The sequence below is a fragment of the Peromyscus californicus genome, unplaced genomic scaffold (assembly GCF_007827085.1).
Source record: "Peromyscus californicus insignis strain IS unplaced genomic scaffold, ASM782708v3 Scaffold_5__1_contigs__length_169319896, whole genome shotgun sequence".
NCBI lineage: Eukaryota > Metazoa > Chordata > Mammalia > Rodentia > Cricetidae > Peromyscus > Peromyscus californicus.
Window position 1 is genome coordinate 27,497,231 of NW_026294573.1, and position 72,089 is coordinate 27,569,319.

General features: G+C 41.9%; 2 protein-coding genes and 1 pseudogene across 11 annotated transcripts in view; 1 reads left to right on the top strand and 2 right to left on the bottom strand.

The window, feature by feature from the left end:
- The window catches only part of Tmem35b (transmembrane protein 35B), a 13,376-nt gene extending 10,325 nt beyond the window's left edge, over positions 1–3,051 (bottom strand). Inside the window, exons 1-4 of one of the 3 annotated variants that reach the window (XM_052715044.1) lie at positions 2,913–3,051; positions 1,287–1,467; positions 613–731; positions 1–23 (exon numbers count right to left, since the gene is read on the bottom strand). The exon at positions 1–23 is cut by the window's left edge and continues 89 nt beyond it. In XM_052715044.1, the coding sequence (XP_052571004.1) occupies positions 694–731; positions 1,287–1,467; positions 2,913–3,017 (324 nt within the window). In that variant the 5' untranslated portion in view covers positions 3,018–3,051 and the 3' untranslated portion in view covers positions 1–23; positions 613–693. The remainder of the gene's footprint in view (positions 24–612; positions 732–1,286; positions 1,468–2,912) is intronic. The other 2 variants (XM_052715043.1, XR_008213498.1) reach the window with 2 other exon arrangements.
- A 2,053-nt stretch (positions 3,052–5,104) lies between these two features.
- Zmym6 (zinc finger MYM-type containing 6) lies at positions 5,105–52,970 on the bottom strand. Of its 8 annotated transcripts, none has more exons than XM_052715035.1 (15): positions 52,606–52,970; positions 51,265–51,422; positions 34,072–34,138; positions 33,180–33,381; positions 29,845–30,022; positions 26,037–26,187; positions 24,573–24,688; positions 22,879–23,157; positions 22,173–22,323; positions 20,892–21,064; positions 19,679–19,823; positions 17,624–17,791; positions 16,641–16,678; positions 9,735–9,879; positions 5,105–7,050 (listed from the first exon to the last, which is right to left on the bottom strand). In XM_052715035.1, exons 2-15 carry the CDS (start codon positions 51,352–51,354, stop codon positions 5,222–5,224), a joined length of 3,732 nt encoding a protein of 1,243 aa, XP_052570995.1. In that variant the 5' UTR covers positions 51,355–51,422; positions 52,606–52,970; the 3' UTR covers positions 5,105–5,221. The 8 variants fall into 8 exon arrangements, with proteins under 8 accessions (XP_052570995.1, XP_052570994.1, XP_052570996.1 ...); XM_052715034.1 differs by lacking the exon at positions 52,606–52,970 and adding an exon at positions 52,231–52,568; XM_052715036.1 differs by lacking the exon at positions 52,606–52,970 and adding an exon at positions 52,231–52,567 and having other exon boundaries at positions 29,851–30,022.
- LOC128098036 (uncharacterized) lies at positions 17,777–17,871 on the top strand (annotated as a pseudogene).
- Positions 52,971–72,089: the final 19,119 nt, after the last annotated feature.

Here is a 72,089-nt window from a genome sequence, read left to right on the forward strand (position 1 = left end):
AACCACCAAATTGAAGATGGCCCCTAGAACAGAAAGAATGAACATCCAGAAGATCCAACAACTCAAGGGTTCCAGTCCAGGCTGACCCATTCCAGCTCGGGCCCTCCCATTAAACACCCCTCACACCTCTTCCAGGAAGCAGGACAAAGAATTAGAAGCCTCAAGAAATACACGGGCCCCAGAAGAGGGGAGAGTCAAGGTGGGAAGTAGGGATATGGAAACTAGCTTTCCCCCAACTCTTTCTTTTTCTTTTTCTTTTTTTTTTTTTTTTTTGGTTTTTCAAGACAGGGTTTCTCTGTGTAGCTTTGCGCCTTTCCTGGAACTCACTTGGTAGTCCAGGCTGGCCTTGAACTCACAGAGATCCACCTGCCTCTGCCTCCCGAGTGCTGGGATTAAAGGCGTGCGCCACCACCGCCCGGCTCAACTCTTTCTTAATAATAATAATCCTACTGGAGAATTCAAAATGGGGCTCAGGGGCTTGAGGTGGAAGTGTGGTAATGATCTGAAAATGTGGATGGCTTTAGAAATGGAAAGAATGTTTTAGTGGCAATAATGTGGCGCTGGCCAGGGGATGCAAAACAGCACAAGAGTGTCTAGCCTTTGACACAGCACCTGTCGTCCTGCCCGGGCAGGTACTTCAACTGGCAGAGCTTCTGAGAGAGTGCATCCTAGAGAAATTCTCTGCCTCCTTGGTCAGGGGACTCCAGCTTTCCTGCTGGCTGCTCCCACATCTGTAAGAGCAGAGGTTCTCAACCTGTGGGTCATGACTCTATTTGGGGATCAAGTGACACTTTTACAGGGGTCACCTAAGACCACAGGAAAACACGGATGTTTACATTACGATTCATAACAGTAGCAAACATTACAGTTCTGAAGTAGCAATGAAAATAATTTTATGGTTGGGGGTCACCACAGCACGAGGAACTGTGTTAAAGGGTCACAGGAGCAGGAAGGTTGAGAACCCCTGCTCCAGGTACATATATACATTAGGTGGTGGTTGCTGCTCCACTCCCTCCAGGAAGGGAGCATGGAGAAGGAGGAGGAGGAGCTCTTGAGGTTACACTACTCACACTATGCGGCCACAGAAATGATAGGGAAAGCATGTTACTGTGTTACAATGGCCAGGATATGGTCCATGACATTTCAAAAACACCTGGTCTCAATATTATGGAAGCTATTGGTCGGGCAGGAAGTGTTCCTGGTCCCAGAGGAAAAAAAGAGGGCAGCAGTAAGGAAAGACGGCTAACTCTTTCTGTCATCCCCAGGAGACCCAGGTACCCCCTTACCCATCATGAGCAGGATCAAGAACTGGTTACTGATCACTTGGAGCGAAGGTGGACCCACGACCAGCAGCAACCCAGCCAGCACTTCCAGCCAGCCCACAGCTGTTTGGTAGTTTCTAGGATCTGGCTGGTAGCCGACCAACTTCAATGGAAACACCTCAGCAAACTGCTCGAACAAGGCTCTCTAGAGTGGCAGGGAATGCCTGTCAGCTGTGTTCCTCAGAGATGCAGTGCCTGGAGGCACCACAGAGACCACCGCTGCCTGTCATCCGCTCCCCTAACAAAGCCACAGGCCAGATGCAGGTTAAGATGAGCCTGGAGAGGAGGGGGCCACCCTATGACCTTTGGAATCAGGAGCAGACACTCCACAAGCGAAAAGGGTCACAGGTGTAGAAATGGCTTTCTCTCCTCACCATACCTCTCCATAGATGATAACCCAGCCTCAAATCCCTGGAAAGGGAACAGGGCTTGGGCCTTCTCATCTAGGGCTAGGGCCTGGGAAAGGCCGCAGATCCTTTGTGCCAGGCCTAGTTCCTCTTCACGCGGAACATTTAGAGATGGGATGGAAAGGCTCCTTAAAGAATGGTTTCCACTTTCCATCTCCTGTGCAGGTCCTGATCCCACTGTGGCACACATGAGCAACAGCCGAGGGAGTCTAAAGCAATCCATCGCACCCAGACCTTTCCCTGGGCCAGCTCCACCCTCGGGACTGCTTCCTACGGACCACCAGCAGCACTCTTTCTCCTACTCTGCACTCCAGTGTGTCTTCTGACACAATGTTCTCATCCACAAAGCTGCTCCAGAAGCCCACAACTGAGTTTTTTAATAAATCACGTTTTAAATTTAAATTTATTTTAAAATAAATATCGGGCTACATTTGACAGCCATCCTGGAGTATATGTGGCCCAAGGGCCACCGATGGGACACACTTGCAGAGAGTTTAAGCTGTCTGCCCCCCAAAAACCACCACCTCAGGTTGGGGTCGGGGAGGAGTATGCAAGCTTTGGGAGGAGGTAACAGGAGTCTTCCGCAGAGCCTGGCAGTATTGGTGGACTTTCTCATGATAAGGAACTACAGTCAAGTGACTTCCAGGACTCCATCCCATATTTCCCGGGACGCTGTGGAGTCTTGGATAGGTTAGTCTACCTTGGGCCTTGCTTGACTAGCTGTGATCTTTCGGCAAATTACATTTTACCTTCACGGCTAGCTTCCAAGCTTACGAAAGGAGATTTCTAAAGTGGTGCAAGCCGTTAATCCTAGCACTTGGGAGGCAGAGGCAGGTGGATCTCTGCAAGTTCGAGGCCAGCCTGGTCTATATTGTGGGTTTCCTGCCTCATTAGCCCCCCCCCCCCCAAACTGGAACATTGAGTGATGAGTGTAGGATGGGGAGGGGTGCTCAGTCACCTTCCCACTTCATCCTCCTGGACCCCCGGGTCCCATCATTTCTCCAGCTCTAAATTGGCCTGGGGACAGCATGCTGGGCCAAGAGTGTAAGTCCCGCCTCCTCCCACCTGGAGAAGGTGCGGAGAACGCCAGGGAAGGCCTAGGCGCCCTGGCGCCCGGAGGCAAGCAGCCCGCGGGAACCGAGCACTCCCGTCCTTCCCCGCGCGCCCCTGCCGCGCCGCTCACCATCTGTTGTGACACGGGGGCCGAGACCTGCAAGAGCTTAGCAGCCCCGGTGAGCGCGAAGAAGACGCCGAGCAGGAGACGCAGGGCGCCGAGCACGAGCGCCATAGCCGCGTATGTCTCCTCCCCCGCCCTCCGGGCCCGGAAGGCGGCAGTCGCCTGCCCCGCCCCGCCCACCCCGTAGGCCTCCAACTTCCAGACCCGCCCACTGCCCCCGACCCGCCCACTGCCCCCCTGCCCCCCAACCCCCCAGCCGACTTTAGGCTTCCCCTCTGTAAGCCCGAGCTGGCGGTCCGGTCGTGGCCACGTGACCCAGCCTCTGAGCCCACCCATGCCGGAGGACTCTGACACCACCCAACCCCGTGTGCCTCCGGGTTCGCTTCTGTAAGGAAGTTGCACACTGGCCTTCAGAAAGTAACTTGTACATCTGTGAACCATACAATTAATGCGCAATAAAGCAGTGACCAGTAACTACAAGTTTTTCTTGTCTACCTATGCCTAAAATATCTGCCCTTCTCATCGCTAAACTGAAATAAAAATGTGAAAGATGTTTAAAGATTCACTTACTTACTTGCCTGGATCAGCAAAGAAAGGGCCAAATTTGACCAATTGTCGAGTATTTTAACACACACCAAAAAGGTAAATATTAATAACATTAGTAATAATAATCTAAAAATGATTCAACAATGTTCAAGGAATTTTCACAATAGTTGGAAATTATATAAAAATAACATCTTGCTCAACAGTACGTTTGTATACCGTCTGTGATTGAGCCACAGAATACTTAGTGACCTTTTATGAAAGTCGGCTACAGCCAAGAGTGATGGAACACACCTGTAATCCCAACACTGGCGAGAATGAGGCTTGAAGACTGCCTGGAGCTCAATGCTAGCATGGTAAGAACTAGGAGTCTGGCGTTGGTGATGCCAGCCTTTAATCCCAGCACCCAGGAGGCAGCGGCAGGTGGATCTTTTGTGAGTTCGAGGCCAGCCTGGTCTACAGAGTGAGTTCCAGGACAGGCTCCAAAGCTACATAGTGAAACGTTGTCTCAAAAACAAACAAAAAAGGAACCAGGCCAGTGACTACATTGCAAAGCCTGGTCTCCAATAATAATAATTTTTTAAAAAAAATCCCAAACCCTGGCCTAGAAGCAGCCCCCAAATTATGCCTTCAGACACCCCTGCTGCTTCTCCTTCCGGCTGGGAACCTGCTTGGCTCTGCTTGCCATCTATACATCTGACTTGGCCGGCTAAACCTCTCCACATTTGTTTAAAAGCAAACTCAACCGTGAAGCTGTGCCATGATGTTGTCATGTGGCCTTTGGCACCTGCGTACTTGGTCGTAAAGGAGAGCACTGGTTGCTGCCCTAACTTAACTCTGTTTTGTCCCCCTTTGGCTCTGTTTGGCCACTTTTTACCTGAGTCACTTTCTCCTGGAATTACCTTGAATTCTGGGAAAGGCAGAACTGACCCATAAACATAATGTACAGTGAAGGACCAAAACTAGCCCCAAGCAACAGGGAGCCCGGCAGGGCAGGACACACTTCAAATGAGGGCAACTGCCATTATGGTGAAGCTGTACCCTGGAGCAGTCATCTCACAGAGACCAGACTGCTCCCCCAAAGTGAGGACAGTGGGAACTTCTCCAGTAAGATTACTAGCCTCACCAAGAGGACCCTGTCAGGCACACCCCAACCCTCCACGGTTTCCTTTTTCTATGATAGCTCAAAGTCCACATTAGCCCCTTCAAGACTAAGGTGGGAGCCCGGCATTGTGTTGAACACCTTTAATCCCAGCACTGGGGGATGGGTGGACAGAGGCAGTGGGATTGAGTTCGAGGCCAGCCTGGTCTACATAATGAGTTCCAGGACAGCCAGGGCTATGGAGAGAGACGCTGTCTCAAAGCACGTAACAAAACCAAGTGCTGAGGTAGGATCCCTGAATCATAACCTGTTCTTCTCAACCTGGTTCCGCCAACCCAATCTTTCTCTGCCCTTCACCAATGCTTACCTCTCACTTATGTACTGGGACAAGTGGGTTGGCCTGGTCTCTTGGGAAACTCTCTAAACAAGACATTTCCTCTGAAACTCCAACGGCAATCACCAATATAAAGGCTAAATGTTCTCCCTTGTGTTATTAAAATTATACATAATTATGTTTAAGTTCCATAATTCTTAAATCCCTCTACAACAAAGGAAAAATTATTAAAACATTTAATCACTGAAAATACAAATACATTAGCAAACGTATTTTAGGATACTTATACAAAATTTAACACAAAATTAAAGACTCTGACAATAAGCAATATGGATACTACTCTTTCTCCTTTACTAACTTTTCTATCCTTGGAATTAATGATGTGACTGAAAGTCTTAGGGCAGGACCAAAACCCAGCAGGTTCCTTTGTTTCGATGCAGACAAGGCTGAAAAGGTAGCATCACACAAACGGACGGTGGAAAAGGGCAACAAGAGTTTCACTGCCTTTTCATGGAGTTCTGGGTGACTTGTCTTTGCGCTTACCCAAAACTGAGTTACAGTCATTGATCTGTAAGCTGACTGTAAGCTCGTATCTGAAGACAACGCTGCTAGTTTTTCTTCTTCAGAGTCGGTGAGGTTGTTATTCTGGTGACTGGCAAAGGGATCAATGAGCCACAGATTTCCCAAACGCAAGTCCTCTTCTGGTGGGTAACAGTCATGGAAAATCTGACAAAGTCCTTCTAGGTGCTCAACAATAATGCTAGTGATGCTTCTCACACTTACATCTGATGAGTCTAAGAACTCAGAAAATAAAGGGAACATATCATAATCATTCTCTTGTGTGCGCTTTAACCATGTTTTTAGCTTCTTCTTAAATATATCAACTTTATTATACAAATTGAAAAGAGTAGCCATGGTCCCTTGGAGACCAGAATTTAATTTATTTATAAGTGAAAACATATCTGCTAAATAGGCAAGCTTTGCAACCCATTCCTTGTCATGGAAATACCTGGCCAAATCTGAGTGCTTTTGATTTAAAAGTATTTCAATTTCATGTCTCAGTTCAAATAATCTTGTTAAAATTCTCCCTCTCGACAGCCAATGAACTTCAGCATTAAGTGGTAAATTCACATGCTCCGATCCTGTCTCTTCACACAAAACTGTCAACATTTGTGAATCTGAGGCACTGTTCTTTACAAAGCTTAAAATCTGTGCTGACTGCAAAAGAATTTCATGTAAGCATGGAGATAGTTTTTCAGCTGCTAAGTGCTCACGGTGAATAAAACAATGTGTGAATGTCACTGTACTCTTGGCAATTTCTTGAATTTTTGACTTTAAACGAGACCATCTACCAGTCATGCTTGTGGCCCCATCAGTACAGAGACCAACACAATGGTTCCAATTCAGAGATCTACTATCAATATATGTATTTATTAGTTCAAACACTTCAAGGTCTGTGCCCAGAGAAGACATCTCAGTACAAAACAGTAACTCTTCCTTCACATCACCACAGTCGTAGTCGATGAAGCGGACACAGCACAGGAGAAGGGTGACATCTGAGGCCTCTGCTGACTCGTCTATCTGAAGGGCAAACCACTTGGAGTCTCTGACCTTCTGAATCAGCTGGTCTTCAACGTCTGCAGCCAGTCTGTTGATCCTGCACCCAATTGTGTGAGCAGAAAGAGGGATGCTTTTCATTTTGTCCCCAGCACTTGAACCCAAAACTTCTGAACACATTTCTACTAAATACGGTTTAATTAATTCTTCAGCAATTGAGAACGGCTTCTTCCTGGCAGCAATTTGGAAAGCAATTAAATAAGAAGCTTTCACAAGTGACTCTTCAACTAGTAAACACTTTTTTAAAGAACTGTTTTGACATCCCATTTCAAGTGATTTTTCCTCAAAAAAGTCTATTGGCTTGTTCTCTAACTCAGAATGCTTTGCCTTCAAGTGGTTAGAGAGACTCACTGGCATCACACTTTCTCTAGGTAAGATCTCTCCACAAATGACACACTGTGCTCTTGGTGAACTTTCCTTTGATCCAGAACAGATAATAAAACCAAATTTTATATATTCTGCATCATAAGTCTGGAAAAAGCCCGTTCTTTTTTTCTTTGCAGGTGGAGAATCAGGTTCTTCATTGTTTCCATTTGGCAGAGGTAAATCTGAAGGAAATATTTGAATCATTGATGATATGAACATGTACAATATGATGTGAACAACTGTATTATGAAAAACTGGACAAAGATCCATTAACATGATTGATTAACATTAACTTGACTCAATGCTGCCTATAAATTTTGAAAAGAATATTTAGGGGCTAGAGAACAGCTCAGTGATGTGTATGGCACATACACGTTACCTGGGATGTATGACACCCTGGATCCAATCCTTAGCACCAATACAAACCAATATGCCACATATAAAATCTAAAGGCCAATCTTACAAGTTTGATTGTGCTATGTACACTAGCATCTGTGTCCATTGTTGGGGGCCAGGGGTGTTGAGATAGATTCTCTGTGCAGGCTTGGCTGTCCTGGAATTTGCTCTGTAGACCAGGCAGGCCTTGAACTCACAGAGATTCGCCTGCCTCTGCCTCCTGAATGCTAGGATTAAAGGCATGCGATACCACCACCTGGCTCTTTTAAGAATCTTAATGAAAGGGTCAGTGAGAAGGCTCAGCAAGCAAAGATACTTGCCACACCAAGTTGTTCTCTGACACCACATAATCACTGTGACATGTTCCCATGTGTGTGTACACAAGCACACAATAAATAAAATAAAAAAGAATCCCAGTGTATGGCTAGGAATGGTAGCACACTCCTATAATCCAGCACTTAGGAGCTGGAGGCAGGAGAATCAGGAGCTTAAGGTCATCCTCAGCTACATGTCCAGTCTGAGGTCAGTCTGTGATACCACATGAGACAGCCATCTCAACAACAAACGAACAAACACAGTGAGGGAGGGGAGAGACAGACAAAGAAGAAAGAATCTCAGTGTATATTTACATTTTTATCAATGTAAAATGTTTTCAATACAATGTCAAGTGATAAAGCAATTTACAACAGTATATAGAAAGTGGTCCAATACTTAATTCAGAAATTTAAAAAAATTTAAACACTCATATACCAGATGTCCACAGATCACAGATCCTTTACTACTTTTTATATGTGAAGGTGTACAGAAGTTCATGTACACAAGTAAGAGTATCATTTTAAACAGAATATAAAATAATCAAATTCCCTTTGACTCCTACCAAAGGAGGGGCACCCTATGTAAAATATCCATGATTACTTTTACCAGAGTAAGCTTTATCTATTTATTTAGAGACAGGCTTTTGGTATGCAGCCCAAGCTGGTCTTGAATTCAAGATTTCCTGCCTCAGTCTCCCAAATGGCTGGGACTACAGCTCACCACAACACCCAGCTCCAGACTAGGCATTTTACATAGAGGTTAGTGAAGGAACGCTGGCCAGCTTGAGTGTGGCGAGCATGGCTCTGGCAGGCTTTGTTCTTCTCCCCCATTCCCTCTGCCTTACTAAAAACCTTTAGATTATATTTCTAAAGCTAGCCACCAAGGTCCATTCCCTTATTTTGCTACTTCCTCCGGAGTCTGACTACCAAGGTCCAGCTATCAAAGTATTGAGTCCAGCAATCAAAAGCCCCCTTTGGCTCACCTAATTAACATGCCCAATCAAAATTAAACAGCTCATCCTAACACGGGGTTTCCTATTTTCCCTCTATAAACTGCCATTTACCTATGGGCCACGTCAAGTCTCCTCTCTATCCAGAGGCCGTCCTTTGTACTCTCTGGGGACAAATACCCCTTCCCCCTCTCCCTTGCTCATTTTCCCTTCTCCCTCATCCCCTATCTCCTTTACCACCGCATCCTAGCCCATTCTAACACAGGCCTCCCCTTCTTCTCCTCTTAAAAATTATACCTGCAAGGTCATTTGCTGCTGGTTTTCTGCCAGAGTCAGAAAGTAGACACTTAAACTTTTCTTCCCTGCTTAATAAAAGATCTCTCTGTGTAAACAGGTATCTGGGTGTGGTTTGTGCCTAATCCAGGGTCTGTGATGAAGCCCTGCTGTTTGGAAGTCCCCTTCAGTTAGTCTATGAAATAGTTATTATTAAAAATGAAAGAGCTGGGCAGTGGTGGCGCACGCCTTTAATCCCAGCACTTGGGAGGTGGAGGCAGGCGGATCTCTGTGAATTCGAGGCCAGCCTGGTCTACACAGTGAGTTCCAGGAAAGGCGCAAAACTACACAGAGAAACTCTGTCTCGAAAAACCAAAAAAAAAAAAAAAAAAAAAGAAAGAAAGAAAGAGACTGGAATTATAGCTGTGATAAAAAGCAAATCTCTGAATTCGACACATCAGCAACACAAACACATACCTTTGGGCGGAGCTGGCTACTAAAATCATTGAAAACGTAAGGAGTATGGGAGTAAAGCACTACTATTGACTGGGGCAATGTTCTTACACCTTTCCATGTAGGAATTGTTCCCACAATTTTCTATCACCGACACCTCAGAACTATTATCTGTTCTCTCAGTAACTGACAATTAAATAATTAAATGCAGAGTTTAAAACAGAAAGAAAGAAAAAAGAACTAAGGCTTATTCACGAATTCTTTTAAGCAAATATGTATGTCGGTAATTATAATGGCTTATCTGTACATTTGAAAGAGCAATGCACACATGTGAAATGTTTAACTCTACACACAATACTTTGTGTGCATATGGATGTGAAGTATGTACCATTTCACACTCAAGAATTACTTATTGTCTTTACCTTTTTATAAAAAAAAAAATCAGAAAACAAACCTTATACAAGGTACCAGGACACTTACCCGTCTGGCATGCAGCATGGTGGGTATGAGGTCTGCAAGAGGTGGCCTTGGTCTGGGTTGCTGGCCTGCACAATATGCCTTTGTTCTTCTGAAGCGTGGGAGGCTGCAAAGACTGGAGTCTCTCAGCAGCTGCCAGTGTACTTCCCTAGTTAGAAACAAATCCACAGACCAGAGTGTTTTTAGTAACTTTCCAACAACCATACTGCTACCAGATAAAAAGCAGGGTTATCCTATGGAAGAGCAGTTACAAACAGCAGTCTGAGGGAGAAAATAACAAAACCACTGTGATGGTTTGAAAGAAAATGGCCCCCACAGGGAGTGGCACTATTAGTTGTGGCTTTGTTGGAGTAGGTGTGGCCTTGTTAGAGGAAGTGTGTCACTGTGGAGGCAGGTTTTGAGGTCTCAAACCATGACCAGTGAGACAGACCACTTCCTGTTGCCTGCAAGTAAAGATGCAGACATCTCAGATTCATCTCCAGCACCATGTCTGTCTGCACACCACCATGTCTGTCTGCACACCACCATGTCGATGCATGAAGATAATGGAGTAAACCTCTGAAACCATCAAGATGTGGATTCTCAGCTGTTCCTAATGTCACACTTTTGCTCCATCATCATGAATTCTTACCCTCTGAAACTGTAACCCCAAATTAGATATTTTCTTTTATAAGTTGTCGTGGCCATGGTGTGTTGTAGAATATTGTTTTAAGATGTGTTACTTTTGTTTATGTTGCATTTGTTAAACTCTGTGAAGCTGTGTTACTGTGCCTGTCTAAAACACCTGATGGTCTAATAAAAAACTGAACTGCCAATAGAGTCAGGAGAAAGGATAGGCAGGGCTGGCAGGCAGAGAAAATATATAGAAGGAGAAATCTGGGAGGAGAGATTGGGGAGTGAGAGAACAAGGAGGACATCAGGGGCCAGCCACCCAATTACACAGCCAGCCATGGAGTAAGAGTAAGATTTACAGAAGTTAGAGAATGGGAAAAGCCCAGACGCAAAAGATAGACAGGATAATTTAAGATAAGGAAAGCTGGCAAGAAACAAGCCAAGCTAAGGCCGGGCATTTATAAGTAAGAATAAGCCTCTGTGTGTGATCTATTTGGGAGCTGGGTAGTGGGCCCTAAAAGAGTCAAGAAACAACAACAACAACAACGGTGTTTTGTCACAGCAACTGAAAAGTAACTAAGATAACCTAATTAGCATTGATTCCATTTATTGGTTTTTTTTTAAATAATATTCTGGAAGATGGATATGTCTAGCATGGGTAAGGCCCTTGGTTCCATTGCTAGTCACACATATGTATGCACACGAGCACACACACAAATTATTCTGCCTAAAATATGAGCAAAATAGCCAAATAAAGAACAAACAGTTGCTAATACGGTTAATTATTTAAAAAAAAATGGATCCAATTGTAGACTCCACAAAATAATATATAATCTCTATTGATTAAAGATCTCAACTGGGCCAGGTGGTGGCAGAAGCCTTTAATCCCAGCACTCAGAAGGCAGAGGCAGGCAGATCTCTTGAGTTCGAGGCCAGCCTGATCTACAGAGTGAGATCCAAGACAGCCAAATCTACAGAGAAACCCTGTCTCAAAAAAAAAAAAAAAAAAAAGAGCCTGGAGAATTTCAAATGACCAGAGCAGAAAGGAAATATTCTTAAGAGTAATATAAAAACAAAGAAAAAAAAAGTATGTATATATATATATATATATATATATATATATAATACACACACACACACACACACACACACACACATTTGACTACCTGGAAATTAAAAGAAAAAATAAACTTTTGTAACCAAATATCAGATCTCCATAAAACAAAGTGAAAAGAAAACAGAGTGGGGTGTTTTATTTAAAACACACTTATTTCATTCAGAAAACATCTACTAAATGTTTACCATAAGCCAAGCACTGTCTAAGTCCTGGGGATACAGCAGAAAAAAACAAACAAAAATCCTGATCAGAGAAGGAGACATAAAAACCAAACAAGTAGCCAGGTAGTAGCACAGCCTTTAATCCCAGCACTTGAGAGGCAGAGCCCCGGCAGATCTCTGAGTTAGAGGCCAGCCTGGTCAACAGAGTGAGTTCCAGGGCAGCCAGGTATATACAGAGAAACCCTGTCTTGAAAACAAAAACAAACAACAACAAAAACCAAGTAAAATAATCATATAACAAACTTAGAAATCTAAATAGTGAAAAGAGCTGTTGAGGAAAAGGCAGGGTTAGGGATCGGAGAGTGACTGCTTGGAGAAAGGGTAATGTGAGAGGAGCAACATCCGATTTTCTGAATTATTCAAAAGAGCAAGCCTGGTTGGATGAAATGGCTCAGCTATTAAGGCTCTTCCATCCAGCCTGACTACCTGAGTTCAATCCCCAGTTTGACCCCTGAGATCTCTATGGTACAAGGAAAGAACAGACTCCCCACCCTACCCCACCCCACCCCACCCCAGAGTTGTCCTCTGACTCACACATACGTGCATTTAAGTGAAAAATTAAAGGGAAATAAGTGTGTACATGGCTGACTGCCCTCTACCCAGACTCAACTCTGAAAATAACCACTGCTCCCAGCTTCTGACAGATCAGTGGCATCTGACTACAAATGGCAGCATATGGCAAGCTTCAGGACCCTACTCTTAGTTAGCAAGCTACCTTGGAGGCATATTTACATGACTTGGTATGGAGCTGCCCAGCCCCTCAGGTAGTATTCTATTACTAAATGAGCCAGCAGTAACTACAAGAGTTGTTCTCATAAACAATATAAACCCTGTGCCACGACAAACAATGCCATGACTCCTGTCCTTATACATAAATTCGTCCTACACGTGCTAGTGTGTCTATGGAGTACAAGTCTGAGGGCGACTGTCGATTCACAAGCATGTGATTTAAATTCTGAAAAAGTTGTATCTAATTGTGTGACCATAAGCAATATATGTGAGCTCATTTTCTAATACCTAGTCAACAGATCATTTTACTTGAGGCTATTTCTCAAGTCACTACTTAGCCTACTGTAGAGGGTTATTTTTCACATGTAACATTACTTATATTCCCTTGCCTATGAATAGTCCATCATAACTTCTACCATTTTCTTATAAAAAAAAATCAGTCATCAGTCATAGTGCACTTGTCTTTAATTCTAGCACTAAGGAGGTTAAGGTTGAACTCTATGAGTTCAAGGCCAACCTGGTCTTCAAAGTGCCTTCCAGGACAGCCAAGGCTACACAGTGAGGTGCCTGTCTCAAATACCACCACCATCACCTCCACATTTTTGTCTAGACAAAGTGATACACATCCATAATCCCAGCACTCAGGAGATTGAGACAGAAGCATAATCCCAAATTCAAGTGCAGCCTGAACTACATAGTGAAGGCTACCCTATCTCGAAAACTCCACGTATATTTTCAAATGAATGTGCCAGGAAACTCAAAGGCTCAAATAGTGGACAACTGGAAATAATTGCCCGTTATAATTCTTCCCCAATCAGTTTTTCTCAGAGGGAATCACCGACTTACTGGTGGCCTTTCCAGGATATTCTCTATGTGTGGACAAACAGATACAGATGTGTATTACAGCACAAATGGGAGTGTCCATGCCACCGTCTTTCTAGAAACCTGTACATACAGGCCCTGTTCTTTTTAACACAGGCATAGTATTCCATTACATGAATATACCATACTTACCCGTAACCAAGGCCTCTGTATGCTTGTGCAGGGCACTCTACTACTAGTGAGGCTATGTAAACAGATGTGGGAATGGGAAGGGGCACATTTCAGACTCTGCTTGTGTAGGAGTATGTTTTGGCAACTCATATAACACAAGAGTGATCTATGGCCCCAGCCACTGATGAAAAAATTGAGTTTCAAGCTTCTGCTATTACAAACAATGCACACCAATTACAAATCACATCGGGCTCTGCATTTTAAAACTTCAGTTTCTACTGAAATCCTCTGAAATAATTTTACCCATTCATACTCCTATCAGCAACATGTGAGAATGCCTTCATTGTCCTTCATTTTTATCTTGGCCAATCTAATTAAACAGTGATTCTAAGTTCATTTCTGTTAATTGTCTTTTCCAAACAGCATTCAGTGTTGTATATTATTATTATTTATTATTATTTGTGTATGAGCATTTTACCCAAATGTATGTCTGTGCACCATATGCATGCATGTTATCCATGGAGACCAGAAGAGGGAACGGGATGCCCTGGGACTGGAATAGCCCAAGTGCTCTTAACTGCTGAGCCATCACACACATACCCCACCCCCCGTAACACAGTTTAAATGACAGGTGAATTACAGAAATATTCCACAAAGGGAAAACATAAATAGGGCAACTGTATTAAATGAGGCATATATTCCTAAAAACCTGAATAATTCAAAACTAGCATAATTCAAGACTAATTGTCCCACATACATAAAGTAGAAGGATGAATTCTCAGAGTACACAAATTTGTAACCGGTACTACAAATTGTTAGAAATTATATAGGACATTTTTATAAATACATGTTAGCAATACTTATTAATTTTGTACAGTAACATCTTACTTGTACAAGTACATTTAGTGACATAATTATTAATGGTACAAGTGATTAATCACATAATTTCAAATGATTTAGTATATAACATGTAATATATAAATGTATACAAGTTAATTTAGTGACTTTCATTCATGAGTATACAGTCTGAAAATAATCAGACAGTATCATCTTCCAACATGATAAATACTGGGAGAGTTAGGAGGACTAAACTGCACAAGCTACCTTTCTACAATAGTGACTCCAGGCAAGACTTCTGCTAAAGACTGACCTGAACGTGCTCTGAATCCCCAACTAAGGATCTCTGATATACAGATATATTTCCCATCTTTTGCTTTTTCACTATGGAATAGCAACCCATTTTTGGATCATTAACTTCAAAAATAATAATTGCTGCTGGGCATGGTGGCGCATACCTTTAATCCCAGAGGCAGGCAGATCTGAGTTTAAGGCCAGTCTGGTCTACAGAGCGAGTTCCAGGACAGCCAGAGCTGTTACAGAGAAACCCTGTCTCAAAAAACCAAAACAAACAAACAAACAAAAAGTAATTGCTGACATAGTATGGTCAAATGTGACAGCAGGTACAGCCTGCCTACTCATTTACATATTAAAACCTCAATGGGCTTTAAATCCAGAAAGATCACTAAGACGGTAAAACTCCTTTCTGCCTCACTGTCACCTCCAGTCTTCCAAAATGTATTTTATTTATTAGGATCTTTGTTTGTGTATATGATGTGGAGACATGGGAGTACCACCATGCACAAGGGAAGACCAGAAGACAACTCTGTGGAGCTAGTTCTCTCCTTACGCCTTTGTGTGGGGTCTGAGGATCAAACTCTGACGGCCAAGTGTGTATGGCAAGCGCCTTTACCTGCTGAACCACTCCGATGTTCTACTTCCTTTCATTTCATCAAAACTAATTCAGGCTGGAATTGCCATGGTTTTTCCCACTTACTCTGTTATACTTGCCTGGCTATCATTCTTCTAAGCTAGGCAAGTAGTTTGCCTAATTTACTATGCTGCCTGGGGATTTTTTTTTTTTTCTTTTTTTTTTTTTTTGGTTTTTCGAGACAGGGTTTCTCTGTGTAGCTTTGCGCCTTTCCAGGAACTCACTTGATAGCCCAGGCTGGCCTCGAACTCACAGAGATCCGCCTGGCTCTGCCTCCCGAGTGCTGGGATTAAAGGCGTGCGCCACCACCGCCCGGCTAAAGATTTATTTATTTATTATGTCTACAGTGTTCTGCCTGCACATATCCCTGCAGGCCAGAAGAGGGCACCAGATCTCATTACAGATGGTTGTAAGCCACCATGTGGTTGCTGGGAATTGAACTCAGGACCTTTGGAAGAACAAGCAGTGCTCTTAACCTCTGAGCCATCTCTCCAGCCCAGCTGCCTGGGGATTTTAAGTATTCTCTCTCCTACTGTGCAGGATACATTCTCCTAGCTTAACAGCACCTAGAATCCAGAGCAGTGGTTTGGTCATCTTGTAGGTTTTCATCATCTCTAACTTCTGTTCCAAAGACACTGAATGTGGGACACATTTTCAGCCCTAGCAACACCATTTATAACACTTGAATGACACTGCTACATAAGGGAAGACTTTTAAGCTGGGCGGTGATGGCACACACCTTTAATCTCAACACTTGGGAGGTAGAGGCCAGCCTGGTCTACAGAATAAGTTCCAGGACAGCCAGCGCTACAGAGAAACCCTGACTCCAAACATCCCCCCACCCCCCACAAAAAAAGACTTTTAATTATATCAAGAGCAAATGGTCACCAAAATCATTAAGTCATTAACACAGTATATGCTAGATCAAATATGTGATACTGACAAAGCATGGGAGAAATTTTATTCTCCTGCTGAAGTGATTACTGACACTGAACTACAACAGCACAGCCTGTGATCCTTATAACCTGCGAAATCTGAAATTATTCATTCTTTGAAATTATTTAAATCTGGGGAAATTTTCCATTTTTCAAATTTGAGACATGAAGTGAGAGATTAAGTAAATATGCACTTTGCACTATTTTCAGCCTCACACAGTTCAAAACTACAATACCATTGAATGTTCCAAAGAGGAAAGATCAGCAGCCAGGAGTGAGCAAGCACTTAAACAAATAAAGGACTCTTGATACAAACAGTAAGATAAATCAATGAGCTATGATCCAACAATATGATTCAAAACATGAAATGTGTTACCACACAACCTTTTGAAAAGAATAAGCTACAAACAGAAAAGCAGTTGTGTAGTATCTGTGTATATGTATATGCATATGTATTTATGTATTAGATTATAAACAAAATAAAACCCAACTAAGTGGGGGATTATCAGGTAACATATGAACAATAAAACTCACATTTCCAATGATCTCTCCTGCCTCTTTAGGACCTGCACCTGTTAGGAATCAAAACACATATTATCATTCCCACAATATACATAAGTAAACACTGAAACTCTCATCATTTTCTCTCAGAAAGGTGGGTTAGAATCTGGACCAGAATTTCTCAAAAAATGGTCCAAGGAGACACCTGTGGTGCCTAATAAAGGTAAGGACTCCCTATTTCAGGCCCTCTGCTACTTTATTAGAATGCCTGGCAACGAAGAAGCAAGGAGTGGGGGTTGGCCAGATGGCTCAGTGGGTGAAGTGCTTGGTGTACAAGCATAAGGCCGTGAGTTCAGATCCCCAGAACCCATGTTTAAAAACAAAAATACCAGGCAAGGTCCTCTGACCTTCACAAACACTTGTGCACATATATCACACACATATATACAATAATAAAAAACAAAATTTAAATTTTCAAAAACTAGATGGAGAGTGAAGAAATCTAACACCAACCTCTGGCTTCCATGCCCACCCACTTATACAGAAATAAGTATATACACACCACACACACACCCCGAAGGGGGTGGGGCAAGTATATTAAAATTTTCAAATTCTTTTCGTTTATTTTATTTTAGGTGTATGAGTGTTTTGCCTGCAGGTAATGTATGTGCACCACATGCATGCCTTGTGCCTATAGAACCCAAAGGGGGACATCAGATCTCCTGGAACTGAGTTACAGACATTTAGAGCCTCCAAGTAACTGCTGAGAGCTGTACCCAGGTCCTCTGCAAGAGCAGCAGGTGCTCTTAACCGCTGAGCCATCTCTCCAGCCCATTAGAATCCTTAAAAAAAAAAGTAACTATATACACCCTCCCTTCCCAACTGATCCCTCTTTGTTTACTAGTCAGTCACCCCACATAGTGGGGACAAATTTCCTCATATAATATAAAGAAAGGCACTACCAATAAGAACTCTTAGACTAGGCAATACTTGTCTCTTAGCCAAATGTCTCATACCTGTTAAAACACTGTTAGTGTTCTTGGTAGGCTGGAGAGCAGGTATTTTTGCCAACGATATCACACTGGTTATAACTGGTGTTGTAACAACTTTTGGAGGAGGGAGTGTCGTCAAAGCAGTTTGCGTCTTAGGAATAATTACTGATACTGACTTTGGGAGCACAATTACTAAAAAAGTGTAATGATACAGATTAGCATTGCTCCTGCACAAGGAAGACATACAAATTCGTGAATTGTTCCATAAAAATAAGGAATAAAATAAATGCTGATTAAAATAAACAATAAAGGCATAGTATAAATAAAAGGGTTACACACAGGAATAAAACTGTTGAACAAGCAGTGTTTCAGGAAGCAATACAAAGTTCTAACTCTGTGTTAACGTTAGCTCAGGTGACTGTCATGAAGTCAGTGTTCATTGGACTTAAAAAGAGCCTGACTCTGTAAAACTCTAGATTCAAAGGACAATCTAAATCCCATATAAGATGTCCCAAAATCTAATAATTTTAATAACTAACAGGTAAAATGCCAGGTTTGGGATCAACTGGGAGTTTCTGTTAGTGGGTATAAGACCCTATACTTAAGTTTGTTTTAAATAAAACTTTAACATGACAATTTTTATAAGTGAATGAGGAACTGTCCCTCCATGTAACACTGGTCTTTCTCTTGCATAAAAACAAGTTTTCCTTTTCATATTGTTTATCATTCTGTTTTGCTGATACTCACACTAATTCTTCTCATTCCTCCTCGTCCCTTCCCCCTGCAATCATTCCCTTCCCCTTTACACAGGAAACAAACCAACAGAATCTGTCTTTCTTTTCCCTCCCATTCCTTCGCCCCCTTCCTCTCCCGACAGTCTCCAACTGGTTTACCTCAACTGTATTATAAAATGAATATTCTACTACCAACCTGACTAGTCCTAGGGAAGGGTTAGCTAACACAGAGTTTAGGAGAGAAACATATAAAGGAAGTACTGGATAGGGAAGAGCCATGAAGCAGAAGCTCGGGAACCCTGTCAATTACGTGGAGCTTGGGGCTCTGATCAGAAGGTCTATCAAGGGTCTCTGCCTCAGGAAGTAGGACTGGGAGGAGACTTTAAAAACATTCCTCATATCTAGTCTTCTGAATCTTTTGAACACATTAGCTGTCCTACTTGTAAAGTTATTTTTCAGGAAAAACTTTGATACCCATGAAGAACTGCTCTACTTTATTTTTTCTGAAATAATTAATGTGCTTCTCTTTTTTCTTTAGCTACAAGCAAGTTCTGCATCAAATTCTACAGCCGCCACGGCAACCATATTAACACACTTACATCCTATCCCTTCATCTGCCCTCTTTTTAATTTTTATTTCTAGTTATACCTGAGTAGTACGGATCCCTGAGTATAAGTTACATATAGTCACATAAGTTTAATCAAATTAAATTTTCCTATAAAATAAATATATATTTATTTATTAACTTCTTGGTTTATGACAGCAAAAAAGCATCAGAATTAATTTTCTCTCAAGGACTGTGTGATGGCCTTTTGTCAACCTGACACAAGCTAGAGTCATCTAGGAAGACGAAACCTCAATTCAGAAAAATACCTACATCAGAGTACCCTGTAGGCAAGTCTGTGGGACATTTTCTTGATTAATGATTCATGCGGGCACTGTCACTCCTGAGCAGGTGGTCCTGGGTTGTATAAAAAAGCAAGCTGAGGGAGCAATGGAGAACAAGCCAGTAAGCAGTATTGCTCTGTAGTCTCTGTTCAGTTCCTGTCTCCAGGTTCCTGCCTTGAGCTCCCTCCCTGACTTCCCTCAGGGATGGAGTGTGACCTGAGAGTTGGAAGATGAACTAAATCCGCTCCTCTCTTAGTTGCTTTTGGTCATAGTGTTTACCACAGCAACAGAAAACAAACCAGAACAGACCATCACTAGACCCTAAAGAAAATTTTAAGGAAGTCCAGGCTATATGAATACAGTGAAATTGTGCTTTTATTGTAGGATTTCCACTGAGTATGCTGACAGTGTATCCTAGCACTGACTTAAAGAGCCCAGCAGCTAAGCTTAATTTTACCTTTTTTGTGAACTGGGTCATTCGTACTATATTGATGGCAAAACTTCAAGACACAAAACAGGTTACAGAAGTATTTGACGTTGCCTCGCCATTTCAAGGATTCACTTAGCTTACCCTGACGTTTACAAGCATCACACCTGGCTATCTGAGGAGCAAAAGACAAGGAAGGATTATAATTATAAAAAGGTACTATTAACTGTAAACCAGAGACACTATGAAAACGGTTTATGAGTTTAGTGAGATTATAAAATGGAAGGTTCCCCACTTAAAATACTGCAGTTAAACACAAAGTTTATTATTTGTTCCATATAAGACATCCTAGAAATTGACTTTTTAAAAGTTGCTCTTTTTGTTTCCAAAATTACTAATGAAGGAATATAAAGATAGGTTGTATTCTGTAAGAGTAAGAAGGAACATACAGAGAAAGAATATGAACTTTGGAGTCATAAAGACAGAGTCACTCAACAAATATTTAATTAAATACCTTTTCTTAAGCACTGTGATTGGTCCTTCACCATATAATGGTTAAAACATATTATATTCCTCCGAAAGAAAATTCCACTCAGTGTTAAGTGGTTACTGATTTCACTAGACAGCTGTGGGTGTAGCTGGCATTTACTAGCTTCCTCAGGGGCATGCTATTAACCTCTCTAGACTACTCTCTTTCTATTTATGAACTGGCAGTAACACACCCAGCTCTCAGGACTGACACTGGGAATAAACAAAACAGCAATGAAGGAGCACCAGATTTGTATTATTGCTCATTTAATTATACCCATCACTATAAGCCTTTCAAAAATAGGAAAGTAGGTAAGACTATCAGTTTGTCACTTGACCTATGAAGGGAGGACAAGATGTGACTTTAAATTCCTCAGAGTAACCTGAATTAGAGAGCCACTTAAGACAACATTATGTAAATTTCTAACCTAAAAGTCACAAACAAGGTCTTCACACTTTACAAGAAAGAATAAAAAAGCACACATATCCTTACTCAACAACAAAATGTCAGGCTAGAGAGACAGCTCAGTGGTAGAACCTTTGTCTAACAGGCATGAGGTCCTAAATTCAAATCCCAGTATCGGGATGGGGTGGAGGAAGGGACCTCAAGAATCCTCAACTCTAAACACATTTTTTTTTACACGTAATTGGAACATATTTTAAATTGAAATGATTCGCACGTATTTCAGAAAGACAAAGAACATGCTCTATTTACCTGATAAAACAGAGCTGTAAACTTGGACATGCATTCTTCACAACAGAAAACCTGGAGCTTGCCTTCCAGTCGATTTTCCACAAAATTTGCAGATGTCTGGAAACAGTATCTGCACATCTTACAGTAGTTTGTCCATCTTTCTCCAAAGTTTTGAACAGAGAGGGACTTGCAAACTAACCACCAAAAAGGATGAAAGGAAAAGACAGACACACATTAGCTCCAAGGGGTGAAACAAGTGTCCGTGGTGTTGCAGCTGACTTCTAGCCAGGTGTGACAGTACAGGCCTATAAGCCCGGCCCTTGGGAGATGGAGGCAGGAGGATCAGAAATTCCAGGGCAGCCTCAGTTACATGTCAAGTTCAAAGCGAGACTGAGCTACTTGAGATTCTTAAAAAAAAAAAAAGAGGTGGGGGGGGGAAGAGATTGCTCAGCAGTTGAAGGCTTTTTCAAAAGACCTAAGTTTGGTTTCCTGAAATAATTATTTGCCTCTATATGACAGGATAATCTCCATAGTCACAAAACAAAAACTAACATTTAAATATGCTCTAAATATTAAATCATCCATATTCAAAAATATCAGAAGTATAAGTTTCTTTCTTTTCTTTGCTTTCTTTTCTTTTTCAAGACAGGGTTTCTCCGTGTAGTTTTGGTGCCTGTCCTGGATCTCGCTCTGTAGATCAGGCTGGTCTTGAACTCACAGAGATCCCCCTGGCTCTGCCTCCCAAATGCTGGGATTAAAGGTGTGTGCCACCACCGCCCAGCCAGAGGTATAAATTTCTTAAACCAAGTAGCAACAATGGTTTAAATTCACACTTTACAAACAAGTAGAACAAAAAATAAAAATCTGATGTCTTAGCTAAACTTACAAGATTTTCTCTACTAATGCTATTAATTCAATTATAGTTTTTGTTTGCTGAGATTACTGCAATACTTAAACGGACAAATCTTAAGGTGTGGTATATATAAACTGCATAAATTCAACTTTTTAAGAATGTCCAAGTAATGCTTCATAAGAGAAAAGAGTTTCTTTTGGTTTGGTTTGGTTTTGGGTTTTTCAAGACAGGGTTTCTCTGTGTAACCATCCTGGCTGCCCTGGAACTCACTTTGTAGACCAGACTGAGACCAATGAACTCACAGAGATCCATCGGCTTCTGCCTCCCGAGTGCTGGGATTAAAGGAGCACACTATTACTGCCCGGCAGGAGAAAAGGTTTTGAAAAGTAAAAATCATGAATATGAAGTCTACTGCATAGTGTGTGGGTAATCCCGAGCCTCTTTTTTACCTTCGCTGCAGAATGGCGTGTCGACCCCTGAGAAGCGCACAGTGTCCTTTATGACCTTGTATACCTTACAGTAGTCACACAGCGCCATGACTTTATTTTTCCTTTTGTAGTCATCAGAGCAAGCCTCGCCACAGAACAGAAACATTCTGCCCTGCAAAACAACAACAATGTCACTAAGCTCTAACCACACAGGGGCTGGAAACACGGCTCACTGGTTAAGAGTACTGCTCTTGCAGACGACCTGAGTTCAATTCTCAGCACCCATGTTAGGCTGCTCACAACTGCCTATAACTCCAGCTACTAGCAGATCCAATGCCTGTGGTCTCGACAGTCACTTGTGCTCACGTGTACATATCCCTGCGGCCCACCCACCACCACACACACACACACACACACACACACACACACACAGTTAAAAAGTCTTTTTCCAGACCAGTGAGATGGCTCAGCAGGTAAAGGCACCTGCTGCCAAGCCCAACAACCTAAGTTTGATCCCAGGACCCACACGAGAGAAGGAGAGAACAAACTCTTGCAAACTGTGCTCCACATGCATATCATAACATGCCCATATCTATGAATACACAAATATACACAAAATAAATATATATTTTTAAGTCAACACAAACTAAGGAACTGTTGAAGACGAAAATCCAGAAATGCTCTCATTGGATGGTTTGCCCCTGTTTCTTTCATGCCGTCTCTTTACCTTGTAGAAAAGCAGCTCTGGTTTTGTGGCAAAAAGATGGCTACAATGCTCACACCTGAGTCTCATGAGCGTATTGCTCAAAGCGATCTGCTGGGACTGTTTAGCAAGAGTCTCGAGAGCAGCTGCAGCAGGCTTGCTGATGGGGCTACTGAGCGAGGGGGAGACGGGGGCCCCTTTTCCTGCTGACACTGCAGGCCCCAAGGCTGTGCTCGCCACCTCTTGGCCCGGAGACACAACTGCCAACGAAGAGTTCGTGCCCTCTGGCTTGTTAAACACATTCTGAACGAATACAAAGCAAAGAGTTTACCAAATAGACAGAATGTAACTTAACTGTTTTAATTTTCTCTTTTTAATAAACTCATGCCACAAACTTTTTTGTTGTTGTTTTTCATTTTTTGAGACAGGGTCTCTATGTAGCCCTGGCTGCCCTGGAACTCTCTCTGTAGACCAGGCTGGCCTTGAACTCACAGAGATCCACCTACCTCTACCTCCGGAGTGCTGGGATTAAAGGCGTGCGCCACCACCGCCTGGTTCAAATATTTTTTTAAAATTTTACTTCTAACAGAATTTCAGTGGCATACCTTCCAGAACAGAAGGATTAAAAAATGAAACACTCAAAGGTGACTAGAACAAAAGAATCCTGCATATTTCCCTAAGATGCCTTTCCCAAGCTCTAAACATATCACCAACCAACTCCTGTTGGCTAGTGATAGTGGATACACTAGGCATCCATCCGTCCTCCCATCCAGGAAATTCTTTACTCTTTCTGTATACTGCACAGAGAGGGTAGAAATGGAATAAGAGGGAGTTATAATTCCACACCAAGAATCATTAAGTTTCTGGCCAAAGACACAAGGGGCACTTGAGCCTCAATAAGCTCTTGTTCTTTACCATACCACCTCTCAAAACACATTCTAGCTTCTATTCTTTTAAAAAAGAGAGAACAAAAATGAGTGTGGTAAAGATGGGCAGTGGTGAGGCAGGTGGATCTCTGAGTTCGAAGCCAGGCTGGTCTGCAGAGAAAGTTCCAGGATAGCCAAGGTTACACACAGAAACCCTGTCTCAAAAAACCAAAAAAAAAAAAAAGGAAAAAATGTGGTGGTATATACCAACAACACTTGGATAAGGAGTTCAAGGCCACCCTTGGCTACATATCAAATTCCAAGGCCAGCCTAGACTATAATAGGAGACCCTAATTAAAAAGAAAAGAAAAAAAGGTAGGGGGGAGAAGAGCCAAGGGCAGAAAGTGGGAGGAGAGGGTATTTGAATCAAGGACCCTGAATAAGAAAGCCCAACAGCTAGGCTCAAACATTTGTACAAATGACCTTTGAAACATTGCTTGAATAGACTGTGGGGTTTTTTTTTTAAGACCCTGCATTCAAAATTTTATGACTAAACAAGTGTCACATGCTTGTAATCCCATAATTTGGGGGATAGAGACAGGATGACTGCCTCATGTTTGAGGCCAGCCTGAGCTTCTACATAGTGAGTCCTTGGCCTCTTTGGGCTATGTAGCAAGATTGTCTCAGAAAAGGAAAAAAAAAATGGCTGGCAAGATGGCTCAGTAATGCCATGATGACATGTAAACGCATAATAAATAAACCTAACAGAAAACAATATATTTGTTTACAACATTTTGCCATAGATCAATGCCTCAGAGCACTAGAGAGATGAAATAGCACCTTGCATCATACCTGGAAAGCCAACACACAGTTGGAGCTACAGAAACTGCAAATTGTTCCATCTGACATGGCTACGTGATATTGAGGGACTGCTGCGGTTTTACAACTATGACACAAAATCTGGAGACCTTAATGACAGAAAATAAAAACAATGAATGTTGCACACATACACAAATGATCCAAAAGTCTAGTAGTAGAAAAACAACCAAATACTTAGCACAGACTCTACTTATGACTTTGGGGGACTGGTTCCCAAACTTCCCCCAAGGATGTCCAACGCCTGCAGAACAGATGCTCACATCCATCTTATAGAATGGCACCACAGCATTTGCATATCATCTATGTGTATTCTAAACATCCACACACAGATCATCTTTAGATTACTTATAATACCTAATAAAATGCAAATGTCATATAAATAGCTGATAAACTTTGAGAAAAATAATTTTAAAAGTCTCTATAATATCTAACTATATTTGCTGAAGGTTTTTGGTTTTTGTTGTTGTTTTGAGATAGAGTTCTTAGTAGTAGTTCTGGCTGTCCTGGAACTAGCTCTGTAGACCAGGCTGGCCTTGAACTCATACCGATCTGCCTGACTCTGCTTCACCAGTGCTGGGAAAACCATGCCTGGCATTTGCTGAGTAATTCTGAGGTGTGGTTGGTTGAATGCAGAACCCATGAATATGGAAGGTCAACTAACTATAACACAAAAAAAGATCATGGAACTTTACAGTAATCTCTAAATCTAACTGCAACAACTGACCTCGATTAACTCCTGCTCATCCAAACCTAACGTGAAGGACTGGAGAGATGGCTCAGTGGTTAAGAGCGCTGTCTGCTCGTCTAGAGGACCTGGGTTAGATTCCTAACTCCCTAACGGTGGTTCACAAGCATCTGTAACTCCAGTTCCAGGGACTCCAGTGATTCTGGCCTCAGCAGGCACCAGGCATGCACATGGTGCACACACATACATGCAGACAAAACAGGCACATAAAATACAATAGTAAAAAAAAAATTACTTTATTTATTTATTTGTTTTTTTGAGACAGGGTTTCTCTGTGTAACAGAGTCCTGGCTGTCCTGGAACTCGCTCTGTAGACCAGGCTGGCCTCAAACTCACAAAGAACTGCCTGCCTCTGCCTCCCCAAGTGCTGGGATTAAATAAGTGCGTCACCACTGCCCAGCCACAATAAAATATTTTTAAAAAGGAAAAAAAAAAAACTAGCTTAAAACTTAGTTTTTATCTAATCTCCAGAACTATTTTTTTATTTTTCCTATACCTAAAACCATAAAGTATATTCTACAAAAAAAGAGTATCAGTGAAACTCTTTTTTCCTTTATTATCAATTTTTCAAAAGTAAGTCAATCTTGGGTTTTTGGCCATATTAAATTCAGTATATAAAAAATTAAGAACACCAGTCATGGTCATCTTTAATATGTTACTAAATCTATAAATTTATCAAATTTAATCATTACCTGAAGAAATAACATTCTTAATTCTGTAAGCAGATAAGCAATTAATAGAGCAGAAAAGCTCTGTTCTTCCTGGGTCATTTGTAATCTCGTTCATTTCAGCGGACGGCCTCAGTGAATTCCCCAAAGAATAGAGTGGCTTCTGGGCCAAATTCTATTAGGACAGCAATGACATAAGATGTGTTTAAGCGTAAGTTCAAACATAATTACATCATTGTTTCAGATAAGGGGCCAGAGAGAAGGCTCAGTGGTTTGGTAACGTGCTTGTTATGCAAAAGCATGAGGACGTAGTAAGACAAAGTGCTAAACTTATTATTAATAACCCGGAGCCAGATACTGGGGTGAAAGCTGAGAGATCAGAGGAATAGGACAAGCCACGGCCAACCTCAGCTCACCAACCCTCAGCCTCCAGAGAGAGCCACTTCCTGTATATTCACACCTATATCCTTTCTGTCCCTGCCATCTCACTTCCTCTCTCCACCCAGCTACATCACTTCCTCTTTCTGCCCAGCTCTGTCACTTCCTGTCTGTCTGTACAGACCTCCAGACCTCTATGGTTAACCAGTGCTGGGAATTAAATAAAGGCATGTGCCACCACACCTGGCTCTGTTCCCAGTGTGGCCTTCAACTCGGAGATACGGATGAATCTCTGCCTCCCGAATGCTAGGATTAAAGGTGTGTGCTACCATTGTCTGACTTTATGTTTAATAGAGTGGCTATCTTTTTCCTCTGATCCTCAAATAAGGTTTATTGGGGTGCACAAATAAAATATCACCACAGGATGTGAGTTCAGATTTCCAGATCCCATGGAAAGCCGAAGACAACAGTGTATATATGTGATCCCGGTGCTCCTATGGCAAGATGGGAGGCAGAGACAGGAGAATCTCCAGAACTTCACGTCAGCGTAACATACCCAGCTTTAAATAAAAAGAGACCCTGCCTCAAACAAGGTAGAAGGAGTGGGCCAACACTGGTTGTTGTCCTCTGACACCTACATATACGCCATAGCATGCACACCCATTCACTAATCACACACACACACACACACACACACACACACACACACACACACACAAAATCATACATACAGATTTTAAAAAGAAACAAAAAACCCAGCAATGAAAAAACAGCCCGTGACATCCAAAACAGAAGGATCAGGAGCCTAAGGCCAGCCGTAGCTACAAAACTGAAGAAAACTAGTAACTACTCAATTAACAGCAAAGCACACTATAAGTAATGAAATGTAGATAATCCGTGAAGCATAGAGCCATCCTCAGGACTGATCTGGACTTCAGTATAGCAAAGTTGAACACTTTTAAAGCTACCTAAATTGGGTGACTCTTCAGCAGGAGATAGAAACAATACTTAATTCATATTAAGAGATACTACAAAATCATCTCCTTATTAAGCTGGGCGTCACACTAAGCAGGGATAATTACATAATGAACTATACAGTCTATTCATGCTTTAACAAATAATGACCACCACTTATACAGTATTGATTTCTGAATGATTACCATAGGCCAAACTGTTAACAGGTAAGCAACTGTTAACTCTAAAACTGTCATTAACACAAGAGCCGATCTTTTAGTAAGGAAGGAAATGGGAAGGAAATGGACATTATGAAGTTTCACATAATCCACTTAGTTTGGAAGAATACAATATCAATCCCAAATTAGGAATGGGATGGATACTTAGGTCATATATTAAAAAAAAAAGCATTAGTTATTTTCCTGTGATTATAGTAACAGGACTGCCAAAAGCGGCAATTCCTGAAAAGTAAAATATTTCTTAATAATAAAAGGGTATTTTCAACTGCTCAAGGAATTAACAAATCAAAAATTTGCTAAGTAAAGGAACTGTATGTTTGTGTGCATGTAGGTGCATGAGTGTCATGCACATGTGTGCACATGTGTGTGGAGTCAGGGCTTAACCTTAGGTATCATTCAGGTGTCATTTACCCTTTTTTTGGAACACAGTCTCTCACTGGCCTGGAATCCGCAAGTAATTGATGCTTGCTAGCCAGTGAGCCCCCTAAATACACCTTTCTCTACTGGGAGTGTAGTGTACACCACCACAACCAGCTACATGGGTTACAGGGCTGGAACTCAAATCCTCATGGCCGCAGCAAGCACTCTGCCAACTGAACTATCACCATAGCCCCTAAAAAAATCATTGTCATTTACATCCTTTGTAAGAACTGTAAAAAAAAAAAAAGAGTATTGGACGATGCCTCAATGGTTAAAACATGCCACACAGGAAAAAGGACTAGAGTTCAAATCCCTATAACCCACATAAATGCCAAGTAGGTTTGCGGGCCCTACCTGTAATTCTAGTACTTGGAAGGTGGAGATGGGATATCTGGGACAAGATGGCTAATTAGACTAGATGAATTGATGAGTTCTGAGTTCAACTGAGAGACCTTGCCTCAATGAAGAAAGTACAAAGCAAATGATGAAGACTTCTAACATCAACCTGACCCATACACGCATACCCATATACACATAAACACATACACAAAGAATAAAAAGAAATCTTAACCAGTAGTAATTAAAACTGAAACATATAATATTTAACCAGACTACTATTTACTATAGTAAATAGTAAGTACCTAAAGTATTACCATAGAATGATGGTACCAACCAACCAAGAATTCATTCCAAAATACATCTTAGAAGGAAAAAAAAAGTTTCCTTTAGTTTCAATCAATTTTTGGCTTTTAACTCTACTCATGGGTTCATCTATAAAGAGTTTTCACTATCAACATTTCACACAACAAATCATCTGTAAGTTCTGAGCCATGAATAAAATGTAAAATTTGTTTAAAGTGGCCTATTTCATCTAAATCATGTCACTATACAACCATCCCTATGTGGAGTCGGCCCCATTTCCCTGTAAAGAGGATCACATCGGGATGAAGGGGGGGGGGGGGGGGGGGACACAGACGGACGACGACTCCCACCTTCACTCTGCAGCTCACCCTTTCACAGCCAACTTGGGGGGGGGGGACACCCTACATGCTCCACAGCAGAAATCCACACCTGCTTGTACACCATCAGGGACAAGAAGGTCAGAGCTACCCTAACAATAGCTCCCATAGTCATACTTCTCACAACAATTCGAAGTGAGGTTGTTGTGTGAAATTCTGAAAAACAAGCATCACAACAAAGACCTTGTACCACATTTTGATTGCTCTATCTTTCTTTCTTTCTTCTTCCTATACTTCGTCCTTTTTTTTTTTTTTCTTTCCCAAGACAGGATCTCACTATGTAGCCCTGGCTGTCCTGAAACTTACTATGGAGACCAGGTTGGCCTCAAACTCACAGATCCACCTGCTTCTGCCTTCCAAGTGCTGGGATTAAAGGCATGCACCACTACACCTGGATTTGATATTTAATTTCAAATCTAATCTGTATATCAGCTACACAAATACAAAATAAGAGCCACGCAAAAGAAATCTCTGATTTTTAACAGGCATGGTGGCATTATAATCTCTGCACTTGGGAGGCAGAAACGGGAAGATGGCCTCAAAGTTGAAGGCAGTCTGAATTACAGAGCAAGATACTGTCTTTAAAAAAAGGGAGAGGGCCGGGCGGTGGTGGCGCACGCCTTTAATCCCAGCACTCAGTAGGCAGAGCCAGGCAGATCTCTGTGAGTTTGAGGCCAGCCTGGGCTACAGAGGGAGTTCCAGGAAAGGCGCAAAACTACACAGAGAAACCCTGTCTTGAAAAACCAAAAAAAAAAAGAGAGAGAGAAAGAAAGAAAAAACACCATCTGAGTAGAATTCCAATGAAAGTGAACCGTAACTCACACTTACGTCAGTGACCTTCTGACACATCCTGCACTTGGTTGAAACGCCACTGCTATATATGGTAACAATGGGCTTCTTTAGCTCATAAGAAGATAGGCATAACTGGCTGCAGAAATCTTTGTATGAAGAGGAATTTTCAAATTTGATTGTGATCACATCCATTGGATTTAAAATGTCTCTAAAAACAAATAACAAAGACAAATGTGCAATGATTCTACCGTCTTTCTCTCTGGGAGCTAAAATGTTATTTTAGCTAGGAATAACTATTGCATAGTAAAAAAAACCCTGCATAAATCATCTGAAACACAGTGCTGATGACGAGTTCTGTTACTTCTCAGCTAAATGACTATGAGTGAAGCAATTCTTGTCTCCACTATCTCAAGTGTAAAGTAGGGCTTATACTATCTAATGTGAGCATTTGGACCAGAATTATATTTAACAAAAATAGACTTCCAGCTCTCTGCTGGAGTCAGGAAGACTAGACTCAGTGGCCATTCCACAGCATGTGTCTTCTACCCAACAGCTGTCAATAGTATAATCCTGATCGAGATCATAAATGAATATTTTTTTTATTTAGGTCCTGTTTATTCCTGTCATAAATGAATATTTTAAATTAAAATTTCAAGATGAACTATGAGAGATTAATATAAAAATTAGCATGCTATATAAATCTTAGCTATAAGTGCTGAGAAGAACACAACACGAATAACTTAGCCATTCTGAGATTTCTAGAGCCGTTTTGTAAGAGCCAATTATTGCAGTAAGCATTGAAAGCAACACCTGGTTAGATAGAGGCTAAATGCTGCTATTCTTCTCAAAAGTATAAAAATTGAAGGAAACATTCAAAACAGAAACACTAGTGGAGGAAGGTAACAAAGTAACTATCGATGACTGTAATATTACACACGTAAGTGTAGTGAATTATGACCCTACCAGTCATTAAGGACCACACAAAACACTGCGAGGGAAGTGGTACTATCATTTCCACTTTTCATATCAGGAGACTAAATGAGAGGTTAAACTGAGTTGCCTCTCAAATCCAGAGAGTATGGAGTGAACCATCCTACTAGCCTACAACTTGTACACCTTTATTTTTATTTTGTGTATGTACGTGCACATGTATGCAGAGGCCAGAGGCATTCCTCTTCAAGCACCATCCACCTTGTTGTTCACGATAGGGTCTTTCACTGGGACCTGAAGCTCTGACTACTGTATGCTGCCCCAGGGACCTAGCCCCAGGGGTCCTCACGTGTCACTTCCCCAGTGCTGGGACTGCAAACATTCCCCACTATGCCCATCATTTTTAATTTTTTTAGATAGGATCTCACTATGTAGCCTTGGCTGGCCTGGAACTCACTAAGCAAACTAGGCAGGTCCCCCAAGTTAGAGACCCATTGACCTCTGCCTGTCTCCCATGTGCTGGGATTAAAGGCATGAGATACTGTACCAGCATTTTATGTGGATGCTTGGGATCAAATCAAGTCCCCATGCTTGCAGAGCAAGCTCTTTACCGACTGAGCCATTTCCCCATCCCACATATCTTTATTATTCATAACTATTATATGGTAAGCTATGAAAAGATAATAAAAATTGTCTACATTTTCTAAAATTCACCTAAGCTTAAAAATACATGTGCTTCTACAGGGTGTGGTGGTACAATAGCACTTGAGAGGGGAAAGGCAGGAGGATTCAGAGTTCAAGGTCAGGGACTGGAGAGATGGCTCAGAGGTTAAGAACAATGGCTGCTCTTTCAAAGGACCTAGGTTCAGTTCCTATCACCTACATGGCAGCTCACAATGGTCTGTAACTCCAGTTCCAGGAGATTCAACACTCTCATACAAACATGCAGTCAAAACACTAAAAAAAAAGTCATTAAAAAAATAGTTCAAGGTCATCCAGCTACATACGAAGCTCCTAACCAGTATGGGCTGTCAGACCCTGTCTCACAAAGCAATCATAAAAAGCTGACGGACAGCTTAGCTGGCAGAGATACTTGCCACCAAGTCTGCTAACCTGAGTTGAATGAACGGGACCCCCCCTCCTAGTACAGCCAACTTCACAAGTTGTTTTCTGACCTTGTGTGTGTGCGCATACACACATACACACACAGATAACATACAAGATAAATAAATATAAAAACATTTGTGAACCAATCAATGAAACACCAAATATGTGCTTGCAGATGAAGTAGTGATTCTGAATGTGGTTTCTCACTAAAAACCGTAATACATTATATTTAGCCAGATGTAATGGCACATTATCTATAATTTCAGTACTTGAGAGATGGGGGCAATGAGGTTCACGATTTCAAAGTCTTATGTAAATCAGTTCAAGGCCAGTCTGGGCTACATGAAAACTTGTCTCAAAAATAATCCCAGCACTCAGGAGGCAGAGCCAGGCGGATCTCTGTGAGTTCAAGGCTAGCCTGGTTTATAGAGCAAGATCCAGGACAGGCACCAAAACTACTCGGAGAAACTCTGTCTTGAAAAACAAATACATAATTAATAAAAACCAAACAAACAAACAAACAAAAACAAAACAAATATGGGGCTGGAGAAATGGCTCATGGGTTAAGAGCACTGGATGCTCTCCCAGAGGACCCAGGTTTGATTCCTAGTGCCCACATGGCAACTTACAACCATCTGTAACTCCAGTTCCACGAGACATGAAGCCTTCTTTGGCCTACTCTGGCATCAGGCACACATGTGGTGCACAGACATACATGCAGGCAAAACACTCATATACATAAAAATTAAGAAAACATCATGCACATATTATTATTATGTAATAATACACAATTAAATTCTTTATTAATAAGATCTCATTTATTAAGCATTTATAATGTGCTAAGTTATATGCTAATGCTGCCTCATTAAAATCCTAAGAAGTGTCAAAATATCAACCTGACACTCTGCCTCAATAAATAAATAAATAGATGGATGGATAGATAGATAAATAAATAAATAGGCGAGGCAGTGGTGGCACACACCTTTAATCCCAGCACTCAGGAGGCAGAGGCAGGTGATCTCTGTGAGTTTGAGGCCAGCCTGGTCTACAAATTGAGTTCCAGAACAACAGCCAGGGCTGCTACACAGAAAAACTCTGTCTCAAAAAAACAAAACAAACAAACAATAAAAAAAAAGAAGTAAAGCGAGGAAGCCAGGAATGATAGTACACACAACTTTAATCCCAGCACTTGAGGCAGAAACAGGTAGATCTCTGTGAGTTTGAGACCAACCTGGTCTACATAACAAATTCCAGGACAGCCAGAACTACACAGAGAAACCCTGTCTCAAAAAAAAAGAAAAGAAAGTAAAAGTTTAGGAACCCTGTACTTGGAGCAATGTGTGCAGGTTTTCTTGGGCTGAGGTGACTTGAAGACAGTCGAGTATCTCGTGATGCATTCCGTGGAACAGAAAAGCTGAGCACATCCTGTCTTATTAAGTAGTTTTTTACAACCAGAACAGAGCACATAAGTAGTTGGAATTGAAGAAACTAATGAGTCTGAGCTGGACGACGATGGACCAAGCTGAAAGCCTAGCAACACAATAAGAAAAAAAAAAAAAAAAAGAAAGCAATGTCAGTTTCACCAATGCATATATTTTCAAGGAAAAAACTTGTTAGTTTTTTAAAGCCATTACACTAAGAAAACAATAACCATGCTCCAAAACAAAGAGTTTCAACTTTTTCTTACCACAACCCTTAATAAGTATTATATTTTAGTTAAAAACCAGTTCTCATATACACATATGCCTCAAACTTATGATCCTCCTGTCTCACATTCACAGGTCCTGATTACAGTTGTGTACCACTTTCAGCCACTTGCACACACATGTGCACATATAACTTAACCGAAAGGTGTTTGTTTGTTTGTTTGTTTTTCCAAGACAAGATTTCTCTGTGTAGCCCTGGCTGTCCTGGAACTCACTCTGTAAACCAGGCTGGCCTGCAACTCACAGAGATCCACTTGCCTCTGCCTCCTAAGTACCGGGACTAAAAACATGTTCTACTGCTCCCAGCTAGAAGCAGAAGTTATATAAAAATACATTTCCTTAATACATGTATCACCTTCTGATATAACCTTAATGTCTTTCATTTTTTAAAAGGCCAATGGTGACCAGTTTCCATACTGAAAAATAATCTCTAAAAGAGGAGAAAGACTTCCAGGTAGAGGTGCATCCCTCAGTTCGACCAACTGTAACAAACTTAGCTAGTTTTATTTCTTACCAAGAGAAGTGTCATTAGCTGAAAACACAGCACTAATTTTCAGTTCACTTTCTTGAAGTTCATATTCCTTAAAAACAAGAGAAAGGAGAGGGGGAGAAATAAATACAACAGACATGAATAAACTAGAAAGTCAATTAAAAAACTGATTCTGAGCTGGGCAATGGAGGTACACCCCACTAGCCCTGCACTCAGGAGGCAGAGGTAGGCGGCTCTCATGTGAGTTTGGAGCCAGCCTAGCCTACAGAGCAATTTCCAGGACAGCCCGAGCTACACAGAGATCCTATCTCAAAAAAAAAAAAAAAAATTCTGATCCTGTCACATCCATCTTTTATATATCCTAATCATAGTCTTCTTCATAAAAACCTCAAAAATCAGAATTAGAAGACTAGACACAATCTTTACAAAGACTGTCTTTCAAAATTAGAAAACATTTGCAGTTATACCTATTTTTCAAAAGTAATCTTGATAGATGAGAATATAGTATGTAGCCATTCCAATCTTTCATACTACTTATTTGGATATGTTTGCGTATGTACATGTGTGGGAAAATATGTGCACGTGCACAGAGATACTAGATAAAGTTCCATGTCAGGTGTTTTCCTCAATCACTCTATACCTCACTTATTAAGATAGGGTCTCTCACTCAACAAAGTCGGAGTTCACCAATTGCCTAGACTAAACCAGCAGGCTCCAGCACTGGGATCACAGTCCATGCTCAACTTTTTAAATTTGCCCACATTTTTACTGTAAGAAATACAAAAGATACAACAAAAGGACAAACAGTTTTCAGTTCGGCTTCAATCAATTTATCTGGCAAATAAGTGAATCCAAGGAATAGTGACATCTGAACACTGATTTTGAAAAATCAATGACTTCAAGTTACTCAACAATAAATATCTGTATTTGCATTCTAGCACCCAGTAAAACATCCAGTTTCCAAAGAAGTGATGATCTGCAACCCTCAGAATTCCTCTTGCCACTGCCACAGAATGACCACTGTAGACCTCCCTCTCCAAGGAAGTCTCAGAATTAAGATACCTGTGGGAAGCCCAAACACCCACTACCTGAGCGGTTTGGTGGTGTTTTTGTTTGTTGTTTTGTTTTGTTTTTTTGTTTGTTTGTTTTTTTGAGACACAGTTTCTCTGTACAGCTTTGGCTGTCCTGGAACTTGCTCTGTAGACCAGGCTGGCCTCAAACTCACAACGGATCTGTTTGCCTCTGCCTCCCCATTGCTGGGATTTAAAGGCATTATGTCACCACCACTACCTGGCACCTGAGCTGTTTTTAAAAATGACTTCTAGTGATCAGGTATTTCATATATGGTGTGGTCCTTCAGTGATATTTTAGCTTTTTACCTGAATATTGGAAATCTGATCCCAGATCAACAGACTTCAACAGTGAGTACTTGCACACTACTTATTTCTTACATTATATTCAAGAGTGACATTTATACTTAATATTTAATTGAATATTTAATATGAAATAAAATGAGTGACATAAAGTTTAGATCTCAATTAGTAATTTGTTTGTTTGGTTTGGTTTTTTTGGTTTTTCGAGACAGGGTTTCTCTGTGTAGCTTTGGAGCCTTTCCTGGAACTCACTCTGTAGCCCAGGCTGGCCTGAACTCAGAGATCCGCCTGCCTCTGCCTCCCGGGAGTGCTGGGATTAAAGGCGTGCGCCACCACCGCCCGTGTTCAATTAGTAATTTGTTTTCCCTTTTAACTAAATCTCATGTGACTAGGCTAACCCTGCCTGAACTTCTGATCCTTCAGACTCTAGCTAGAATTATAGGCATGAGGCACCACACCTGGTTTATACAATGCTGAATTGAACCCAAAACTTTGTTCATTTTAGGCAAACATACTCTACCAACTAAGCTAAGGCTTTAGCCCCTAAATTAATAATTTTAGCCAATATATTTACAAGCTCTCCTATCTATTAATGATCAGTGAGATACAAAAATTTCAATGCAAGCCAGGTGGTGGTAGCTCATATCTTTAATCCCAGCACATGAGGGGCAGGCAGAGGCAAGAAGATCTCTGAGTTCAGGGCCAGCCTGGTCTACAGTCTACAGACTGGTCTACAGATCGAGTTCCAGGACAGCCAGTTTGGGGTGGGAGATGGGGGCGGACACTCAATGCAGTCTGCTTATTATATAAAAGTCATCACAATGGGGGCTGGAGAAATGGCTCATCAGTTAAGAGTGCTTCCAACTTTTCCAGAAGGCCAGAATTTGGTTCCCAGTACCACTACTGGGCAGCTTACAACTGCCTGTAACTCCAGTGTGCACATGCACATCCTGCACACACACACAAATTATAAGTTAAATCATCACAAGGAAATCTTTTTTTGTTTTTGTTTTTTTGTTTTTTTGAGACAAGGTTTATCTGGGTAGTTTTGGTGCTTGTCCTAGATCTCGCTCTGTAGACCAGGCTGGCCTCGAACTCACAGAGATCCACCTGCCTCTGCCTCCCAACTGCTGGGATAAAAGGCATGCGCCACCACCGCCCGGCTAGGAAATCAATTTTATCCTTAATATAATTATTTTAAATGTTAGAAAATGAAGCTGGTTGTGGTGGTTTGGTCTATTAATCCCAACACTTGGGGAGACTAAGAAGAGATACCACAAGTTGTTGGCCAGCCTGGGATATATAGTGAGTTCCAGGCCAAGATATGTTGTACAGGGTGAGACTGTCTCAAGAAAAGAAATTTTGGCCGGGCGGTGGTGGCGCACGCCTTTAATCCCAGCACTTGGGAGGCAGAGGCAGGCGGATCTTTGTGAGTTCGAGGCCAGCCTGGTCTAGAGAGCGAGATCCAGGAAAGGCGCAAAGCTGCACAGAGAAACCCTGTCTCGAAAAACCTAAAAAAAAAAAAAAAAAAAGAAAAGAAATTTTGAAAATGTAAGCCTTAAACAACAACAAAAAAAATTGTCAATATAAAGCTGCTTTTATGCTAAAGTCAATTACCTTATTTTTTTTTCTTGCCTAAATGACCTGATATATTTCAAAACAAAAGTTGGGGGGGAGGGTGTCAGACTTGGTTTGCAGCTCAATAAGAATGCCACTGGGTTCCATTCCTATCATCACATAATGTAGGTATGGTCACCCTTGCCTGTAATCTCAGCTCTCAAAGAGGAAGAGATAGGAAAATGAGGTCATTCTTAGCTATAAAGTTTCAGGCTAATACTTATTAAACTATTTATTGATACATGCAAAGAAGTGGAGGCACTATATCACTCTTTCTCCTGTTGTGGGAATTTGTTCCTTTCAGCCAATGGCTTTGAGGTATAAGCCCTAGGGTGTGGCTTTGTCTATGTATGTGACCCTTTAAAAGCTGAGAGAGAAGACTTAAGCACTCTCTTTGGTGGTGAGGACTGGGTAGGTAGCATGGAGCAGCTGCAGTCGGTCCCCAGCTTCCCTGGGCAGAACGGCAGGACTCAGCAACTGGATCAGCGATGGCATCTTCCTTATTCTCTATCAGTGAGAGTATTATCCCCATTTTATACTTTAATAAATTCTTGAGATCATTTAACAGACTCACGTGGTTTCACATATCAAGTGGCGCCCAATGTGGGGCATGAACCTAAGACCCTGAGATTTAGAGTCGCATGCTCAGTCAGGCGGTGGTGGCATGTATTTTTAGGAGGCAGAGCCAGGCGGATCTCTGAGTTTGAGGCCAGCCTGGGCTACAGAGCAAGTTCCAGGAAAGGTGCAAAGCCACACAGAGAAACCCTGTCTCGAAGAAAGAAAAAAAAAAAGATTCACATGCTCTACCAATTATCAGAAAGAATGCTTAAGATTTTAAAATTAGTTTTATCAACCTGTAATATTATCTAATGCTCCTGATATAGCTCCCTAGGGTTTTTGTATTGGGGTTTTCTTCTTTTTGAAGGGGGGGAGGGGGTCTTGTTTGGTTGATTAGTTTGTTTTGAGACAGGGTCTCACTATTTAGCCTTGGCTGGCCTGAAGCTCCCCATATAGACCAGGCTGGCATCAACTCCTAGAGATCCACCTTCCTCTGTCTGGGATTAAAGGCATACACCATCACGATTTATTTCCTGAGTTTTAAATTTTCATTACTTGCAGTTCCTACCACCACATTTCTGTGGTGATATTTTGTTTGCGATCTAACAAATAAAACTAGCCTAAAGATCAGAGTGAGGAACTAAGCCACTAGTTAGCCATAGAGCCAGGCACTGATGGCACACACCTTTAATCCCAGCTCTAGGGAGGTTGAGACAGGCAGTGATATGGCTCAGCGGAGAAAGGAGGGAGGAGACAGGAACTAGGTCTCTTTCAGGCTGAGGAGTTGGAGAGGTAATAAGTGGTGGCTGGCTGCTCTGATTCTCTAATCTTTCAGCATTTACTCTGAAATCTGGCTCCAGGTTTTTATTAAGACCAATTAGGATTTAAGACCAATTAGGATTCATGTTATACATTTCCTGTTCACTGGTTTCAATTTTACCAATTGAAAACAAGCAACCAAGAATGCCTTCGGCATCTTTATTCTGCCTTCCACTCTATCTCCAAACCACTTAGCAAACTCTTACCTTAGGAAAGGCAACCTCTCTAACTAAGTGCTAAGGACTCCTTTCCCTCTTATCACTCCATCCAACCCCCTTACTTTCCTCTCCTCTCCATCTCCACCTTGGTTTTTTCTTCCTCTCTATTATATATTAATATGTTGTTCCTTTAGAAGCTATCACTATTCACCCATTTCCCTCCCTTTACAGTCAAACTTTAAAAGTATTTCATTCTTGGGCTAGTGAAACAGTTCAGATGATAAAGGCACTTGCTGTGTGTACTGATACCAGTATAGTGAGGTATTGCTGTGAGACCTGACCATGTTTTGGGGAAGATTGTGGAAGGGTTTTGGACTCAAAAAGCCATTGAGTGTTAAGAGCTCTGTGGGATGTTCTGTGGGAACTTGGAAGATAATGTTGAGAGCAGTGCAGAGGATGGAGGCCTGACTTGTGAAATTTCAGAGGGAAGTTTAAAGACTCTATTGGGGCCACGTGTTATTTTGAATTAAGAGTTTGTGGTTCTCCTTAGCTGGGGCTGAAGAATCAGCTGTGATTAACAAAATACCAGAACTACTAAAGTGAAACTTTGCTTTACTGGAAACTTGATGCTGGTCAACTGGAGCTAAGAAACCATTGGTAGCCGGGCGGTGGTGGCGCACGCCTGTAATCCCAGCACTCGGGAGGCAGAGCCAGGCGGATCTCTGTGAGTTCGAGGCCAGCCTGGTCTACAGCGCAAGATCCAGGAAAGGCGCAAAGCTACACAAAGAAACCCTGTCTCGAAAAAACAAAACAAAACAAAAAAAAAAAAAAAAAAAGAAACCATTGGTGATTAAGAAGAGACCAGCATCACTGAGATGAAATCTTCTGGGAAGTGTTTCCTAAGCACAGAGAAGTTATGTTCCAGAGGTAGCCAAGGTTGTACCTCATGCTGGCAGCTGGACTTGGTAATGTGTAAGCATCACCCTGGTGGTACTGGTTTTGAAGGCATGAAGGGGTCATGGAAAGCACCTGAGGCTTGGCACTGTGAGAGGCCAGGAGAGATCACTGGTGAAGGTGCAGCCTCAGTGGCAGGTGAAGGCCCAGGACTGAGGGGTCAGGCAGAAAAGTTGAGGCTTGGCACCATGAAGAGAGCCTATGAGAGGTCATTGGTGAAAGCACAGCCCAGCTGCAGCAGAAGACCCCAGCATTTTTAAGATGCCAGAACCAGCCGGGCGGTGGTGGCGCACGCCTTTAATCCCAGCACTCGGGAGGCAGAGGCCGGCGGATCTCTGTGAGTTCGAGGCCAGCCTGGGCTACCAAGTGAGTTCCAGGAAAGGCGCAAAGCTACACAGAGAAACCCTGTCTCGAAAAACCAAAAAAAAAAAAAAAAAAGATGCCAGAACCATGGACGACCAAGACACAGCAGCAGCAGTGGAGTGGAGCCAGTCAGAGCCTAGAAGATGAGCTGTGTGTGCTGAAGTGGGCAGAGATGGACAAGTGACAGAAACCCTTTGGAGGAGTCCAAAAGATTGAGTGGATCCCAGACCTCGGAAGACTGAAATGTGATTTGACTCTGACTGTGCCCTGGTTTTCCCTCTTGAAGTAAAGTACTTAACTGGAGTCCATAGTTGAGAGACTGTGAATTTTAAAAGAGATTGACTATTTTAAAGGGACTGAAAAATTTTTTTTGTTTTGTTTTGTTTTTTCGGGACAGGGTTTCTCTGTGTAGCTTTGCGCCTTTCCTGGAACTCACTTGGTAGCCCAGGCTGGCCTCGAACTCACAGAGATCCGCCTGGCTCTGCCTCCCGAGTGCTGGGATTAAAGGCATGCGGCGGCAGCTACCACCGCCGCCACCGCCGCCGCCACCACCACCACCGCTGCCACCACCACCGCCGCCTGGCAGAACTGCAATTTTAAAGTGTTTGAATTTGTAAAGACTGTGGGACTTTTAAAAGCTATGTATGTTTTTAATGTGAAATCTTGGGGATGAGTAGAAAAGGAAGGGTTGTGGCTTAATAGTGATGTGTTTGCGTGCCAAGTTGACAAGGGATCAGTTATACTGTTTTGTTTTGGGTTTGTTTTTGTCTAGTTTGTGTGTCAAGTTGACACAGCTAGAGTTATCAGAGAGGAAGGAGCCTTAGTCGAGGAAATGCCTCCACGAGATCCAGCTGTAAGGCATTTTCTCAATTAGTGATAAATGGGAGAGGGCCCAGTCCATAGTGGTTGGTGCACCCCTAGGCTGGTGGTCCTGGGTTCTGTAAGAAAGCAGGCTGAGCAAACCATGGAGAGCAAGCCAGTAAACAGCACCTCTCCATGGCCTCTGCATCAGCTCCTGCCTCCAGGATCCTGTCCCGTTTGAGTTCCTGTCCTGACTTCCTTCAGTGATGAACAGCAATAAATATGGAAGTGTAAGCCAAATAAACCCTTTCCTCCCCAACTTGCTGTTCGTCACAGTGTTTTGTCCCCACAATACAAACCCTAGCCGGGCAGTGGTGGTGCACACCTTTAATCCCGGCACTCAGGAGGCAGAGGCAGGCAGATCTCTGTGAGTTCGAGGCCAGCCTGGTCTACAGAACCAGTTCCAGGACAGATTACAAAGCTTTCTCTCAACCCCCCCCCCAAAAAAAAAGAAAGAAAGAAAGAAAAGAAAGAACCCTAAGATACTGTACAAACCTGACGACCTGAGCCATTTCTGATCCCATGATGGGAAGAATAAACTCAGGAAAGCTACCATCTGACCTCCACACACATCATGGCACATACATACCCACACTGACACACATCAATACACATACACAACTTTAAAAACAAATACTTCATTCTTTCTCTGTGGTCTCATTTTGATTCCCTCTTGAATTTAATGCAATCAGGCTAGTAGTTAAGACTATTTTAAAACAGCCAACCATTTCACAATTGCTAATCCAGTAACTGCTTTTAAGTTCCATTACTACTTGGTCTCTTGGCAACATCTAACACAGTCAATGATTCCAACATCTTTGATTTCCTCATTTCATCACTTTTTGTTTTTTAGATTTACTCATTTATTAGAGTGTTCTGCCTGCAAGTATGTCTGTATACCACATATGTTCCTGACAATCACAGAGGTCAGGTAAGGATGTCAGGCCTTCTGGAACTGAAGTTACAGGCAGTTTTGAACACCCATGTGGCTGCAGGGAATCAAACATGGGTCCTCTGCAAGAACAAGTGCTCTTAACTGCTCTGCCATCTTTCTAGCCCTCATTCACTACTTTTTTAAAAATTTATTCTCAGGCTAGAGAGGTAGCTCAGCAACTGTAGACGACCTGAGTTCAGTTCACAACTGCCTGTAACTCCAGCTCCTGGAGAATCTGCACTTATGGTTTCCACAGACACCTGCACTCATATGCTCATTAAAAATACAAATAAGCCGGGCGGTGGTGGCGCACGCCTTTAATCCCAGCACTCGGGAGGCAGAGCCAGGCGGATCTCTGTGAGTTCGAGGCCAGCCTGGTCTACAGCGCGAGATCCAGGAAAGGCGCAAAGCTACACAGAGAAACCCTGTCTCGAAAAAACCAAAAAAAAAAAAAAAAAAAAAAAAAAAAAAAAAAAAATACAAATAAATCTTTTTATAAAGGAAGCAGCCTTTAAAAGATTTAAAAGAAATGTGTTGGGTCTAGATATATGGATCAGCAGTTAAGAACACTCAATGACCTTCCAGAAAACCTGAAGTTCAATTCCTAGCATCCACATAGGCAGCTCACAACCATTTCTAACTCCAGATCTATGGGACCTAGGCCCTCTTCTGGCCTCTGTAGGCATCAGGCATGCATGTGGTGCACTTACATACACACAGGCAAAACACCCACACATGTAAAATTTTTAAAAGTTTATTGTGACGCTTCCACTCTGCCAATTCCCCTTGAACTCAAAGAGATCTGCCTGCCTCTGTCTTGAGTACTGGGACGAAAAGAATAACCACACACCTGGGCTATCTTTTTGTTTGTGTTTTATGATCCAGTGAGTTTCATTAGTAAATATGCAGTAGACAATATCTATACCCTCGTGAGGTCTTTGGCAAAGTTATGAAAGTAGAGCCTTCATAAATTACCTTAGTCCCTACAATATCCACTTTTCTCCTTTCTGTGGCAAAATAGCTGACAGAGTTAAGAGAAGAGGTGTTTACACTGGTTACCAAGGATACAGAGTTCATCATGGTAGGAAGGAATGCCAACTGGGACTTCAATAGCATCTATATCCAAGATTAGGAAGCACAGTAAACTATATGATCCCCAGGACCTGCCCAGAGCAACCTACTTCTTCATCTAGGCCCCACCTCCTAAAGGATCCACACCCACCCCAAAAAGCACCACTATCTGGGAATCAATTGCTTTGAAGGAAACATGCCCCACAGAAGTTCGTGTATTTAAACAGTTGGTCCCCAGTTGGTGGTTCTGTTTAAGGAGTTTATGAAACCTTTAGGAGGTAGAATCTTGCTGGAAAAATCTAGCACCAAGGAAGGGCTTCAGATTTTATGGCCTAGCCCCACTACCTGTTTTCTGTATGAATGACAATGTGACCAGTTAGCTTCCTGCACTTGTCACCATGATTTCCTGACCGCTGCCATGTCTTCCCTAATCATAATGGACTTCACAGTTCTGGAACCGCAAGCCAAAATAAACTCACTCCTTCCTAGTCTTGGTCACAATAATGCTGCATCACAGCAAGAGAAAGGAAACTAATTAGGGGACATTTCACATTTAAACCGTGACTGTGCCCTTTAAAAGTAAAGGCCAAAAGACAGTTCTCTTCCCATGAACTAAAGCTCCATGAGGTCCATATCCTGAAAGTTCTTACTGAACCCACCATGCTGGGGGACTGCTCTGACTTCCACCTTCCAAAGCCATGAGAACAAGTTTCTACTGTTTGCTGGCGATGGAGCTCAGATCATTTATTTAAGATATGCAAAGCCCTGGATTCAATATCACTGAGATATTAGCAAAGCAATGTCTCTCATAACAGTACAAAAGAGACAGAGGCAGATAATCTGCCAGGAGTCCAAAGTCAGCCCCAGCTACCTATTGAAGTCCAGGCCAGCCTGGGCTACAAAATGAGACCACAACTCAAAACAGCAACAACAAACAAAAGAAAGGTTTGTGTAGTTTACTTTTTTTTTTTTTTTTTTTTTTTTTTTTGGTTTTTCGAGACAGGGTTTCTCTTGTAGCTTTGCGCCTTTCCTGGGACTCGCTTGGTAGCCCAGGCTGGCCTCGAACTCACAGAGATCCGCCTGGCTCTGCCTCCCGAGTGCTGGGATTAAAGGCGTGCGCCACCACCGCCCGGCGCGTGCGCCACCACCGCCCGGCGTAGTTTACTTTTTATTTGTTTTTGTATGTGTGTAAGCTGTTGGCACACATGTTCCATGATGAGTATGTGGAAGGAAGAGAACAACTCTGTAAAATCAGTTCTGTCCTTCCAACTTCACATGGGTTCTAGGGACAAACTCAGGTTACAAGGCTTGCTCGGCCAGCCCCTTGACCCACCGAGCCATCGCACGGGTCTGGTTTATAATAATGCTACCAGTCTATGGTAATGTTGTGACAGCAGGATGAAATGACTTAGATAGTACTGTGGTCTGTCCCCTCTGAGACTCATGCTGACATTTGATTCCTAATTGGTATGTTTACATAGAAAAGTTGAAAATTTCATGGAGTCCCATCCCAACACAAAGAACTACAGACAATTAATGACTGTTGGGAGACAGAATTAGCCTCTCCCAGGTATAAGCCCTCTTTTTTTTTTTTAAAGGCTTTTTTTCTTTTTTTTTAATTTTTCATTGGTGTTTACCATGGGTGTTGTGTCCCCTGGAACTAAAGTTAGAGACAGTTGTGAGCTGCCATGTGGGTACTGGGAATTGAACCAGGGTCCTCTGGAACAGCAGTCAGTGTTCTTAACCTCTGAGCCATCTCTCCAGGCAGGCATAAGCCCTCTTATTGGCTGTCCAAAGCAAAGTGGTCAGCTCGGGAACTATATATACACACACAAACAACAAAAAAGGACTCGGGAGGTTGTATTTATATATTTGTGCATACACACACACATACACACTCTCACTCTACAATAAAGAAAAAGAGGCTTTCAACTTGGAGGGGGATACAGGAGGGGTTTGAGGGAGGCTGCCTGGGGAGGGCTAAAAGGAGGAAAGGGAGGAGGAAAAGTGATATAATTCTATTTCAATGAAAAATATACTTTTTCCTTTTAACTGAAAATAGACTTTTTTCATATAATATATTCTGATCACAGTTCCCCTCCCCCAACTCCTCTCAGATCCTCCCCCACCTCCCCACCCACCCAAAACTATACCCTTTCTTTCTCATTAGAAAACAAGCAACTAGCCGGGCGGGCGGTGGTAGCACACGCCTTTAATCCCAGCACTCGGGAGGCAGAGCCAGGCAGATCTCTGAGTTCAAGGCCAGTCTGGTCTCCAAAGCGAGTTCCAGGAAAGGCACAAAGCTACACAGAGAAACCCTGTCTTGAAAAACCAAAAAAACAAAACAAAACAAACAAAAAAAGAAAACAAGCAACTAAAAAAAGAAACAAAAAAGGACAAAACAAACAAAAAAGCCAAAGAAAAAGTACAAGGAGCACAAACAACACACATTTATTTCCACACAGGAACCCCATAAGAACACAAAATGAGCCAGGCAGGGTGGCACATGCTGTAATCCCAACACTTAGGAGGCAGAGGCAGGCAGATGAGCTCAAGACCAGCCTGGTCAACAGAGTTCCAGGACAGCCAGGGCTACACAGAGAAACCTTGTCTCCAAAATAAAGCAAAACAAAAACAAACAGTCCAGAAAAGTATTATGAGATGAAAGACCTCCAAGTATACCACTGAGTTCATTTTGTGTTGGCCATCTACTGCTAGGCATGGGGCCTGCCCTTAAGTCTGGTTTGTTGTGGAATATTACTTTATTTTTGTAAAGATGTGTTAAATTTGTTTCACCTTGCCTGCCTAAGGCACCTAACTGGTCTAACAGAAAGCTGAATGGCCAATAGCTAGGTAGTAGAGGGATAGGCCGGGCTGGCGGGCAGAAAGTAAGTAGTAGGAGGAATCTAGGCTCCAGAGAGGAGAGAGGAGGGAGAAAAAAAGAGAGGGAGAGAGGGAGATGCCCAGGGCCGGCCGGCCGGCCAGCCAGCCAGCTGCCAACCAGCAGCCAGACATGGAGGAAGCAGTGAAAGTAGGGCATACAGAACGAAAGGTAAAAGGCCCTGAGGCAACACACAGATGAAGAGAAACAGGTCAAAGTTATAAGAGCTAGTGGAACAAGCAAGAGATAAGGCTGAGCATTCATAACTAATAACAAGTCTCCATGGCATGATTTTGGAGCTGATGTGTGGTCCAGAGAAAGCCTGCTACAGTGGTTCATATACCCAGTCAAACTCTGCTGGAGAAAACTAATTCTTCCTTTGTGAACAGTTGTCAGTTAGGTTAGGGAGCCTCATATCCACCTCCCCTTTCAGCACTGGGACCCCGTCTGGCTTAGCCCTGTGCAGCTCTGTGTACGCTGCAGACTCTGTGAGTTCGTATGTGCATCAACCCTGTTGGGTCTAGAAGGCCTTGTTTCCTTGTCTTCCATCCCCTCTGGCTTTGACAACCTTCCTGCCTCCGCTTCTGCAAAGTTCCCTGAGCCCTGAAGGGAGGGATTTAATGGACTGAGTGTTCCAAGGTCTCTCATTCTCTGCACACTGTTCAGTTTGTATTTGTTCCCATCTGTGCAGGAGGAAGCTGAGAAGACTCTAACCTATGAGTACAGCAGATTGTTTCAGGAGTCATTCCATTGCTACACTCCTTTAGCAGAGTACTGTAGGATTGTTTTCCTCTAGGTCCATCCAAGCAATATCAGGTATGAGTTGCGTCGCATGGATTGGACCTTAAATACAACCAGATGGTGGTTGGTCACAACTCTTTCTGCCACTGCTGCACCAGTGTGTCATATAGGCAGGTTACCACTGGAGATGGCAGGGTTAGTAAAAAGAAAAGTAGAAAGACATGTGACTCCCACTAACAGTCTTGAGAAGCAGTGGGCCTCCTTGGACGTAATCAGGTTATGAAGACAGACTGGTTTCTTTCTTACAGTACTGGACTACTCAGAATAGGGCTATCCCTTCTGTTTGGTCTGTTCCATACACATTTACTTGCCCTTCCACCTTCCCATCAGGAAATAACACAACACCATATACACTTGCCAGGAAGCAAGCAGTAAGCAGTTCAGTACTGTTAAGAACTAGTTTGTGCCTTGCGGTGGTGGCACACGCCTTTAATCCCAGCACTCGGGAAGCAGAGCCAGGCCGATCTCTGTGAGTTCGAGGCCAGCCTGGTCTACAGAGTGAGTTCCAGGAAAGGCACAAGCTACACAGAGAAACCCTGTCTCGAAAAAACAAAACAAAACAAAAAAAAGAACTAGTTTGTGGGAGGAATGTGGAAGAGTTTGGAACTTTGAGCTAGGAAAGCCCTTGAATACTCAAAGCAGAGATTTAATGTGTTATTATGAAGGGAGCTAGGGTGAGAATGCTAAAATAAATGACCTGACTCATGAAGTTTTAGAAGGAAACAAGGACTCTGTCAGAAACTGAGATGGGCACATTCATGTGATATTTTGGTCAATAATCTGTTTTTATTCTGCCTATGTCCAGAGAACTTAAATGAAGTTGATTGAGTTTAAAGGAAACAGACTAATTTGCTGCTCAGAAAACAGCTATAACTGTGGTGGTTTGAATGAGAATGGCACCCATAGGCTAATAAATTTGCATGCTTAGTCCCCAGTTAATGAGCTACCAGAGGATTAGGAGATGTGGCATTGTTGGAGGTGCATCAGTGAGGTGGGCTTTGAGGTTTGAAAACCCTGCAACAGGCCCAGTATCTCTATCTACCTGCTGCCTGAGGATCAAGATATAAAGCTCTATGCTACTTTTCCAGCACCTTGCATACTCTTCCTGATGACCTAAGTAAAGCTCCAGGACCCATGTCAGTCAGTTCACAATCACCTGAAACTCCAGCCAGAGATCTGATGCCCTCTTATCTTCAAGGACACTCAAACTCATGTGGCACACATGAAGACACACAGACACACACATACACATACACACACACACATACACACACACACACAGTAATAAAATTCAAAATTAAAGCCAGGAGGTGGTGGTAAATGCCTTTAATCCCAGCACTCAGGAAGCAGAGGATCTCTGTGAGTTTGAAGCCAACCTGTCTACAGAGTGAGTTAAAAAAAAATCCAAAATTAAATACATAAAAATATTAAAATTTAATAAATAAAAGAAAAATTTGAACTGAGTGTGGTAGTACACACCTTTAATCCTAGCACTCTAGAGGCAGAGGTAGGCAGATCTCTGAGTTTTCTAAGCCAGCTAAGCCAGCCTGGTCTACACAGAGAGTTACAGGCCAACCAGAACTATACATAGTGAAACCCTGTTTAAAATTAAAAAAAAAAGAGGCAAAAAACACTGAATAAAATACATCTATTACAGCTGGTTATGGTGGCATGTGCCTTGAATCTCAGCACTTGAGAAGTAGAAGGAAGAGGATCAAAGATGTCCTCAACTCCTAACGAGTTCAAAGCCAATTTGGATTACCCAAAACAAACACATAGAATTTTCATTTTTATCTTTTAGTGAACTGCAAATAGTTTCCAGGAGCACACATTAGAAATGGGAAAACTGACCAATGGCAGTGAGGAGGGAAACCAAGGCTAGACATGAGTAGTTTGGACAGCACACTCCAATGTTTATGATTTACTGTATAGGAGGAAACTGGCCGAAGATGGTAGAGTACCTGTCTAGCTTGTGCAAGGCCTTGGGTTCAAGCCCCAGCACTGGGGGTGGGGTGGGGGAGAGGGTGGGTTAATATTACATCTGTAAAGAATAAAATGGCACCACTACAGTGTTTTGAAGGACTGCGTGAGTGAAGGTAGGGCAAGTTGCAAACGGTTCACATGAAAAATAATGAAATGGGGAAATATATTTAAAAAGCAGAACCCACAAAACTTGGCAAACAAATGGTTATAGTGGATAAGGCAAGAGGAACCATTTGCCAACTCAAGGGCACGTAAGCACACTGAAAGGAGAAGCACACTGGAGGCCTCCACCACTCCCTCCACATTCTGCAAACACCACCTTCCAACCCTCTCAGCTCACTGTGACTAGAGCAAAGAAGGCATGGAATTCAAGAGCAACACCAAACCTAGGGGGCATTCCTGTGCTGCAAAGACCCTGCTGTGAGCTGGTGTGAGAAGTTAAATCTTACTTTTTTTGTTTGGTTGGTTTTTGGAGACAGGGTTTCTCTGTGTAACAGTCCTGGCTGTCCTGGAACTCACTTTTTTTGTTTATTTGTTTGTTTTTTTGGTTTTTCAAGACAGGGTTTCTCCGTGTAGTTTGGTGCCTGTCCTGGATCTTGCTCTATACACCAGGCTGGCCTCGAACTCACAAAGATCCACCTGACTCTGCGTCCCAAGAGCTGGGATTAAAGGCATGTACCACCACCCCCTGAATTTATTAATTTTTATTATGTTTAAATACTATTGCTTTGTTTCTACAATAACATCAGTAACTAAAGAGCGTAAAACAAAACAAAAACAAAAAACATGCTAAAGAAAGTAAATAAATTTCTTGCCAAAAGAACTGACTCTCTCGGACTGGAGAGATGGCTCAGAGGTTAAGAGCACTGACTGCTCTTAAAGAGGTCCTGAGTTCAATTCCCAGCAACCACATGGTGCCTCACAACCATCTGTAATGAGATCTGGTGCCCTCTTCTGGTCATACATGCTGTCTACAAAATAAATAAATAAATTGAAAACAAAAAAAAAAAAAGAACTGACTCTCTACAAGTCATTTTTGTTTCTAATCTGTCTTTAAGGAACAGCCACAGTGCTTCCCAGATGCGAATCTGTTTCATGTTACTGTCTCTACAATGAGAACCTGGCATGACAGCACACACTCAGTGGAGAGACAGAGGCAAGAGGAATGGAAGGTAAAGGTCATCCTCGGCGACATAGCAAATCTGAGGACAGCCTGGTGATGAGACTGTCTCAAAAAAATAAATAAACTAGAACTAACCCTATAATGTCTCCTGTTGCTCTTAAAATCAAAGTTCATAACAAGGCTCTATTCTGCATAATCTTCTCAATTCAAGCTACATATGGAGGGGCAGGCTCTCTGAAATATTACTATCTGGGTTTGAATCCTATCTAATGTCTACTAACTAACCCATACACACTGCTTGGCTTTTTTTGAGCTCTGGCATCCTCATGTGTAAAATAAGAATATTTTCATAGATGTGAGAGTGATAATGGGCACACTCTTAAGCAGGCATTGATATTAATAATCATATTAATGCCACATACTATCATATGATACATATCACACATTATACCATCTATTAGTGTAGATAATCATTACCATTTATATATTTGTTTCTTTAACAAAAACAAGTACCACATTTACCATGACCTTTGCTCTTTTCTCATTCAGAATACCAAAAACCTGATTAACCCATCGTCGTAGACGTTTTTTGTATTGCTTTAAAAAAAAAAAAATCATGCAGAGCTAGAGAGATGGCCCAGCTGTTAAAGGCTAGGTTCACAACCAAAAATATAAGAAAAACCATGCAACAGATCATTTGGAAGGAAAGGAGTTTTCTCATAGTTCTGAGGGCTGTAAATTCCAAGACACAGGGGATGCATTTAGTCAAGTCTTCTAAGTCACATTATAATGTGACAACGGGTAGGAGAGTGCCCAAGAATGAACAAGACTGCAAGCGAAGAGCAGCTCAACTGACTTTTACAACAAACTCACTCCTTGTAACGACAGAATCTGCACTTAGGATCATCGCCCCAGCAACACTGCATCAGGAGTTAAGTTCCCAATGAATGAGATTTGGAGCTACATTCAAAACATGACACATGCTGGGCGGTGGTGGCACACACCTTAAATCCCAGCACTCGGGAGGCAGAGCCAGGCAGATCTCTGTGAGTTTGAGGCCAGCCTGGTCTACAGAGTGAGTTCCAGAACAAGCTCCAAAGCTACAGAGAAACTCTATCTCGAGAAAAAAAAAAAAAAAAAAAAACCACATCTAGTCATTTTGGACCAGCACTGAGAATTGAACACAGATCCTCACAGTGCTAGGAATGCACTCTACTGCTTAACTATATATCCCTCAGCCTTCATAGCACTCATCTAACGGATGAAAAAAAAAATCAATTATATCAACTTATAAACCAGAAGCTGTCGACTACCATTTTCTCCAGACAAAAAATAATAACTTTCAATATTTTAAAAGTCAAGAGAGTCGGGCGGTGGTGGCGCACACCTTTAATCCCAGCACTCGGGAGGCAGAGGCAGGTGGATCTCTGTGAGTTCGAGGCCAGCCTGGTCTACAGAGTGAGTTCCAGGAAAGGCGCAAAGCTACACAGAGAAACCCTGTCTCGAAAAAACAAAAAAAAACAAAAAACAAAAAAAGTCAAGAGAGCCAGGTGGCGGCGGCGCAGGCCTCACGCCTTTAATCTCAGCACTCTGGAGGCAGAGCCGGGCAGATCTCTGTGAGTTCGAGGCCAGCCTGGTCTACAGAGCGAGTTCCAGAACAGCCAGAGCTACACAGAGAAACCGTCTCCCAAAAAAAAAAAAAAGTCAAGAGAAATGCTTACCTGTGCATCCTCAGGCTCCTCTTTAATTCTGTCCAGAAGCCCTTGTTGTACCACTGCTTTGTCACATCCACCATCCAAAGGTTCTTTCATTCTAATTGTTTACTCGGAGTTCTCCCTTTGAAAAGGGAGATTTCTTCTTATGATGGACAGCTAGACTCCTAAAACATAAGATAAAGGATTGGTACTCGGATTTTGTTCTCCTTCATGCTAATGTGTTAATAGTTTCATGCTGGAGCATTTGAGCCACAACCCTTCCAGGACTATGACTATTCTTTCTGCTCCTGGGTTAGCTACCTTTCTTCCACTTCCCTAGTGTCTTAGACAAGCACTATGGTCTTTAAACTATGTTGAAGGTTGTTGAGACTTAGACTGGCCAAATGAGCTACGCTCTTGGAGAGTTGGACTCAGTACACTTCCTGATTGCATGGGCATTGACTTGAGACCCAAGTCAGCTTTGATTTCTCAAAGTGAGGCAATTGCCTCACCTTCCCCTGTAAATTGGCCTGCGCTGGAATCAAGAGCCCTTTTCTTGGCGTAAAGCCAGTTCAGAGCCTAAGATGTCATCACAAGTGCACACTAAGTTCCGGTTTGCAAGTGGACCAATTGGACGTTCTGGAGCCTCCATGGAGGTCAGGCCTGTCTTCCTATAAGCCAGTGGCTCTCAACCTTCCTAATGCTGTGACGTTTTAATACAGTTCCTCATGCTGTGGTGACCCCCAACCATAAAATTATTTCGTTGCTACTTCATAACTGTAGTTTTGCTACTGTTATGAATCATAATGTAAATAGCTGAGAACCGCTGCTATAAACAACCTTCCGGTTGTTCTCCAGATTCCCAAACGTACAAATGAAAACATAAAAGTAAAAGAGAAACCTTCGCTAAAGGCCTCTTTCATCAGCCCAAGCCAGCCCTAAGAAACAACGGATTTTTAAAAGCCTGTCGCGAAGCCGGGGTCGAGAACTTACCACCACCTGCCACTGCTCTAACAATATACAGGTGTGTGTGCCTCCTCCGATTGTCGCTAGCTCTCTGACGTTCCCGTTCGCAACCAGAACGCCCCAGCCTGTCCCCAACAGCCAGGGCAGGAACGCAGTGTCAACCGCGGCGTGCGAGCCAGCAGCGCCAGCCAGCCCCAGGGTGCCCGGACACCACCGCAGCGCACAACGCCGCCGCGTCACTCCGCCCACGCCTGAAGGTGCCCGGCCAGTCGCAGGAAATTACCCAGCTCCACTTGCGCCGTCGGGTCACGTGTGGCCACGCCCCGTTTGGACACGTGGTGCGGTGTCCCGCCCACAAACCCAGAAGTCCGGGCGGCCTCCTATACCCCGCCGTACACCCACCTCCAGTCACCTAGCGGCTTCCGAAGGGGCACGAGACTGAGGATGCACAAGAGCACTCAAGGTCCTCAGTGGGGGTCAACAAATTCCTTTCCTGGAATCGCCCGAGGCTTCGCAAGGCAACGCCTTGCTCACTGCGCCTGCGCACTCCTGCTTCTGTCCTAGCCCTAAGGTAATTGGCCGTTCCCAACCGTGATTCCCGCCTTCTTTTTCCCATCATGCCCTAGGCCTGGAGCCTAGTGGCCGTCCCAGCATTCTCACTTCATTTATGGCTGGCTTCTTAAAGAGACAGAGATTGGGGCCATGAAAAAGTGGAAGGAGGAATTTGAAAAAGGAGATCAGGAGTGTTAGATGGCGCTGTATATTCCCTGTTCTATTCTTTTTTTTGTTCTTCTTTTTATTTTTTGAGACAATGTCCTGTGTAGCACTGGCTGCCCTAGAATTTTCTGTAGACCAGGCTGGCCTCGAACTCATAGAGATCCTCCTGCCTCTGTCTCCCGAGTGCTGGGATTAAAGGTGTGGGCCACCACCGATGGGCACTCTGTTCTGTTCTATAATGGCTTCTCCTTAAAAAGATAGATGCTAGAGAACTTAATACTTGGGCATTTATTAATCAAAGTTACTGCTATACAATTATGTATCATTCCACATCATAGTGATGGAAACTCTAATATGGTATAAATTTTTGTCTGGAAAAATTAAACTTTGGGTTTTTTTATCCAATATTGTTTTTGAGATATATTTATGATTTGTGAAACTGTTCTTTATTGTGACTGCTGCATAGTATTTTTCTATATTTATACCCTTATGACTATTCATGATTCAGTCAATATGGCTGATAGATTTTTATTATTGAGACAGCATCTAGCTATATAATACAGATTTGCCTCTATTTGTTATTCATTGTGTTTTCATCCTTCAACATATATGTTGAAATAAGAACTCTCAGGGCTGGAGAGATGGCTCAGGGGTTAAGAGTGCTGACTCTTTTTCCGGAGGACCTGAGTTCAATTCCCAGCACCCACATGGCAGCTCACACCTGTCTGAAACTCCAGTTTCAGGGGACCCTGACACCCATGGCAAAAACACAAATGCACATAAAAATAAAATAAAATATATTAAAAAAAAAAAAGAACTCTCAGAATGACTCCTTAGTTTCGGGAAATGGATGATTGCTGATAGAACTAGTTAAGATAAAACCAGAGGCTGGGGAAATAACTCAGTGGATAAATCTCTTGCTGCAGGAACATGAAGACCTGAGTTCAGATCTCCAGAATTCATATAAAGCTAGACACATTTGTAATCCCAGCATTCCTACAAGATGAGAGACAGAGACAGGAGGCCAGCTAACCTGCAGTATACATACATGTGTGTGCCATATGCATGCACACAGACACAAATTGTTTTTATTTTTATTTATTTTTTTTTCAAGACAGGGTTTCTCTGTGTAGTTTTGGTGCCTGTGCTGGATCTTGCTCTGTAGACCAGGCTGACCTTGAACTCACAGAGATCCTCCTGCCTCTGCCTCATGAGTGCTGGGATTAAAGGCATGTGCCAGCCGGGCGGTGGTGGCGCACGCCTTTAATCCCAGCACTTGGGAGGCAGAGGCAGGCGGATCTTTGTGAGTTCGAGGCCAGCCTGGTCTACAGAGCGAGATCCAGGAAAGGCACAAAGTTACACAGAGAAACCCTGTCTCGAAAAACCAAAAAAAAAAAAAAAAAAAGGCATGTGCCACCACCACCCTGTAGCTGGAAGTTTTCCTATGTCCTACCACTCAGATCCAAATAAACATACAGAGGCTCATATCAATTATTAATTGCATGGCCATGGCCAATGGCTCAAGCTTCTTACTAGCTAGCTCTTGTAAATAAACTCAGCCCATTTCTATTAATCTGTATGTGCCTACATGTTTCGTGGCTTTACCTGTGTGCCATTACATGCTGTGCCCTGGACAGTGGGATGGCGTCTCCTTTCTCTCTTTTCTCCTCCCACTATCTATCTCTCTTGAATTTTCCCACCTGAAAATGAAGCTTTATTTATCAATCAATCAGAGCAACACATATTCACAGCATACAGAAAGATATCCCACAGCACCACCTGGCTGTTTTTAATTTTTTTGAGCTACATATTTCTAATATACAGTGTTACAAAATGAACATTACTATTTTTTTAATTAATTTTTTATTTATGTGCATTGGTGGTTTGCCTGAAATATGTCTGTGTGAAGTCTGATCTTGGAGTCACAGACAGTTGTTAGCTGCCATATGGGTGCTGGGAATTGAACTGGGGTCCTCTGGACGAGCAGTCAGTGCTGTTAACCACTGAGCCATCTCTCCAGCCCCAAACATTGCTATTCAACAGTGGAAAAATAGGGGCTTAGCAAGGGGAGCTCAGACCAAAGCAAGTCCAACACCCGGCAAGGCAAACACCAACTCCTAAAGCTCAGGTCTGAATCTGAGGATCTTGATGGACTCATCTGGACTCCAGGAACTAAGGTAGCCCTGCTCCCCCAGCTCTGCTGCAAGCAGAACACACCTCTTTGCTGAAAGCTCCACCCTTGCATACAGCTTCCCTTTATTTTTCTTTCTTTCTTTCTTTCTTTTTTTTAACTTTATGTTGGGGGCACAAAGGTCTTTGCACTCACAGATCACTAGGGAAACCAAGAATGTTAAACATGCAGGGGCCTCTCCTCACTGGATGAGATAAAATGCCTGTTTTCCCATCCAGAAAGCTGGGAGTGGATATTTTTAATGACCTGGAGACCTTTTTGCTATTTATGGAGGCAGACCCCACTCAAAATGTTGATCCCAAACTCTACCTCCCTAGATCTTTATCTTTAGCTCCCAGTTAATGGAACCCATCCTTAGAGGGGAATATTATATGTACTTTATAGCCTGCTGAACTCTGTGCTCTCTCTGTCAGAGACCACACCAGATTCTAGGCCTTTTAGCTATAGAACCCACCCTCATGGTCACATGTACTTTGCAAAGGAATTTCTATGTAGTCATACCTTAACCTGGATTGGAATGATTGTTGCCTGGAAACCTATTCCAAAATTGTACTGTGTTTTAAATATGCTGTCAATAAACTGCCTGGCATCAGACCACCTGAAGTTTGATTCAGGTTGATAAAGTAATTTGAATGGAGTTTTCATTCTCACCTCTTCGAAGTTTGTTTTCCTGCCGGCTGTGACATCTGCGGGGAACCCCCTCAATTTTATTTATTGGAAGAGTATGTGCATGTCCCAGAATACAAGTGAGAGGCAGAAGCCAACTTTCAGCACTTGGTTCTCTCCATTCACCATGTGGGTTGTGGGGGAACAACTCAAGTTGCCAGACGTAGCCCCAAGTTCCTTCACCTGCTGAGCCTTCCTGCTGGCCCACATACAGTTCTCTTTGGTGAATATCCCATGGTTCTGGCATCTCCAACATCCTGAGATTTCCAGGTCTCCACTGCTATGCAGGCTTCATTTTCATAGTTTCATAGTTTCATATAGTGGCTTCTCGAGGAATTTCAACTCTGCCACACATTGCCTGGCCACAGTGGCTCTTTGGAAGTCTAATACAAGATTCTACGATACCTTCAACCTCATCTTTCATTCTGTCAAAACCACTACCACGTAGATGATGCTGCCAAACAGAGCTTGCAAGTAGTGGACTGCCATTGTAACAGCCTCTGTGTGACGACCCTGGGAAAACACATCCCTAAGCTGTTGATTTGGAGTAGCAGGGAACCCTTTCAGTGGTGATATAAGTTCAGGCTCACTCCTTTCAAATAAAATTGCATTTTCACAAAAAGAAAGCTTTGCTGAGCCAGGTGTTGACTTGGGGTGGAGCACTTTTCCCATCGGCACAGTGCAGGGCAATAGGTTTCTCTTTAACAGTCCTGACCTTTTTCAGCACCCAGCTTTGCTGCAACATCAAACTTGCTTGAACTTTTTATTTTGGAATGTGCACCTTTTTGTATCTCTCCTCCTCCATTTCTGGTACCAATGTTATGGATCAGTTACTTGTTTTGTTGCCTGTGACAAGTGCACTAAGAAGTCACTGACAGAAGGAAAGGTTTGATTTGGCACCCGGTTCCAGGGTGCTCTATTGTCATTGAAAAGTCATGACAACAAGAGCTTGAGACAGTTGGCCACATTACACATACAGTCAGGGAACACAGGGAGATGAGTGCTAGTGCTCAACTAACTTTCTCCTTTTTGGCCCATAGTTAGGATGAATCTTTGCCCCTCAGCTAACCGAATTTAAAAAAAATCCCTCAGGGACATACCCAGATACTTGTCTCCAATTGATTCTAAATCCCATCAACTTAATAAGATTAACGAACACACTGACACACACACACATACACATACACACAAATGTGTGCATGCAGAGGAAGAAAAGGAAGGAAGGGAAGAAAGGAGAGAAATGAAGAAATAGCCTCAGGCAATGCAGCCTCAAAGTAAAGACTAAATCCAGAAAGTAACTGTTTATCAGGAAAGATTTACCCATGATTTGTTGGTGCTGATATCGACAAAAAGGTGCTTCTGAGAAAAAATGTGCTACCTCGATCTAACATACCCATTCCATCCCATTCTAACTTTCTATCTCAAAGAGAAGAATGGATATGGTTCGGTGGGCATGGAGTAAACCATAAAGAGATTCATAAAACGCTCACAAATGTTTAAGAGAGTTACACTGGCAAAAGCATAAACGTGGACTTTAAGGAGCAAAGACAGTCCCAGTGAGAAAACGTGGAGCATGAAAGAATACAAGGATGTGGTGATATTTTGTTTGTGTTCTAACAAATAAAGCTTGCCTGAAGACCAGAGTGCAGAGCTAAGCTGCTAGATAGCCATAGAGGCCAGGCAGTGGTGGCACACACCTTTAATCCCAGCACTCGTGAGGCAGAAGCAGATTGATCTCTGTGAGTTCAAGGCCACCCTGGACTACTCAAGATTGATCCAGTCTAAAAGAGAAACAGAGCCAGGCAGTGGTGGCACACACCTTTGATCCCTAAGGAGGTAGAGACAGGAAGAGATATGACTAGGTGGAGAGAGAAATGTTAGGCGGGAGGAGGCAGGAGCTCAGTCAGGGCCCTTTTAGCTAAGGATTGCATAGAGGTAAGAACTAGTGGCTGGCTGCTCTGCTTCTCTGATCTTTCAGCTTTCACCCTGATATCTGACTCTGAATTTTTATTAATAAGACCAATTAGGATTCATGCTACATATGGCACCCAACATGGGGCACAAATTCACCAAAAAAGTCGCTTTGCAGCCACCAGCATAGGCCAGAGTTACACGCAGCCAAAATCACTACCTTGCCAGCCAGATTTTCCTTTTCTTCCACAAGCCCTCTGAGGGAGTCTGAGATTTTTTTTTTATATTGTAGCCTCTCTGCAATAGACTCCACAGGCTTTTGGGTTCCAAAAGCCACAGGAGTTAGCTACTCTCACATATTCCCCTGTGCAAATGGCTGACTCTTTGGTTTCTTCCTTCTCCTTGTGGGTTATGGCTCTCCTTGGACCCCATCATCAGGTGCTGTGGGATGGTCTGTATGTGCTCTGATTGGTCAATAAATAAAACACTGATTGGCCAGTGGCCAGGCAGGAAGTATAGACAGAACAAGCAGAGAAGAGAATTCTGGGAAGTGGAAGGCTGAGGCAGGGAGACACTGCCAGCTGCCGCCATGACAAGCAGCATGTGAAGATGCCGATAAGCCACGAGCCACATGGCAAGGTATAGATTTATAGAAATGCATTAATTTAAGATATAAGAACAGTTAGCAAGAAGCCTGCCACGGCCATACAGTTTGTAAGCAATATGAGTTTCTGTGTTTACTTGGTTGGGTCTGAGCGGCTGTGGCACTGGCAGGTGAGAGAGATTTGTCCTGACTGTGGGCCAGGCAGGAAAACTCTAGCTACAATCAGGCTCCTGCCAAACTTGGTAGCTGCCTTGAAAACCCACTCGGGCTTCTACTGTTCTATGCAGAAGCAGTCAGCCTCACATCATCATAATCATTGTCAGTAGATTTGGTGAGAAAATTGGGAATTTTTAAAAGGAGGAATTAGTTAAAAGAGAGATTTTTCCCACATTAAAAAATGGGAAATATTTTTTCAATGAAGGGAGTTAGATCTTTGTTTGATAATATGCTAGATGGTTTGAAAATGGAGCAATTAAATGAAAGGATAATTAATTTAGATGGGATTTACATAATGTCAGTTATAAATATTATGTTTGAACATTTTCATATTATCGTTAAAAAAGTTGGTCAGTCTGAGTGCCAAGATAAAAGTTTTAGAAAAACTTGTTAAAATAGATCATAGAGATATTCAGACCTAGACAGAGGAATTTAAAAGAGAACTAGTCTCAGCATTGCATTATAAGATTACAGATAAACTACCTAAGGCTTTCCAACAACGAACTTTAATTTTTTTTAGTAACCTTATAGGAACTGCCAAATGATAGGTATCCCCCAGACTATGTAAGAGCTGAATGAACTCTTGTGCAAATGTTAGATTTGAGGAGATTCAAGGAAGCGATAGTCTCATATGGCATGCATTCAACTTTCGCGAAGCAGATGTTAAACTCGTGGTCAACCTGTAATAGAATTATCCCTCAAGAATGGGGAGATTTGGTTACAGCAGTCTTGGAGCCTGGTCCTCAGTACAGTGGAGGACCTGGTGGAAAGATGAGGCTAAGGCTATTGAACAATGAAATAGGGCTAGAGGTATGGAAATTTCCCAAGACCAACGTCTTGGAGAGAGAGATTATGGGAATGTAGAAAGACAATCTCTATATGATGACCACACCCTGGCTCTATGCCATGCAGCAGCTTTGACTGCTTGAGACATAATTGAAGAAGTAGGAAAGAAAATTGAGTCATTTACTAAAGTCATGCATGGCCCCAAAGAAACCTTCACTGATTTTTAACAAAGATTGACTTCAGCAGTAAATAGAATACCAAAATCAGAAACTAGAAGTTAAGGCCATCATGAGTATACCTGTACAAATTAAGACCAACAATGCTCCAGCATTTGTCTCTGGTAAAATGAAACCGTTTTTTGCTTATTACAATATAAAGTATATTACAAGTATACGACACAATCTTACAGAACAAGCAGTCATAGAAAGATAAAATCAAACTCTAAAGGATATGATAAATAAACAGATAAATAAGACTCCCAGAAATAGATTGCATAATGTTTTATTAACTTTGGATTTCCTAAATGCTAATGAGAAAGGACCGACAGCTGTGGAGAGACATTGGATAATAGAAAAAACTACAGAATTAAATCAGCCTGTATACTTGAAAGATGTGCTGACCTCAGAATGGAAACCAGGGTGTGTGTTACATTGGAGAAGAGGTTTTGCTTTTGTTTCCTCGGGAGAAAAAAAAGCTATGGATATTATAAAAATTGATAAAGGTTCAATTTGAAAAAGAGAGACCTCTTAATTAGAAGAGATGATAGTTCATCAACCAGAATGACCATTCAATTTAAACTAACTTATACAACTAACAAATGCATCTCATTTGATTAGATATAACTTGCCAAAAGGGAACCTCCCCCGAATTAGGATTGGGGAAGGTTTTGGTTTTGTTTTTCAGGAGAACAAAGGCATCCAGCTAAGGAATCTGAAGACCACTGGACAAATGAGACATCTGAAGAAAAAGAACAAATCATCCAATTTACCAAAAAAAAGAAAAAAAAGAGTAAATTGGCCCATTGGTATATCACATTTCTTTTTTTTTTTTTTTTTTTTTTTTTTTTTTTTTTTTTTTTTTTTCTTTTTCTTTCGAGATGGGGTTTCTCTGTGTAGTTTTGGTGCCTGTCCTGGATCTCACTCTGTATACCAGGCTGGCCTCGAACTCACAGAGATCTGCCTGGCTCTGCCTCCCGAGTGCTGGGATTAAAGGTGTGTGCCACCACCGCCCAGCTGTATATCACATTTCTAACAGGATAAAATTTTATAAATCTTCCTAAATGTTTGTTTCTGCTGTTCTCTGCAGACACATAAAGCAAATGATCTTTTTGTAGTCCTAGTCCAATTAAAAATTAAAGCTGGCTTTGGAGATGGAGTGTGGCTCTTGTGGGGCGTTTACCCACCACCCCCACAGTTCCCCAGAGTTTTCTTGAGTGCGAGCAGCAGGAAATATTAGAAGGATTTATTGCGGAGACTCTTGCAGAGATAAACAGATAGAAAATAAAGGATAGCCTCGAGAGGGCCTGGAACCTTTTCCAATGGGCCCTAACTGTCTCTGCCCCAGGGTTTTTATAGAGACGCCAAGGGGTGGAGCAAAAGACCTCCTCCCCCAGCACAGCCAAGTGCAGACCATCTCAGACACCTGCACTCAGGCCCGTGGTCCTAATCATCCTCTATGCGGACCTGCTGAGTAAAGCCACGAGGAACCCGAGAACAAGCTCCCACAGGTCCCCCTTTCTTAATATATAAAAAATAACAATGGCTTACAGCAATCTCCATAGCTGTTACACCTCCCAATATGGGAGTAGAGGATGATAAAGATGGCATTTCTCTTTTGAATTAGGGCCAAGGTGACTACAGCAGTCTTAGATGCCTCAAGCCCTTTCTAAACCAAAAACTCTTAAGGTGACTACAAACTTAAAGAATCCCTTAGCTTAGGTTAACATAAATATTGCTATACATAGTCACAATTCTCTCAATCTTACAACTCAAAGCAAACTCTTAACAGAACCATTTGAATTAGCATATATGGTGCTATATATAGTTAACAATTTTCTCCGTCTTACAACTTTAACTCAATCATTTGAATTTTCGTGCTAACAGAACATAGGAAAAACTTCAATGTATTCACATCAAACTTAAATATTTCCTTAACTCTACAAATCCAGGGTGCATTAATATCAAAAGGTTTCTGCAAACATAATTCAATCTCATAACTCCTCCTTTTCTTTATAATTTTTTAAACAAAATCTCAAACCTAGTTAGAGGAACCCAAACTTATACAATTCCTACAAACCCATATTGAAAAGCAATATTCTCAATCTAACCATTAACACTTTGAAAACTTTTAGCAAAACATCAAAAAGCAGTTTCTTAATAAAACTCTTTACACTTTAAAAGTAGTCTCTTAGTATACCCCATTTGCATTTCTTACTATCAAAACATGACATTAATCCACTCAAATAACAAGAAAATTTTTTTAAATTAGACTAAGGAATATTAACTCCCTTTTCTTTATAATTTTTTAAGCAAAGTCTCAAGCCTGGTTAGAAAACCCAAACTTTTCCATTTAAACAGTTCCATTTGTAACACAAAACCAGTTCTGTACGTAATTCCATTTTTACATAAACAGTTCCACAAAACAATTGCATTTTTAATACAGAACAATTGATGAATCACCAGCATATATGCATACACATCTTGACTCTAGGTAGAAATAAATTTCTTCATTTAAACAGATCCATTTTTAACCCAATTCCAGCAAACAGTTCCTAGGTCATTACTGTGAATAAACTCAAAATTGTCCCATTGCAATGAAGTCTCTTGTTTATTTCATTTTCATAAGTCTTAAAATTCAAATGATAAATTCTGGTACTAGCCTTCCAAATGTGAGAAATCCATAACCAAAATCTTTTTGTAATTTTATCTCATTTTAAGTTCAAAAAGTTCAAACAAATAAATTCTGGTATCAGGCTTTCACTTCCAAATATGAAGAGACGTTTTACAACCAAAACTTTTTATAGTTAACAATTTTAGTTCAAACAAGCGTCTCTGCAACTTTTGTTCTCACAGACCAACCTTTTTAGGTACAATAGTATTCTAAACTGCACCGTTTTTGATGTTAGCTCAGGTTTTTCTGTGTTGCATTGATTTTCCACAGATCTCAGCTGCAGATGCCTTGTTGTGCTAGTTCTGGCATCCGCCATTCTTAGCTTCTTAGCGGCTTCTAGAACTTTTGAAAACCTCTCAGACTGCCTGCTTTGCAGTCTCCTAGGACACTAACTTCTAGATCTCAGGTTTTTTCATCATATAGACTCACACTTAACATTTACACTTTTTTACAAACTCACATATAACATATTTTGCCTTGCAAAGCATTTAGACTCACATTCAACATTTACACTTTTTTACAAACTCACATATAACGTATTAATATCTACTTATTTATACTCCTTAAGGAAACTGTAGAACTACTTTAGCAAATATATTTCTTATTACTTCTTATGTATTTCTTATGTTCATTCCATATTATTTCTTATTTAAACTTACATTTACAACTAGCATCTTTACTTCTTACAAACTTATTACTACATGTCTTAAGACTACCTTAGATACTTCTTGCAAACTTATATATATTCTTAAAGGAACTCTATAGATCTATTTTACAAACTTATATAGGGCTACCATTAGCATATATCTAATTTAGCAAACACCTAAAGATTTCTTTAACACAGATCTAACAAGACAGAATTTTTACAAACTCACATCTTATTTTCATCTTTTTCTACTTCTTACTCTTAATTATCACTATCTCTATTAGAAAGATTCTCTTAACTAGACAGGAAGTACATACATCATTTCTAAAGTTTAGAAGTTTATGGTCAGCTTTGTTATAAAACACTGGGATTTAGTGAGTGTTGTTGTTATAGAATTGTGATAGTTGTTGCTAGGGGACTGTAACATTCTCGGGACAAAGCCACAACCCAAAGTTGCCGAGTTCTCTCGGCCTTTCCGAACTGGCAGAGATGCACTGTCAGCAGTAGAGGGTTTTTAACTAGAGGCTGTCCATTCACCCAAATTCATAGTAGCTCCCCTAAGTGCTTCAATTCAGACAAACGTTTCTATTACAGCAGTACTTTTGGTTTGTTCTACCGAAAAACTTCACTTCATGCTGCGGGTGAAATTACCATATTTAGCTGCTGTAAAGCTCTTCGCCAAATACTGCAAAGCTATTAGGTGATATAAAGTATTTTTCTAAAGAAGCTAGTAAAGCCAAAAGCGGCACAGCAACGAACTCTATTTCCTCACTGTTTGCATTAACCAGTGACAAAACCTCAGAAATACTAATCGAGCCACTTTCATTCTGGTTCCTTTATAGGAACGTCATTGGAGCTGACCCTTCCTTAGTTCCACGCTCCTTAGCAGACGCTCCGGTAACCACCGAGCTTCATTCTCCTCTTGTAAAAAAACAGAAACATATCCTCGACCCCATATTAACACAGGATCAGGACCCTTCCATAATCCGGAGCAGGGATCTTTCCATTTCACTTGAGCAAAAGTCGCTTGGGTGCCACTGTGCCAAAATCTATCTGCAGCAGACTGTTCATAGACATCCATATTCAAAAAGTTCAGAACAAAAAGAGCATGATTTAATGCATTAAGTGGCAATTGAGGGTAAATTTCTTCCGTTTTTATATTTTTTGAAGTTGTATTTTAAGACTGCTATGAGCCCTTTCCACAATACCTTGTCCCAGAGGATTATAAGGAATACCTGTTTTACGTACAATTTCCCATTGAGTACAAAATTGTTGAAATGCCTTACTACTATATCCAGAACCATTATCAGTTTTAATAAATTTTGGTAAACCCATATACGGAAAAACACTTCAAACAGTGCATAATTACATGTTTTGTAGCTTCCCCAGGTTGTGCACTAGCCATTAAAAATCCCGAATAAGTGTCAATGGTCACCTGGACATATCTTAATTTGCCAAATTCTGCAATATGCGTAACATCCATTTGCCATAGATGATTGGGAAGAAGACCTCGAGGGTTTACCCCTAAATGAGGGATAGGAAAATATTTTGGACATATCCCACATCGTTTAACTATTTGATGAGCTGCTTCTTTGGCAAGATTGAATTACTTTCTCTTAAGCTTTTGCTATTTTGATGAAGAACATGTGACTGTTGAGCCATTTCCACTTGGGATACTGCTACTAATCTTTGTTAACTTATCAGCCATTGCATTACTCCTCAGCTAAAGGTCCAAGAAGATTGGAGTGAGCTCTAACATGGCCCACAAAGCATGGCAGCTTTCTTTTGTGAATAGCATCTTGAATTTCTTGAAACATTTTGACTTGATTGTTGTTAGTTCCAATATTTTCACCAAAACTGTTACTATTCAAATGAGTCAAGAACATAGATGTTCTTTCATGAAACATATCTTTCATTAGCTTACTCTGAGAAAAAGCATTTTCAGGATTTAGTATTTTCATTTCATTAGCTTTAACTCCTGATGGTATTAGCAGCTGTGATATTTAGCATTGATTTCTTATAAGGAACTTTCAGGTTAAGCAACTCTTTTGTAAGACAGCTAGATTTTCTGAAGTTTGTTCCAGTCTATAAAGCAGTCATTTCTTTTTGAATGCCTGTTTCCTTGTATCCTTATTAGATTTGCAAAGGAATTACTCATTGCAGGCAGTTTGATCAAAAGGTAAAGAATTTTTAATTTCACATAAGTTTCCTTCATATCTAAGACAACGTTCAGTGTATAAACTGCTTTTCCTTGTTTTAAGGATTTTAAAGTGGCTTGTTTGCTCTTATAGGTAGCTTTTTGTCATCCAACTACTGTAAAAACTTTGCACAGCTATTAGGGTAAATAAGGCATTTTTACCAATGGAGCCCCAAACCACGAAGTTCCTAGTTCCATATCCTTTCAATTTCATTGGAACTGACATTTAACAAACTCTTAGACAATTTTCCTCCTTATTCTTTTAAAAGCTGTATTTTAAGTTTACCATGAACGTATTTTCGAGCTGACAAAAGTGTTTCAGGGCAATGTCGCCATCTTTAGCGGAAAAACTACTTTTCCCAGAATGCACTTCTCTTATATCAGTCCATAATAATATCAGTCCCTTATATCAGTCACTTATATCATTTTCCTTATATCATTTCCCATCAGTCATTTCCCATAGTTCTTTTCGGGTCTGAGAGTCAACTGGTTCTCTTTTACCAGACTTGCTTACAAATTCTTGCCCGGGAGGTTTGAACAAAGTTTTTTGCTTTTGCAACGGGAGATTTGAACAAGCATTTTACATTTTCTTTTTTTTTTTTTTTTTTGTTTTTTTTTGTTTTTTTTGGTTTTTCGAGACAGGGTTTCTCTGTGTAGCTTTGCGCCTTTCCTGGAACTCACTTGGTAGCCCAGGCTGGCCTCGAACTCACAGAGATCCGCCTGGCTCTGCCTCCCGAGTGCTGGGATTAAAGGCGTGCGCCACCACCGCCCGGCCATTTTTTAATTTTTTAAAGATTCATTTATTATATTTCATGAATATAAGTATTTGTGTACCATGTTTGAGCTTGATCCTCACAGAAGTCAAAAGAAAGTGTTATATCCCCTAATGGTTGTGAGCCACCGTGTGTGCTGGGAACAGAGCCCATGTCCTCTTGCAAGAGCAACAAATGCTCTTAACTGCTGAGTAGTCTGTCTATCACCACCCCCCGGACATTTAGCTCTGACAATTTTACACACAAAGATATTCTCTCTCTTGTTCTCTCTCTTTTTTTTTTTTTTTTTTTGGTTTTTTCGAGACAGGGTTTCTCTGTGTAGCTTTGCGCCTTTCCTGGATCTCGCGCTGTAGACCAGGCTGGCCTCGAACTCACAGAGATCCGCCTGGCTCTGCCTCCCGAGTGCTGGGATTAAAGGCGTGCGCCACCACCGCCCGGCTTGTCTCTCTCTCTCTCTCTCTCTCTCTCTCTCTCTCTCTCTCTCTGTCACTCTGAGGTGTCCCTCTGTCTCTGTCTCTGTCTCTCTCTTTCTCTCTCTCTCTCCTCAGCCTAGGCTTATCTAGAACTACTGACTCTCCTGCCTTGGGCTTCTGAGTGCTAGGCTTACAAGATATGGTAGTTTGAATGAAAATAGCCCTCATATGCTCATATATTTGAATATTCGATCCTTAGTAGTACCAGGAAGTGAGATATTGTTGTGATGGGCCTGACCATGATATTTTTTGGAGAAATGTAGAAGACTTTGGGACTTTAGACTAGAAAAGTGATTGAATGCTATAAGCAGGGCTTAATGGACCATCATAGTAGAAGTTTGGAAGAGAGTGATACAGACAGTCTAATGTACTGTGCGAGCCCAGCTCAAGAGGTTTCCAAGGAGAGCAATGTTAGCGACTGGGCTAGAGACCATTCTTGTGATATTTTGGCAAAGAATTTTGTTGCAGAATATTTGTTTAACTATGCTAACATGTGTTGCACTTGTTTATGTTGTGGAATATTTGTTTAACTATGTAAAGATATGTTGCTGTTTTATCTTGCCTGCCTATGACACTTGATTAGTCTAATAAAAAGCTGAATGGCCAGCCGGGCGGTGGTGGCGCACGCCTTTAATCCCAGCACTTGGGAGGCAGAGCCAGGCGGATCTCTGTGAGTTCGAGGCCAGCCTGGGCTACCAAGTGAGTTCCAGGAAAGGCACAAAGCTACACAGAGAAACCCTGTCTCGAAAAACCAAAAAAAAAAAAAAAGCTGAATGGCCAATAGCAAGGAAGGAGAAAAAGGTGGAATTTCCAGGCAGGGAAAGTAAGTAGGAGGATTTAGGCTGGGGGAAGAAAGAAAACAGATGCCAGGGACCAGACAGACAGGCATGGAGGAAGCAGGAAAGTAGGACATACAGAATGAAAGAAAGGTAAAAAAGCTCCAAGGCAAGACATAACTGAATAGAAACAGGTTAAATTAAGTTATAACAGCTAGTGGGACAAGCCAAAGCTAAGGCCAAGCTTTCATAATTAATAAGTCTCTGTGTCTTTATTTGGGAGGTAGTTGATGGCCCAAGGAAAATGCCAACTACAGAATGTGACTGCCTTCTACCCTTGTCATAAAGATTTGCCAGAGGCTAAATTGAAAAGCAATGGACTGATTTCATTATCAGAGGGCATTTCAAGACAGCCTAATATTGACTCTGTTACATGATTATTAGTAATCAGTCTTACACAGGTCTATAATGAAAAAGAACAACTGGGATAGAAAGAAATACAAATTGTACAATTTGAAGCAAAAAAGAACACCAGGGAAATTTATGTTGGAGTGAAGGTTTGTGCTAAAAGAAATAAGGAGAGGCCTAATGTGAAAAGGAATTAAGGGAGTGATACCCCCAGGATCCTATATCTTATAGGCAACAGGAAATTGACCGAGTATCTGGGAAACCTCAGAGCCCACCCCCGCAGTGACTCACTTCCTCCAACAAGGCCATACCTACTCCAACAAAGCCACACCTCCCAATAGCATCATTCCCTATGAGATTATGGGAGCCAATTACATTCAAACTACCACAGTGTCACAGTCAGCAATACTGGATGGGTACAGCCACCTCAGCCCTTTGACATTGAATATGGAGCTACAGGATTTGGAGTTTTCCCTACTAGGGTATCAGACTTGCTTTGATCTGTATCTCTCACTATGCCCCTGTTCTTTCCTTTGGGAGTGGTAATGTACAAGTCTATGCCACTCTGTGTTGGAAATATATAATTTGCTTTTTGCATTTATAAGGGGTAACAATTAAAAGATTGCCTTGAGTCTCAGAAGAGATTTTGGACTATCAAACTGTGTTGGGACTGTGAAAGACTATGATGTAGTGATTTGATTAAGAATGTCCCCCCGGGGCTGGAGAGATGGCTCAGAGGTTAAGAGCACCGACTGCTCTTCGAGAGGTCCAGAGGTCCTGAGTTCAATTCCCAGCACCCACATGGTGGCTCACAGCCATCTGTAATGAGATCTGGCAACCCTCTTCTGTATACATAATAAATAAATAAATCTTTAAAAAAAAAAAAAAAAAAAAAAAAAGAATGTTCCCCCATAAGGTCGTATATTTGAAAGCTTCGTCATCAGGAAATAGCACTATTTGAAAAGGATTAGGAGGTGTGGCCTTTTGTAGGACATGTGTCACTGGGGGTGAGCTTTGAGGTTTCAAAAGCCCACACCAGGCCTAGAGTCACTCTCACTCTGTCTGTCTGCCTGTGAATCAGGTTGTAGCTCTCATCTACTACTCTATCACTTGCCTACATGCTCCCCTCCATGATGACAATGGACTAAACCTCTGAAACTGTAAGCATTCCTCCAATTAAATGTTTCCTTTTATATGAGTTGCCTTGGTCCCATGTCTCATCACAGCAATAGAAATATGATTAAGACATATAGTGGGACGGTGGTGGCGCACACCTTTAATCCCAGCACTTGGGAGGCAGAGCCAGGTGGATCTCTGTGAGTTCGAGGCCAGCCTGATCTACAGAGCAAGATCAAGGACAGGCACCAAAACTACACGGAGAAACCCTGTCTCGAAAAATAAAAAACAAACAAACAAAGAAGACATATGTGGACTTTTGAAGTTAGACTAAACACATTATGGTATGTCCACAAACCTATGGGGACCAGGGAGTAGAACATGATGGTTTGAATAAGAATGGCTGCGTGAGTCAGTAATGATGGTGTGCCAGAGGCTTTGAACTAGACTGTCTTAGGGTTTCTATTGCTGTGAAGAGACACCATGACCACAGCAACTCTTATAAAGAAAACATTTAATTGTGGTGGTGGATTACAGTTCAGAGAGTTAGTCCATTATCATCATGGTGGGGAGCATGGCAGCATTCAGGAAGACATAGTACTAGCTACATCTTTTTTTTTTTTTTTTTTTTTTTTTTGGTTTTTCGAGACAGGGTTTCTCTGTGTAGCTTTGCGCCTCTCCTGGAACTCACTTGGTAGCCCAGGCTGGCCTCGAACTCACAGAGATCCGCCTGGCTCTGCCTCCCGAGTGCTGGGATTAAAGGCGTGCGCCACCACCGCCCGGCAACTAGCTACATCTTGATCAGAAGACAACAGGAAGTATACTCCAACACTGTGCATGGCTTGAGCATATATGAGACCTCAAAGCGCCCCTCCATAGTGACACACTTCCTCCAACAAGGCCATATCCACTCTAATGAAGCCACACCTCCTACTTGTGCCACTCCCTTTGGGGGGCCATTTTCTTTCAAACTACCACATTCTACTCCCTGGCCTCCAGAGGCTTGTCACCATATAATAATGCAAAAATGCATTCAGTCCAACTTCAAAAGTCTCTATAGTCTATAACAGTCTCAAATTTATTTCAAAGTCCAAAAGCCAAAGTCTCTTCTGAGACTAATGGCAACCCCTTAACTATAATCCCCCTGTAAAAATCAAAATCAAAAAGCAGATCACATACTTCCAACATATAATGGCACAGGATATACATTAACATTCTAAAATGTAGGGAAGGGAACATAGTGAGGAAATACTGGACCAAAGCAAGACCAAAAGCCAGCTGGGCAATCTCCAAACTCTGCATCTTCATGTCTGATGTCAAAGCACTCTTCAGATCTCCAACTCCTCTCAGATTTGTTGACTGCAACACATGTTGTTGTTTGTTTTTGCTCTTTTGGGGGCCTGTTACCAGCTCCCAGATAAATCACACACAGAGGCTTATTATTACTAAAAATGCCCAGCCTTAGCTTGTTTCTTGCAAGATTTCCTTAACTATAAATTATCCCATCTATCTTTTGCTTCTGGACTTTTCCTGTTCTCTTACTTCTGTAAATCTTACTCTCACTACATGGCTTGCTGTGTGGCTGGCCCCTGGAGGCCTTCTCCTTCTCTGGCTACTTCTCTCCTCCCAGATTTCTCCTTTTATATATCCTCTCTGCCTGCCAACCCCACCTATCCTTTCTCCTGCCTTGGTATTGACCATTCAGTTCTTTATTAGATGATCAGATGTTTTAGACAGGCACAATAACACAGCTTCACAAAGTTAAACAAATGCAACATAAACAAAAGTAACACACCTTAAAATAATATTCCTCAACAAACACACTTCTTTCCCTTGGGCTGGTTCCACTCCCTGTCAGCAGCTTTCCTCAGCAGGTATCCCATGACTCTGGCATCTCTAACATCTTGGGGTCTCCAAGGTAATCCAGACTTCACCTTCAGACTTCACCCAATGGCCTCTCTAGGCCTCCATTCAGGGATACCCCTGGCACATGCCTGGCCTCAGTGGCTTTCCTTAGATACAGGGGCAAATTCCATAACCTATTTCTTCTTCTTCTTCTTCTTCTTCTTCTTCTTCTTCTTCTTCTTCTTCTTCTTCTTCTTCTTCTTCTTCTTCTTCTCCTTCTTCTTCTTCTTTATAACCCATTTCTTCTATCCCTGATTCTAAAGCCAAAACGACATGGCTGCCAAGTTCTGCTGCTTACTGGGGCTGGAGCATGGCCCCCTCATTCAATTACATCTTCACTAGCTTTCTGTCCTTTACTGCCAAAGCTTGGCTATCCTGGAATTTGCTCTATAGACCAGATTAGCCTCAAATTCAGAGATTTACCAGCCTCTGCCTTCTGAGTGCTAAGATTAAAGGCATGCACCACCACACCTGGCTCTAAAGTTTTCTTTAATTCCTTTTCACAAGTTGGAAACTTAGCTGGGTGTAATCTTGCCCTGAGGGCATCACTCCCTTTATTCCATTTCTTAACCCATTTATCTCCTTGAACATAGACTTAGTTCTATTCCACTTCCTGGTACCCCCTTTTCTCAATCTGTACCTTTTGTATTTTTATTTGCTCAGCTTGTTCCTTTTCATTATAATTTTTTTTTCGAGACAGGGTTCCTCTGTGTAGCTTTGGTGCCTGTCCTGGATCTTGCTCTGTAGACCAGGCTGGCCTCGAACTCACAAAGATCAGCCTGTCTCTGCTTCCTGAGTGCTGGGATTAAAGCTGCTGCCCGACATAAATCTTTCTTTTTTTTAAGATTTATTTATTTATTATGTATGCAGTGTTCTGTCTGCATATATTCCTGCATGCCAGAAGAGGGCACCAGATCTCATTATAGATGGTTGTGAGCCGCCTGTGGTTGCTGGGAATTGAGCTAAGGACCTCTAGAAGAGCTGCTGGTACTCTTAACCTGTGAGTCATCTCTCCAGCCCTCATTATAAATCTTCATTAGAGTTACCACTAATAACCACACAACAGAGTCTATACTAGGCTGTTTGAGATCTCCTCTGCCAATGGAATTAATCTAAGACTTTTCACTTGAGCCTCAGACAGACTCCAGACAAGGGCAACCACATTCTTCAACAAAATATTACAAGAATGACCTCTAGGCAACATACTAAAATTCTTCTCCTCTGAAACCTCTTGAGGCAGCCCCCACAGTTCAAATAACCCTTAGCACCAGTCTTCCATATGGCCCATTAAGCAGTGCTTAAAAGATTCCACTGCTTTCCTAACCCTTAAAGTACCAAAGTCCAAATTCCTGCGAACAAAAACATGGTCAAGCCTATCACAGCAATACCCAAGTCCCTGGTACCAACTTCTGTCTTAGTTTGGGTTTCTAATGCTGTGAAGAGACACCATGACCACAGCAACTCATACAAATAAAACATTTAATTATGGTGGTAGATTAGAGTTTAGAGGTATAACTCATTATCATCATGGTGGGAATCATGGTGCCATGCAGGAAGACATGGTGCTGGCTACATCTTGATCAGAAGGCAACAGGACTCCAACACTGTCCAT

What these genes read in the sequence shown, in the direction of transcription:
- Zmym6 (XM_052715035.1), bottom strand. Translation starts at nt 51,354, where the DNA reads ATGAAAGAACCTTTGGATGGTGGATGTGACAAAGCAGTGGTACAACAA. An exon ending in AGCTAATGACACTTCTCTTG is followed by an intron (nt 33,382 to 34,071) that starts GTAAGAAATAAA and finishes TTGTGTTGCTAG; the next exon opens with GCTTTCAGCTTGGTCCATCG. An exon ending in CAGGAGAGATCATTGGAAAT is followed by an intron (nt 9,880 to 16,640) that starts GTGAGTTTTATT and finishes GTTTCTAACTAG; the next exon opens with GGAAGTACACTGGCAGCTGC.